Below are 67,288 nucleotides of genomic sequence, written 5' to 3'. Positions count from 1 at the left end.
TGCCCTAGAAGCCAGGGCCTGCCTTCCTCAGGATGTGAGCTTAGACACCTTGGGACAGGGAGGCCCACATTCTTGGGATCCAACCATGCAAATGTCCCTTGAGGAGCCAATAATGAGCAGAGCTCCCTCCACAAGGGTCACGGTACCAAACAAGACTGGTCTTGGCAATGAGCTTATGCAGGGTGAGAGTGAGAAAAGCACAGACCAAGTCCTGTCTTGACCCAGTGTCCTCCCTGAAGCCACCCACAGGAGTGACAAGCCGTGGAGTCCACCACAATGCCTCTGTCTAAGCCAGGGCTTGCTATTGACTCAAGCCTGCTCCTGGAATGGGGTCTGGCCTGCAGGGTACCTAATGACACACCAGAAACAAGTAATCATGGGGCAGAGGGCCTGGATAGCCCTGACTAATGACCTCTAGCAAGGACACAGGAGAGCCTCAAGCCTGGACAATGATCACAACATCCACACCATCTTTCTGTGACCCCAGGAGGCACCTCCCCCTGACCCAGTCACAGCCTCTGGTTGCCAAAAGTACAGGCCCTGGCCGCCTGCTGTGGGACCACCACCTTTCTTGACAGGTTCCCCCCTAAGTTCCGCTAGGCCCCCGTTGCTGCCACCAGTTTTCCAGCAGCCTCTGCACACTGGCTATCTGCCCTGCTGCTGCTTCCTCCAGAGTGTGCTGGTGGGAAACACATGGAGGGAAGAAGACCGGCACAGGGCTGGGGGGACGTGCAGACCACTCACCATACTGACTGTAGGGGAAGTCTGGCTGGGCTGCTGGAGGTTTGCTCATGTCTGGGGCGGCCTGAGATGGAGGTGGTGGGAAAGCCAGTGGAGCTGCCCCAGGAGTGGCAGGAGGAGGAGGGACCCCAGGAGGGGCAAACTGATCCGGTGGTGGAGGTGGAGGCCCATAGCCAAAACCTGCAGACAGAGGAGAGAGCAAGGCACAAGACACGGGGTAAGGCCACAGGGTCAGCTGGATGGAGACCCACAGACCAGCCCCACAGGAGCTGCAAGATGGGATTTCCATCTAAAACCTACAGAAGGGACTATGGATCCTTGCTCCTGGGACATGACCCTAAGGAAACAATGACTGTCGAGGCGATATGGTATGACCACAGGACAGAATACTAGGCAGGAATCCAAGCAGCGAGGAATTCCACTGCAGATCTTTCTTTAGAAACAGCTGGACACAGCTTTGGGAAGGTAAGTCATCTGAGCTGTCTCAAAGGTAGGGGCCAATGGCAAGTTTTCAGAACAGAGCAAAGGGGTAGAAATGTGGCTCAGTGGTATAGTGCCTGCCTCACATGGACAAGGGCCTAGATCCAACCCTCAGAGCACCAAGAAAAAAAGGGAGAAGGGTACTAGAGAGGACTACCATCCCACACCCTGATGCTGGGCTTCAGACCACCCGATACTTCCTTTCTTTAATTTCTTGGTACCGGGAATTGAACGCAGAGGTATTCAACCACTGAGCCACAGCCCTAGCCTTTTTTTCCTTCCTGCTTTTTTTTTTTTTTTTGTGGTGCTGAGGATTGAACCCAGGGCCTTGTGCATACAAGGCAAGAACTCTACCAACTGAGCTATATCCCCAACCCTCCCCAGCCCTTTTTATGTTGAAACAAACCCTCACTAAGTTGTGCAGGGTCTCGCTAATTTGCTGAGACTGGCCTTGAACTTGAGATCCTCCTGCCTCAGCTTCCCAAGCCACTGGGATTACAGGAGTGTGCTACCATGGCCAGTTTAGAATACCCAATTCCTGTCATTAAAAACAAGTTAAATTGGGCTGGGGATGTGGCTCAAGCGGTAGAGCGCTCGCCTGGCATGCGTGCGGCCCGGGTTCGATCCTCAGCACCACATACCAACAAAGATGTTGTGTCCGCCGAGAACTAAAAAATAAATATTAAAAATTCTCTCTCTCTCTCTCTCCCCTCTCTCACTCTCTCTTAAAAAAAAAAATTAAAAAAAAAAAAAGTTAAATTACTCTATATCAAGAATTGACAAATCTTTTTCCAACAGCTAAACTGTAGCATTGAACTATCCAACCTGGGACCTGGCCACATGTGGCCTCTGATTCCCCACAAGATGTGACTGGTCCAAACTGAAATATATCCCAAGTATGTAACACACCGTATAAAGGACTCAACACAAAAATCAGATTATAGAACATTCATGCTGGATGGCAGGGTCAGATAAGGTGACGTAATCTGAGAAATAGGTGCTAGAAAATCCAGTTGTCTAGGGGGCCTGAGTGCCCTTCTTTGGAAGGTGCCAAGTCACCATACCTAGAGAACATGAGCAAAGTGCTCTAACATTCTAGGCATAGCGACTGATTTTACACCTACATCTTTGATTTAAAAAGCCAAGTATATGGAAAAATCAATTAAGAACTAAAGTTTGGGGCTGGAGATGTGGCTCAAGTAGTAGCACGCTGGCCTGTCATGCGAGGCACTGGGTTCGATCCTCAGCACCACATAAAAATAAATATATTGTGTCCACCTAAAACAAACAAACAAAAAATAAAAACAAAAATAAAATAAAATAAAAAATAAAAGAAAGAAAGAACTAAAGTTTTATACCTCAAATACACCTCACTACTGTTTTTTTTTTTTTTTAAACCAGGTATATGAACCCAGTGATGCTTTACCAATCAGCCACACCCCAGCCTTTTTAAAATTTTTTTTGAGGCAGAGTCTGGATAAATTGCTGAGGCTAGCTTTGAACTCACAATCTTCTTGCTTCAGCTTCCTGAGTTGCTGGGATTACAGGAATGTGTCACTGTGCCCAGCTTCCCTCACTTCTAAATAAAGAAGAATGGAGGAAGTCCAGACACCTCACCTCCCGAGAAATGAAGAATGAGAGCAAGGGTGCAAGGTGCAAGGCTCAGATTCTGCATGAACCTGAGCTCCGTCAGTGCCAGGAGTGGGTTCAAGGCAATTAGAAGCTACCTGTGCAGTCTCTATGCTTCACACCCAAACAGGGACTGGGGGCAAGTGTCATGGTCAATGTCCACATGAAGCACAGGCCTAGTCAGCTCCAGCGCCAGCTCTGATGGGAGAGAGCCCTCCCGAGGGGGCCCAGCCAAAACTTACTGAACTGTGGTGGGGCACCATAGCCTTGTGGGAAGCCCTGAGGAGGGGGGAAGCCGCCAGGAGGGGTGGACACGATGTAGGAGGTGAACGGAGGGGGCGGTGGGGGGGCTCCTCTTCCCGCAGGGGGTGGTCCATAGCCACCTGGAACACACAATGCAGGGTGAAGGGCAAAGAGTGTCAGACACAAACCCCTGGCCACAGCCCAGACCCAGGCCTGCCAGGGCCTGTAGCGGGCCCCTCCCCTTCTTCCTCACCAGGAGAGGAAGTAAAAGAAATGATCTCAAGAGCCAGAGAGACACTGACAACGGCTTTACCGGCCATAGACAAGACCAGACGTGAGCTCTGAGAGTCGGCCTAGGATTTCGGATTCTGCTCTTTCCCTTTCTCTAAAATCAAGGACTCACCAATTGCCTGTCCTGCTGGCACCCACATTCCTAGACGAGAAAACAGAAGAGAAGGGTTGGTGCCGAGTCCTCCCAGTATTTTGATGCCAAGTAGTTGCCACCAGCAAGCGCCACCAACTGGGGCTGACCCCCGGCCCCACCTGAGGCTCAGAGCCCAGGGACATGGGTGGTACCAGGTGAAGCCTGTCTCTTGGGTCTTCAACACAGGCCCCTGATCAGTATGCCTCCCAAGTGCCTCTCCACTGGCACCCTACCACCTGGTGGCAGTCTCCTGACTGGGTACATGCCCCCATGGCCTCTGAGCCTTGGGGAACACAGGGACAGTCCCCATGGCAGTCTGCATGCCTGGGCATAAAAAAATGGTTTCCCTGGCTGGGGCTCAGTGGTAGAGCACACCCAAGGAGGCCTGGGTTCCATCCCCAGTACCACACATGTCTCTCTCTCTCTCTCTCTCTCTCTCTCTCTCTCTCTCTCTCTCTCTCACACACACACACACACACACACACACACACACACACAAGAAAAGAGAAAATAAAGAAAGAAAAAGAAAAGTGTGCCTATTCCATCTCATTTCCAACAGGGAGAATTCTCAAAGAAACCCTCAGGCTCAAGGTGTGGGGGAGACCACACAGAATCCTGATACCATGGCTCAGAGAACAAAGTCCCCCAGGCAGGCATGTGTAAGCTCACTTGCTCAACACCTCCTGTACACTATCGGTAGCACCAGCTACCAGTGGGCCCTGAAGTGGAGGGCACACAGCTTGGCGGAGGTGAGAGCAAATGCACAGACCCAAGTCTGGCAGGTTTTCATGGTGCCCCTGGAAGTGCTGCCCAACTGCCATATTGCAGGCAGCAGAGAACTCTTCACACCAAGTAGGCCACATCTGACCCTCTGACTGCCCACTCAGATCCACCACAGTCCTTCCTACACCCTTGCACATGGGCAACAAGACTAGGAATCTCAAAACAGATACTCCAAGGAAGGAAGACCCACTTGCCCAAACTGCAAGCAGCACCTAAGGCACAGTCAACCACACCACCGAGGGTTAGGAAGATGGCAGAGCCTTTTGTGCCCTCTGGACCATGACTATACCTATGCCTGCACCTCGGCAGGGCTTCTGAAACAGCTGCTCAGAACATGTGGCACTGACAGTGAGTGGGGTAGGGGGAGCTCTCCCACTTTGGCAAGGCCTGCCAGTGCCCAAAGAGTAATACTGCTCTCGTCCCGCAGCTCTGCCCATCAGGTAGTTGCATGAAGCCAAGGCCCAGGGGACCCATAGCCCTCCAAGCAACGTAACAGTAGCCAGTTGATCCTTGAGCCCAGGTCTGGTCCCTCCAGGGCCCTCAGAGCCTTACCTTGCGGGCCGTATCCTTGTTGCCACGTGGGCGGGGGCTGGCCTGCCCAGCCGTTCGCGGCATTGGGCACGACACGGCTCCCCCACTGGCTGGCACCTGGCTGTCCGGGCGCTTGGCTTTTGCTGTCCCGAGGCTCGGCCCGTTTAACTTCCACCTAAACAAACCAAGCTGTGGTTTAGGGAGAAGCTACAGCCCAGCGCCCCTTCCCTTTAGACACACCCTCAGTAACTTACAACTACACTTAGCATCTTACGACTTAAGACTAAGTACTTAACTATAAACCTTATTTAGGCCAGTACTTTTTTTTCTTAATTTTTTTTCCTTTTTAATTTTTTTTTGTTTAAAAAAATGTTTCTCAGGTACAACAGATACAACTGTAAAGACAGCCTGTGCCCCACCCGCTATGAACAGCAGAAGGAGCCAGGAACCCTCAGGAGATCTGTGTACGCAGAGGTATCTCACTCCAGCTAAGATAGTAGTACCTCCCTCGACAGGACAATAAGGGACCAGCACATGCCCAGCCCTGTCATGGGCCCAACTGGCCACGAGGGCCTCTTAGAGCCCACCCCATTGCAACTTTAGCGCATACCTGAGAAACACAATTGGTTTTGACTTAAATTTTTATTTAAAATGTCTAATGGAAGATAAAGACTTACCTTCCCCAGGCTAATGCTTAAAGAATCTCAATTAACTCAAAGGAATGTCAGAGGGAATGGATGTGATAAGAGAATCTTACATTACATCTAACAAAAAAAGTAAACAAACATGCAATAAAATGGACATTTGAATCAGTAAGCAATCTTCATACTGTGTTAGGCAGCAACCCAGACCTCTCCCCAGAACTGGCTGGAGCCACAGCCTCTGAAACAAGGACAAGGGGCTAGAACAGCGTGAGCTAACTGTGCTTGACCTAGTTTTTCTGAGCACAGGGGCTGACCTGCTTCATGCATCTTTTAAAATATGGGCAGACCGACAATAGCAAAAACACCCCCTCCCTCAATTCCAGGGCTGCCTCAGCTCTCAGGATCCCAAATCTTTCTTATTTTTATGATAAAGTTTAATAATAATGAAAAGACAATGAGTCCACCTTGAGGGTTTCAGTCTGGAGGGATAAGCATTATGCCTTCAGAATTCCTTCAGAGATAACAAACAGGAAGCGCAGCAGAGGCACAAAGTCCCCCCACCTGCCCACCGCCCCAAGGACACTCTGTGTGATGGGAACAGATCCTGTTAGCTCAAGGCAAGGTGATGACAGGGCCACCCAGCCGCTTCAAAAGACTCAAGTTAATGAGTCTTCACACGCGCTCCTTACGGGAATTTGATTCCTGCTACAGAGCAAAGCAGTCCTTGTCATTCAAAAAACTCCTTTACCCTTTCCTATCAGAACAAGGGATGCCATCACCTGGCACTTGGGCTTTAATTACCTTGTGCATCCCAAACCCTTTACAAATAGAAAGCCCCACCAAGGGTTCAATGGTGACCAGTGAAGGTCAGAGATGGCAACCTGGACTCCTGTGCAACCATCTAGCTTGTAAAATGAGTACCACCAAGGTCACCGCAGCCAAGTCACACAGGGCTGGGGGGAACCCAGGGGAGGTGCCTGGGGACCGAACAGGGACATGTACTGAGCTGCCCTTCCTGCCCTACATATCAAGGCTATACTTTCTCCAAATTCTCAATGTCACAGGACCTTAAAACACCACACGCAGAATCCTTTAAAACTTTTCACAGCAGTCATGCCCCTTGCAATCTGCATGCCAATTTTAAACTAAAAGCTGCAAGAAATGTCAGAACAAGGTTTGTCTTTTTCTTTAGTTAGATCCAAATGGAATCCATGAAGTCTGCAACCAAAGCTAAGCCACTGGGAACACAAAAACAACCACTCACTCCTCTGTTGCTAACCAAGGCTCTGGAAGGGAGACTTCAGAGCGGGCAGGGCAGAAACCCCCAGAGGTGACTGTGGTCTCACCTGGGGGCAGAACCTGAGAGAGTAGGAGCTATGCAGCATGAAAGGCCACATCAGAACCACAGGCCAGGAGGCCTGGCATCACAAGGAGTAGGCTTTCCAAGCACCAAGACAATCCTGTAAAGATGCAGGCCCCTGAGCCTTTGTGAGCCCTGAGAAGCCCACTCCATGTCACAGGAGTCCTACCAGGTATTCTCAGAAAGCGCTAAAGGTCCTGGTTAACCATGGTGAGAGGCCACTCTGACACCACCCAATGAGGACTGGCTGTGCAATAGAATGCTGGGGGCCCTGCGTCCTGTCCCTGCTCGGCTGTGGCAGCAACACAGTATGAAGATGAAACAACCAGAGGTCACTTGACTGCACGGTGGTTAAATAAGTACTATCGAGAGCATGTGGCTGGTCCCGGAGTTTCACAGTAAGTGACCCAATTTAAAAAACCAATCCTTCATGATGTTTTCATGTTTCTTTCAGTTTTAAGTGGAACCTCGGATCTCAGAGGCCCTTGCTCATCACATTACAGGTCAGCATTACACAAAGGGGGTTGGGGCAGACATCTGAAGGAGTGGTCGCTGAAACCAAGCCTGAGGCAACACTGCAATCTCACTGGAGGCCAGCCCAAACACATCAGGGTGCTCCCATCCCCAGTACCACCCAGGCCGCCCAGGGAAGGGGCTCCAGAAGCGAAGCCAGATGGCCACCCTGCTCAGGAAGCATGAGGCCCCATGGTAGAACCAGGTCCAACTTCACAGTCAGCAATCCCAGATGAACTTGTCCGATCCTCTTTTCTACTAAGGAATTTTCCTTTCCAGTGAAATCCCTCAGTTGCCTAAGACTTGGTTTGGTCTTAAGGTAAAATAAAACTACAACTACACACTTTTTTGCCCATGATGTCGTGAAAATGCATGTTGACAGCCTGGTCCACTGATTGTTCGTCCTCGAAAGTAATAAATCCAAAACCTAGCCAACGACGAAGAGTGAATCAAGGTAGCAGGGTGTTGTGACACAAAACAGGATGATGAACAGTATTAGGGAGGGACCAAGGGATCGGCCCAGGGTTTCAGCTAAGCCCCGTGTTGAGAAGCTACAGCCAAGGGCCATGGCTCCCAAGGGAGCCATCGACCCAACAGAGTGGACAGACAGCAACGTCTGCACTCTGCACCAGCTGACTGAGGTCTCCACCCAATACTGGGCGGGCTGAGTAGACGCAGGCTCTGTGTCAGGCACACTCTGGGGAGGAGAGGCGCATCTCAGAGAGCCTCAGCCAGTGAGGCAAACAGACCTCTGTCGTCCAAGGCCTGGGCCACTGTCCTGGCTCTCGTCCATGAAGACGACTGTGAGCTGCCCCTGCGAGAGGGGAGACCTCACCAGGAACCCACCTCAGTCAAGGGTGTGCGTGTGGGTGCATTTCTGCTTTTCTGAAACCCAGGATTCTCCCCCTTGGCTTGCAATTTGCTTTGCAGCTAGTGCTGACAGCAGCCATATATCGTTCTAAAGCGTTAAACAAAGTACAGAATCTACCACAGTGAGTGCCTCACTAAGCTTATCCAACACTGTTGGGTAAGCCCAAGGAGTCCTACCAGAGGTAACATATGTATGTTTATATGCATATATGTATACAGGTAAATAAATAGGTAATACACAAAGATACAGGCCACAACGGGTTCCAGCAGGTCAAATTCTGCTGTCAGCAGCAAGAGCAAGAGGCACCATGTAATCAAAAAAGAAAATTTTAAAGGAAAAAAAAAAAAAACAAAAAAAAAAACAATTTAGCATTTCCCAAACACAAGAAAGTGGCAGTATAAACGAAGTTTGGTTGGTCTGGGGTGAGCACAGCCACCCAGCTAATAGAGTGTGTCTCCTCTTCTATGGGTAGGAGTGACCAGAGTCTCCTGTCTGGTATGAATAGAATGAGACCGCAGAGCACATTGACCTCCGAGGCGGCCTGATGAGCACTACTATCTCCCGATGGCCTGGTACTTGGGCACTGAGAAGTGAGCAGCAAACTGCTACCCAAAGACCTCAGAAGAACAAAGATGGACAAGGGAAAGCCAAGAACCAGGTTGATAGAGGCTGTCATCTACGCCAGGGTCACAGGGTTGCTACAGAGCATCGAATGGCAGAGGGACAGCGTGATACAGGCAGCACTGTGCACCAGGAGAGAGGCACGAGCTGGTGGAGAAGGGACACAGGGTTTGAGCAGGCAAGGGGCCCTGGTAAGGAGCAACTGTGGACAGGGCTTCTCAAGCTTATGGACTGTGGTCCTGGAGCACGAGGTAGAGAAGTTCTAAGCAAAAACTGTGGGTTGGAAGAGGAGGGAAATGGGGAAGAAATGGCAGCTCAGGAATTGGAGGTGAAAAAGACCACAGCAAAGGAATCAGGTTCGGGAGTCTTCTGATTTGCCCTATGTGTGCACACGGGCATCTGAGCATGACTATGCGCACCCACTTGCACCTGCAGGGGTCAGGACACAACGGGAGAGGAGAGAAAGTGAAACCATGAGGGCAAAGCACACAGGAGGGAGCACAGGTTGGAAAGGAAAAAAATCCAAGAACAAAGGGAGTGTGAGGTGAGCAGATGCAGCAGGCTGGAGAGAGTGTGAGGCCAGAAGTCAGGAACATGGGGAGGGCCAAGTGGGGACCACTGCGCAACAGCAGGAATTTTCACACCAGGAGATGGTGTGTTGGGAACACAGGGACGGTCTCGCATACCGGAACATACATGTCCACTATTTTAAGTAAACCGAGACAAGGAACAGGGAGAAGGGAGAATGGAAGGGAGGCAGACTAGTTCTTAAAAAGATTCAACAAAGCCAAGAAGACAGGGACTTGCTGTCTGGGAGGACCTGCTAACCTGCCCTCTGATAATCTGGCAACCCCAGGGACAATTCCCAAGTCTGATGGCTGAGTGAGGCAGGAAACATAGGTCCCATGCCAGCCAGAAGCTTCCTCAATGTCAGACCCTGTTGCCTCCCACCAGCTGGGCTCAGCGACCCTAGCTACTTCCAATCCTGATCGGACAAGCACAGTCAGAGCAGGCGGACAGCTCTGCACAGCTGCATTGGGACCAGGAGCACCCAAGAGCAGCCCTCAGATTCCCAAGCATTGGAGGTTCACAAGATCAGAGGCAATATTTGGAACACAACATAGGTGAAGAACGACATGTTAGAAAGTTGACATTTTCTCAAACATCAGGAGTGTCTGAAGCCACAGGGCTGGCTCGGTCCGTGTACAGTACAAGAGGCGGTGGGCCGTGGGTAGGGAGCCCAGAGCAGGCTTTCTAGGAACGATCTGTCTGTCAAGAGGCGGCAGCGGGACAGAAACACACTGAAACTTCGTTTACACCCCACTGGAGCAAAGCCGCTCCCTCCTCTGACTGCGGGACGGGCCTGTACCTGTGTGATATAATTTAGCACCTGGAGAAGAGAAATCTAAAGAGATATCGTTAATCACAAACAATTCACAGAGAGAAAAGGAAAACAGCTTACTTAACATTACTGTACTTTACTATGAAACACTTAAGTACATCGCTAAGCACATATGTCTACGTTAAATTAAGACTTAACAGCTTAATCACCAAGTGAGCAACACGTTCCTTAACCATGGATAAGAGGAGGATGGAGGTTCAAATGGCAAACTATTCTCCAGCATGGCGGGCACATGCTGCGGGCTAGAGCCGCTTGGCTCTAAGGGGTTGCCTCCGCCTGACCTCAGGCAGATGGTGCGTGAGGGGACGTGTGACATGGAGCCACTGCGCAGACCTTGAACTGGCAGGTCTGCTCACGCGGCTAGTCCAAAAGCAGCTGATGAACCAAAAACATGGGCAGCAACAAATAGCAGCAGCCACAAAAAAAGAAAAAAAAAAAGGCGGGGGGATGAAAGTGGGCACCCTCACCCACTCAGACCAGCGCAGATATACAGGTGTGGGAAGCTTGGGGAAGGATGCAGGAGGGCATGAGGCAGTGCCTCACCCCTCCTCCCACCTGCCCCTCTGGCTGAAGGGATAAAAACGAGGGGGTGGGAGAAAAGCATGGGATAGACAGAGGGAAGCCCGGATTCCAAGCTGAGCTGGGTGGGTACAGCTGGCACATGAGTGGGACTGGCCACACTGGTGAGGATGGGATGACACAGGTGTGAGAGAGAAGCTCAGTCTGCAGAACCACACTCCTCCAGGAGACATTTAAAACAGAAACCACATCAAAATTCATGTCAGGTCATAAAAACTTCACAAGAACGAGCCAAAAACAATGTGTGATGTCTGACCTTGGGAAGCACAGACAGGCTGAATGGAGCTGCGCAGGGGAGAGCCTACATTTTAGCGGTTAGGTCTCCAATTTGTCCTTACTGAGCAATGTTCCCTACGACCACCACCTAGCCTGTGTCTAAGGGGGTGAGATAGTTTGCCATCTGAGGGGGAAGGGGCACAGGTCAGGACAAACTAGATTAGCCGTTACCTCGAGGCCTCTGCTTTTCTGCATCATAGATCATAACCACCTCGGTGACCTGGAGATGAAGAGAGCAAAGTAAGGTGCAGGTACTATTTCTCTTTCTAGTAAGAGCCCCAAGCTTCAACTTTTGTGAACACCACGCTTGAGCTTGGGAAATTTTAGGGCCAAGGTAAGCTTTATAGGGTCTAGTGTATGAGAACCCAACATTGATGGGGTGGACAGAACAAACTGCTTTGGCCACAAGCTCCTGGGTAGGCACAGGGACACCAGCCACCAGGCTCAGCCCACTGCCTAACAAAGTGTTTGCAGAGAAAGGTGAGGCGACCATGATCCCAACTGCATGTCCTAGCAGGGGATGTGACCTAGGAGAGTCCACAGGTACCCTTCCACTCATATTTGAGGGAAGTGAGGCTTAGTCAGGTGAAGGAAGCTTGGACATCATCATTACAGGCAGCTGTGGGCTCCAGGATTCAGGCAGCAGCACCCAGTAGGCCATGGCTCTGTACTCTGCCCCTGCCCAGTACTCCTTCCTCCCTGGCCCAGCCTGCAGCACCCTTAGGAACACCTGATAAACAGACTGCAACCAGAGCTCACAGGGCAGTCAAAAGGAACACCTGATAAACAAGACTGCAACCAGAGCTCACAGGGCAGTCAAAAGCTGATCTGCCGGCCAAGCCCATACACCTCACTCCAAAGAGAGCTGTGTCCCACCCCGGGCCCTCCCCAGTGTCAAGTCCCAGGGCTGGCTGAACATCTCATAGGCTGCTCCACCAGGGCACTGAGTTCCCTGCATGACTCCTCAAAATCTAAATTTCCAAAGGAATTCTCAAGGATTTCAGTCTTTCCCAGAAAAACCACTTAGGGGTAGCCTTGCCGTCAGAGAAAACATCAAAGAGGAAATGGGTTAAAACATCTGTGATGCCAGAGAGGCCTGGAGGATAAGTGAGCTTGCTTCTAGACTGCTGGGCTGTTTTGTTGATGCAGGACCCAGGAAATTACCTCACCAGACCAGCCCACTGTACCTGAAGGCTGCTTCCTCACGGGCACCTGGTCTTGGGCCTCGAGGAGGGGAAGATGCTAACCTCAGTGTGGACCTGGTCTAGGGCCATCCCTCCAGCAACCAAGGGGCAGCATGACTTCTTGGGCACAGCTGGCTCCACAGCCAAGCCAAACACCATCCTCTTCACTACCATTATCTGATGCTTCAAACCATGATGGTCACAAGACAAGACAATCAGAAGGGCAATCGTGAAGTCCATCTAATTTAGCACTTGCTGGAAAAGTCACAGGAACATTCTGCTGGATCTCAAATGATCATAAAGAGAAAGGCTGGGTCTTGTTTTTTTTTTTTTTTTTTTTGGGGTGGGGTGGGGTGGGGTGGGTGGGGGTGGAGGACATGGGAATGTGCAGCAGATCCTCCAACTTTAAGGAGGCCAAGGATGGGAAGCACCTGCTGGGACCAGCCAGCACACTGAGGCACAAGGAACTTACCACTCCAAATTTCTTGAAGTATTCCCTGAGCTCTGTCTCACCACAGTTGTGAGGAATTCCACCAACGAAGATCTTGTTTGATTTACTGTTATCGCTCCGGGGTCCTTTCTGCTGTGTTGAGGAGGAAAAGGGGATTAGCTTGTGGTAGGACTTTAAATACTTCCCATTAGTTAGGTGTGACATCATCTTTGCATCTGTTCTAAGAGTCAGGTGAAAGTCAGACCAAACACACTCTAAAAATCCAAAGAAGTCAAAAGAACACAAAAAACTGGGGCTGGGACTGGGGCTCAGTGGTGGAGTGTTCGCCTAGCATGTGCAAGGCCCCGGGTTTAATCCTCAGCACCACGTAAAACTAAATAAATAAAATAAAGGTTAAAAAAAAAAAAGAACACAAAAAATTGAGCTGAGATGACCCACTTCTCTGGACATACATGGAGACAGTAATCATGGCATTTCTGTAAGGCTGTATTTCAGGTAAGTGTGAACAGAGCACACCTTACGTCCCACCTCAGCTATTCTAAACGACAACAGCCACAACCATTAAAAGCTCTGCAAGCCCGACTTGATGGTGCACGCTTGTTGTCCCCGCTAGACAGAGGCAGGAGAGTGGCTCGAACTGAGGAGTTCAAGACCAGCCTGGGTAACATAGTGAGACCTTGTCTCGAAAACTCCCACAGCTCTGCAATGCAAAGCTAGAGATTTTGAAGGAGTGAGGAGAAGGCAGCTTTGAGGATCATAGCTTAGACAGCTGAGAAGCAACTGCAAGATATCTGCTCCTTCTTCTTGCCCCTCTGTTTCCAATCCTGACTTCCTTTCCCTATCCAAGGACATCATGTTTTATGTTGCCACAACTACTTTGGATTAAGAGACCAGACTTTGGGGAATGGAGTTCACTGCCATAATGGGTGATGGTTTCATGGGTGCACAGGTCAGTCAAGTCATCAAGTTACGTAGTTTATTACATGCCTAATACATCTTATAAAATGGCTAAGAGACTAAAATGTCTTAACTAGGGCTCAGTGGTAAAGCACTCACTTAGCAAGTGTGAAGCACTGGGTTCAATCCTCAGCACCACATAAAAATAAATAAATAGAATAAAGTATTATGTTTTTAAAAAAAGACTTAACTAATAACCAGACAGAACATAACCCTTGATTGGACTTCAGGAGACAAGAGACATTTGTGAAGCAATCCTGGAAACAGGAGTACAGACCAGACACACGACATCCTTAGGTGTGGCGACGAGGGTGGGGGATCTGACTTTAGGAGGACACACCACTAGTTAGGAGGGATACATGTAGTCAGACATAGCCATAAATATACATAAATATTTGGCAAAACTTAACAGCTGATGAATCTAGTGGGATATTTAGATATTCACTGTACTAGTCTTCCAATTTTCCTGTACTTAAAAATTTTGAGGGCTGGGGATGTGGCTCAAGCGGTAGCGCGCTCGCCTGGCATGCGTGCGGCCCGGGTTCGATCCCCAGCACCACATACAAACAAAGATGGTGTGTCTGCCGAAAACTAAAAAATAAACATTAAAAAAATTCTCTCTCTCTCTCTCCTCTCTCACTCTCTCTTTAAAAAAAAAAAAAAAAAAAAAATCCAGGGGCTGGGGATGTGGCTCAAGCGGTAGCGCGCTCGCCTGGTATGTGTGCGACCCGGGTTCGATCCTCAGCACCACATACCAACAAAGATGTTGTGTCCACCGAGAACTAAAAAAAAAAAATTAAAAATTAAAAATTAAAAAAAATTAAAAAAAAAAATCCATTAAAAAAATTTGAAATATAACTTTGGAAAAAAAAAAATGTTGCAAGGGTCTAAGGTCTCATCCTCCATAGCAGCTAGAATACTGCTAGAAAAGCAGATTCTTAGGCTCCACCCAGCCCTCTGACCAGGGGCACCTGGAGGGGTCAGCTCAGCACTATCCAGAACTCTCTATAAAGACAGGAGTGCTCTCCATCTTCATTGCCCCATGAAGTTCTAGTGATGCAACTGCTGGGCCAGGCAAAGGCAGTATGTATGCTGGCAAAACCCAAAAACAACTAAACACCACTCAAGGATGATAACTGTACCTGAGCAACAGGGACCACAGTTCATGAGAAACCCTTCACCACAGGATGGGGTTTTAAGTTCAGTTGACCACCGTCCTCCCTTACCCATGATCACTTAAGACCATTTAGAATTTTCTTGGTTACAAGACAAAATGCAGTACAGGCTAAAACTGGGCAATTATCAATTACTCCAGGGTCATCTAGAAGACCTCTACTGCTCTCCTGCTTAATGAGCAACACCACCAGAGGAAAACATATTTTCCCTTTAAATCTGCCCAAAGTACACACAAGGAGGCCAGGCGCTGAGGGACACGCTGCAATCCCAGTGACTCGGGAGGCTAAGGCAGGAGGGTTGCAGGTTCAAGTCTCAGCAACTTAGTAAGGCCCTAAAGCAACTTTGCAAGACCCTGTCTCAAAATAAAATAAAAATGCCTATGGGTGCAGCTCAGTGGCAAAGCATGCCTGGGTTCAATTCCCAGTTTAAAAAAAAAAAAAAAAAAACAACCGTTCACAAGGAGGCCTCCCAACCCCAGCCTCTTACCCATCCTTCCTTTGGCCGTGTTCGCTCTGGCTGCATTCCCCGAGGAGTGCATGGCTTCGGGTCGATCTGTAGGAAGTTTCAAACCAGCCCATTGTGAACACAGGCTACTTTCTCTAGAAAAGAAGGTGTTTCCAACAGCAGCCAGCTTCACGGCACACTGGCCCACACAGGCCACCCAATTGGCCCAATCCTCCAACAGCTAGTCCAAATACCAAGGCCCAACCCCTTTAAATCCAGCCCACATTAAAAGACTCTAAAATAAACATAAGTCAAAGTTCAGTCACAGAGTTAAGCTGAAGGAATGGCAAACAAAAGACAGGGCAGGAAAGAATGAGAAGACACTTACATTCCGGCCGTCCAGGGTGTGTGGTCTGCTGGCCAGCACTGTCCCCACACAGTTTGGGTCTTTAAATTTGACAAATCCAAAACCACGAGACTGGTTGGTTGTTTTATCTTTCATGATAACACAGTCAACAACTTCTCCATATTGGGAAAAGTAGCTGCGCAGAGTCTCTGCTCAGAGATTGGGAACAAAAACACAAACACACACAAACCAGGGCATTAAGCAAACACATCTAACAGTTGGAGGGTGCACATGCACACTCACTTGCTCCCTTCCAGTTCATTGGCCTTACCTGAACAAGTCTGGGATGAGCAACACATGAACTGGCTTAGCAACTAACTGCTGAGGGGAGGAAGAGGGCCCAGAAGAGGTACATGGAGATGGGCAAGGGAAATTCTGCACAACAGATGCATTACATCCTCATAAATTAGAAAAGGGACAAATGACCATAGCAATAGCAGATAGCTCTGTTCTGCTTCATAGGAATAAGAGAGCAAAGCTTAAGGGGATGCAAACATGACAACATTTAAGTGACAACCAGCAACCCAGGAATGCTGACTTGATTCTGAACACAGTGACTGCCCTAGCAAAACCCTAGACCTCTACCCCACAGTGAATAGTTCCACAACCTTCTTGTGGCTTGCAACTGTGGGCCACAGTCTTCCTGTGGCTTTGACCAAAAAGATCAAGACCAATTTAACAGATTCAAAGGGAACACCACTATCTCTGCCCCTATACAGCTCCCAGTCAAATGTCTCCTGCCCAGAAACCCAGACAATGTCCAAGGACTTCAACAAATCCCAGGCAGTAGCAAGAGATGAGGTCAGGGAGCCTCATAGTCTGTAGCACCTACCTTGGGTCGTGCTCCAATCAAGGCCGCCCACAAAGAGCTTCCTGCAATTCAACAGAAAATGTTCAGGATCAACTTGACTCTCAGCTCAGGATTGTTCCTATCCCACCATGCCAAGAATGTAATTCAAACAAGGAGTATTGCAAATGGGCTCATGTATGTCCCCTTTGGAGCATACACAGCTACAGCTTTGTCCACACTGTTCAGACATGAGCAATAATTCCAACTTGTACCATAGGTGTGTCATAGAACCCACTGACTACATGAAATCATGCTACTTCCAAGTAGGGCTTGGAAATTCCAGCATCTGCAAATATTTTATAATCAGGAAAAGGAATTAAGGAATCTAGATTTCATTTTTTTTGGGGGGGTAACTAGGGATTGAACTCAGGGGCACTAGACCACTGAGCCACATCCCCAACCCTATTTTGTATTTTATGTAGAGTCAGGGTCTCACTGAGTTGCTTAGTGTCTCGCCACTGCAGAGGCTGGCTTTGAACTCGCAATCCTCCTGCCTCAGCACCCCCAAGCCTCTGGAATTACAGGTGATTTTAACTGGAAAAGAAACTGACACATAAGATATTTGTCCCACCCAGCCTCTGAATTACAATTGAGGGTGTGGATTCCGTGCTGGAGCCCTATACCCACATCCCCACCTCAAGGCAGCCTTTTTGGATAGATGCAGGGGGCTTTCATGAAGAATCCCATCACCAAGGTCTCAACTTTCCCAGTTCTCAAGGGCCTGGCAGGACCCAGGTTGAACAGAAGCAGCCAGGGGCAAATGCCCTGAAGGCCTGGGTGGAGGCAAGGCTGTGCTTATCTACTGTTGCCCAGAGCACCCACTGGGCACAGCTGAGACACACACAGGGCCTCAGAGCTCACCTGCCTATGGGGCCTCAAGATTCCCCCAAACTCAGGGGGCAGGCCAGGTGAACCAGCTATAGCTTGCATGTCCTGCCCATTACATCAGGAAAAAGAACACACACTCATCAGGTCCTTCATCTGAGCCTCAGCTGTACCAACCCCATCATCACCCTCCCAACTAGACCATCTTCAGAGACTAGAGCACCCTTCAGGCTTAGGGTCACCACCTGAGACACAAGAAATCTTTTGGCATCACTAAAAATGCGAGACCACCATACTACACTGGGCTCTTCTCAACCCCCCCCCACCTCTGGCACTCTAGTACTGGGGGCTGAACCACTAACTATACCCCTAAGACTTTTCTTTTTTTATACCTTTGTTTATTTTCATTTCATGTAATGCGGGGGGGGGGGGGGGCGCTCACGCATGCCCACTCTACCACTGAGCCCAACCCTACCACCAGAAAGGTACAAACCACCATTTTCTTTTCTTTTTTTTTAAATATTTATGTATTTTCAGTTGTAGTTGGGAACAATACCTTTATTTTTTATATGTGGTGCTGAGGATCGAACCCAGGGCCTTGCATGTGCTAGGCGAGCACTCTACCACTGAGCTACAACCCCAGCCCCAAACCACCATTTTCAAAGTGCCAATAAGCAAGCCCTGCATTGGCCAGACTAGTTTAAGCTCTAAGCCTCATTTAAATTCCAAATCCAAAACTTAGGTATTAAGAGTGAAAGGCTTGGACTGGGCATGTGGCTCAAGTGGTAGTGCACTCGCCTAGCATGCGTGTGGCCCGGGTTCGATCCTCAGCACCACATACAAACAAAGATGTTATGTCCACAGAAAACTAAAAATAAATAAAATATTAAAAAAAAAGAGTGAAAGGCTAAAAAGGCCATTATCATCACAGCTGACACAACTGGAATAGAACCTGCAGATCACATAAGTGTGCCTCAAGATGGCACTCTACTTTGGGAAACAGGATACCTCGTGGTGTCCAAACCTTTCTAAATATTTTTTGAGATAGGATCTCATTAGGTTGCCTAGAGTGTCTTCAAACTGCAGATCCTACTGCTTCAGCCTCCAAAGTGGCCAGGATGACAAGTGTGCCCAGTCATACCCAACTTTGAGACAAGACTCTTCCCCAGTGAGCAATGTCCCATCAGCATCAAGGGAGCTTAGAGCCCAAAGGAAGCTTCCTCTGACAGCTCCTGACAGCTGCCCCAGGAGCAACCCTTGCAAGGCGGATGATGCACCCATCACTGCTCAATCCCATGACCATGACCCTCTGTAAATGCCAGCTTCCCTTTGTCAGCCCTTCTGTCAAGGATTGTTCCTACTCCTTTCCTCCAAGGAAAAGTAATTTAGATTTAGTGTGAAAAACAATTCCCCACCACCAGAAAGGTACCCACCACCATCTTCAAAGTGCCAATAAGCAAGCCCTGTGTTGCCCAGTTCTTGCATGGGGGGATGAGAAGGGCAAGGATACAGAACCTTCCTGGAGACAGATCTGTAAAGACATGTTCCAGGGGAGATGTGCTGACCAAGCAGCCACAGGAGGCTCAGGTTTAGGCCTCATTAACTTAAAACCATGAGTATCCTACACACCTTGGAATGGGGCCAGAGAGTGCTGAGGTGAGGCCAGGTCAAGCAGGCAGACAGCAGGCCTCTTTGTGCCTCACTCCCCACAGACCAAGGGCAGGCCTACGGTAGGCCATAGGTGAGAAGGCTAGTGACATCCACAGAAACCAAATCAAAGCAAATCCCACCTTACCAAAAAATACCAGTCTTTATTTAGCACAGTCTCCAAGCAAAACAATGAGGGGATAAGCAGGTGTCCTCCTCCAAGCAACTCAATCTTTGCCAGGGCTGCCACTGCCAGGACAGAACTGGCCAGACTAGTTTAAGCTCTAAGCCTCATTTAAATTCCAAATCCAAAACTTAGGTATTAAGGGTGAAAGGCTAGACAGGCCATTATCATCACAGCTGACACAATCGGAATAGAACCTGCAGATCACATAAATGTGCCTCAAGATGGCACTCTACTTTGGGAAACAGGACACCTCGTGGTGTCCACAGAAAGAAGAATCAGGTCTCTGGCTTACTCTCAAAATATTAAAAAACAAAACAACAACAACAACAAAACAACAGTGTTGGGGGGAGACTATAGCAAAACTATCATGTGCAGATATGGAGCCATTGCTAGCCATTGGCTGGGCAGAGTACATCATGGGAATTTTTGTTACTATGTTGGTAATTTCTCTGTAAGCCTGAAGTGATATACAATTATAAGTTACGAAAACTTTCATTACTGAGGAAATGATGTCATTTAAGTTTTTTCTGTTACAGTCTCATCACTCATGAAATCTGACAGACAGTAAGCACTCTGCGCTACTTGCTGAGGGGAAGAAAACTCGCCTGTGTGTGAAAACCTTGTGTGTTTCTTTCCTTTACTCCTGCTTGGAAGGGGACAGCAGGTAAGGGGACACATTCCCCCAGTCAACAGGGGGAAGATTCTAGAAGGTCCCAGTAAGAAGGCTGCATCTCCTCAGTTGCAGGGGTCAGCTCTAGGAATCTGGCACAAAGTCCTAACCTCTGAATCTTGGTTTTTTTTTCCCCCCTTTTTTTCAATCAATAAAATAAGAAAGTCCCTGGCAGCCAACCCACCAGGAGTGAGCAAGAAGCCAAGAGGAGTTCAAGGCAAAGACTCAGAAGGTTCTCTTAACCAGGATCAGCTCGCCTAGAGGCCAAGACACTTCTTTGCATTAATCGGTAGCCCAGGTGCTTCTGTGCCCAGCTTGCTCACACTATGCCTCCCCCAGCACAGTGTGGCTAGAAGGTGTGAAGTAAAGGATTAGCACAAAGCTCTGCTCCCAGGCTCTGCCTCTGCAGGGCTCATGGGTAGGGGTCATTACCCAACAATGGCACCTCTCATATGGCTTCTCTATGTGGCCCAGAGCCAGAAGGACTGCCAGTTCCACTTGTCCAAACCAATGTATTCTGTGACATGCAAGCATCGTACCCAGGTTTCAGATCCAGTCCAAAGCCCACCAGCTGGGCTGGGGATATAGCTCAGTTGGTAGAGTGCTTGCCTTGCATGCACAAGGCCCTGGGTTCCATCCCCAGCATCATTAAAAAAAAAAAAAAAAAAAAAAAGCCTAAGGTCCCAAATCCCACTGGCTCTGTGCATGCTCAATGTTGAGTGTTAGCCCAAGACTGCAGATGGCTTCAATCTGGAAGGGGCTCTGCAGAAGTAGCCTGTCTGCTAAAACAAAAACCTGTCTGAGGAGGACTTCCCAGCTTCTGCTATGTGCATTAGGGCAACCTCAAGGTATTTATGCCAGAAAATAAATCTCAAAGGGCTTCCCCTGGTCCTGGGTAACCACAGAGCGCTATGGCCTTCTGGCGGGCTTCAGGATCCAACAAGCAGCCTCACAGGTAGCAGTCAGCAGGCAGATGACCTCCGGCAGGGCATCTGAGCCATCAACTGACTTGACTGGCCCAGTCTCCGTCACAGTCACTGGTTCTTCTTGGACTTAGTTCACAGGGCAAGAAGAAGAAGGCCAGGACCAATCTCGACTGTTTTGTAATGAGAACTTTTTCTTCTCAAGAACAAACAAGCCAGGAGTCGTGGCACACACCTGTAAGCCCAGCCCCAGCGGCTGGGGAGGCTGAGGCAGGAGGATCGCAAGTTCAAAGCCAGCCTTAGCAATAGTGAGGCACTAAGCAACTCAATGAGACCCTGTCTCTAAATAAAATACAAAATAAGACTGGGGATGTGGCTCAGTGGTTGAGTGCCCCTGAGTTCAATCCCAGGTACCTCTCCCCACCAAAAAAAAACAAAAACAAACAGAGCCTATGTGTGGAATTTCTAGCTTCTTCAGATGAGGGCCTCCTAGGCCTAATCTCCAGGAATTTTGACCTCCCTTAAACCATGACCTCCACAATCACCTTGGGTCCTTATTCTCCCAAAGGGAAGACGCAGACCCTGAAAAGGCATACATTCCTGCTCAACCTTGGGAAACCATAAGGGCCAGATGGGAACCCACATCATAGACCCCATGTGAATTGTGAGCCTGTGGTCCATTCCCAGTTCAGCTCCTCCCCTTGACAGCAGGGAACATGACACAGGAGAAGCCCCACAACTTCACAGGCAGTGACATGCTGCTCATGAACAGCCTCTACATGCCCTCATCCCTAGTTTATTGGTGACATCCACACCCTACCCCTCAAGATCATTTGTGTCCCACCTTCCCAGACATTCCAGGATCCTCCTGATCCAAACAAAGTCAATAAGCATGTTTGTTAAGGGCTGGGATGTGACTGTGATGTGGCTCAGAGGTAGTGATTGCCTAGCATGTCCAAGGCCCTGGGTTCATCCTTCGCACTGCCAAAAAAAAAAAAGACTAAAGCAAAGCATTTGTCAAGGAGGTGGCCTCCTGCCTAAAGCACCATTCACATCAATTATAGTGAATGACATGGTAAAGTGGCACAACTGCTTGTAGCACCTTCCAAAGGAACAGTTGTGCCACAGGACTGGGCCTGCCTGGGACAAAAGGTCTTACACACAGAGACAACAAAGTTGCAACAAGGGAGAACAGTTGGGCCCAGCCCACATGCATTCTCTGTGCCACCAGGACAGTGGAAGGGCCTGGGACTCCCCATCTGGCCAGTCCATTCCCTGGGTGACCCTAAGCCAAATTCCCACACCTCATGAGCTTCAATCTCTCTGGCAAAGGGAAGGGTTAACATCAAGACCACTGTGTTCCCAGGAGGTGTGGAGAGCATGGAGTTACTAGCCCTTGTCAGGGGTGACAGTGCTAGCTCTGCAGATGGCCTACTAAACCTCTGAAATCAAATGCAAGTTAAAAACACATTCCAAATTTGTGGCCAATTTTGCAGGACTTAGACCAGCCCAACACAAGAAATACGTCCTAAATCCACACAGAACAAATGAAGGCACACATTGGAATCAGGCTACAAGGAATAAGACTGTGCTTACTCTGGCAACACCCCCCACCCGCCCAAAAAAAGCTAGAGTAATAGAGAAGGTCAGCAGAGTAGCTGCGTGCAGGGATGACTTCAAAATGCAGGAAGCATTAAGATAATCCCCAACTGTGGGACTCTCACTTTGAGCAATTCTGTCCCCAGGAGACACTGGGCCCTACATTGGGACATGTGTGGTTGTTCCAACAAGGAATGGGTGCCAGAGATGCTCCTCAGCACTTTGCAGTGCCCTGGACACCCCAAAATACCCAGGGGGAAACCTTCCTCAGAGTAACTTCTAACATGTAAGAAAAGCCCCTAAAAGTCTGTCTGTGCTCCCCAAACACCAGATTCTAAACATTCGAAGAACAGCCTCCTCTTCAAATCATGGCTTCCTCTGATTCAACCTGTCCAACTCTTGTTCACAGGGAGCAAGCACTGGGTCAAGTTGGGAGCACAACTCTTGGGTGTCTACTTTCCAAAGCCATTCCAATAAATTATTTCAGAAGAACCCAAGTCCTTTGTGTGTGGACCACTCCACAGCAGCACTGCTTCTGCTGTGGTTAGAGTGCATCCCCCCAAAGTCACTAAAATTAGACAGGTGATCCCTAGTGCAAGAGCTGAGAGGTGGGACCCTTCAGGATGGTTCTGGATCACAGGACAGAGCCGTCCTGACTGGATTCCCAACCCTTAGCACAAGATTGAGTCTGACCTAAAGGATAAGTTCAGTCCCTCCCCTCTCTCCCATGTGCCTCTGTCACACATGATACCACATGAAGGCCCTCACTCATCATGGGCCCTTGATCTAAGACTTTCCGCCTCTAGAACTGGAAGAAATCAAACTTTGTTCTTTATCAACTGCCAAGTCTCAGAAACTCTGTCATAGCAGCACAAAACAGACTCAGAGACCCTCCTTAACACCCAGCTTCAGCAGCTGCCCATCCTCCCTGTCCAGCTGCAGCCTAGCAGGCCAGTGTACCCACACCAAATTCCAAGGTCTTTTCCACTATCTGAGACTTTCCTTCCTCTGTGACTCTTTCTTCAAAGGTCTCCAGTGTCCCTTTCTTGTGATTCCGAGTAGTTCAGACAGTGACAAACACATCACATAAAATCTTCCACAACTTCCTTCCCTCCAGTTCCATGACAGTCTGTCACTTTGAAGGTTGGCAGGACTAAGTGGTCTGTGCACCTGAGGTGACAATTCAAAACCTTTTTGTCCACCTGCAATGTAGGCATGGGCCTCCCCAATACCTGGGAACAATGATCAGACACCAGTCACCCATCAGCCACTCATGGTGAGACTCTAGAAAACAATGCTCTTTGTAATCCTGTGTTTCAGAATTTTAGTGGGAGGGACCTAAACCAAGGCTAGGCTGACTTCCCAGAGCCAGGCAGAGCAGGGCATCCTAGGCTCAGACCTTCCCACCCAGGCTTCTTAGCTCCACACTCCCCCACTTGGTGCTCAGGCCTCAGAAGCATGGCACTTCAGCACCTCTAGTAAGGGATGGGGAGTGGCCCACATGAAACTCCTCACCCCTTCCTGCGGCAGGAGCCAGTCCTTAGGCTGTGAGAATCAGGACGCAGACAATGCTACGTAAACTCTGGGTGCCTCACTCTACTTCTACCACACCAGGCTGCTCACAGACAAACTAACCTCTTCCTTCAAACACTCAAACCCGTAATCCCAGGGAGGTCAAGGCAGGAGGATCTCAAGTTGGAAGGCAGCCAGGCAACTTAGCAAGGCCCTGTCTTGGGGAGACCCAGTCCCGGGATGTGGCTCACTGGCAGAACACCTCTGGGCTCAATCCACCAAAGTGGAACTGACAGAAGATCCCTTGCCAGCCTTCCCAGACAGCGATCCCAGGTGTGAGCCCACGGGGACAACCCCTGCTGAGGGGCACTGCCAAGTCTCAGGCCAGAAGCATGCATGTCAGAGCGACATGAGTGGCTCCTGTCCACCCCACCTCAGGGGAGGGTTCTGAGGGAAGTGCATGTCACTGGACACTTCGGATACACCCTGCCACCTGCTTAAAAAGCCAGACCTGCTTCACCCTGAGCGTGGCACTGCCACCTTCGCCCGCAGTCAGCAGCAGGCTCCCTCCCAGGCGCCGCGGGAGCCTCCCTAGGCCGCACACCGGGGTCGCTAAGCGCCGGGCGGACCCTGGCGACCGAGCCCTCCTGCAGAGCAGCAGAAATTCCCGGGTTCTCGGCGACTTCCAAGTTCAGGGCTGCGACGCGGCTCCACGGCCCGCGGAGCTGGGTCACACGCACATCCCTCCCAAGTCCCGACCACGCGTGGGGAGGAAACCAGGGCGAGGTCCCAAGTCCCCGAGGTCCCTGCGTACTCCGCGGGCTCCCGGCTGCCAGCCGCTGCGGGCCGCGGCCTCTGCGCGGCCACCCATCAGCAGCCTCGGGGCCGGCCGCGAGGAGCCTCCGCGGCGGCCCCCTCCCGGCTCCCGGCGGCACTGGCCACGCGACCAGGCCGAAGCCGGCGGGCGCCTCAGCAGGCGCTCCGCCCGAGGCCGGGGTCTGGCGCCTCACGCCGCCCCGACCGAGCCCGCCCCGCGGCGCCCAGGCCCGGGTGGCTCACCGGAGGCCGCCGAGGCCCCGCGCGACCCCGGCTCCCCGCCATGTGCGCCGACCCGTTTCGGCGCGGGCCGGGGACACCCGAGCCCCTCAAGGCACCGCGCAGGGTCCCCCCGGCTGAAACGCCGTCGAGGCGCGGCGGGCGCGCCCGGGACGTCCGCCCGTCCCCCGGGCCCCCTCGAGGCGCCCGCACGCCGGCTCCGCCCCGGCCTGCGGCCCCCGGCGCCGGGCAGCCCGCGCCCGCGTCCGCCCCCCGGCCGGCGTGACCTTGACGGGCCGGCCCCCCGCCCGGCCCGCCCCGGGGGCGGCGTCTCGGGGCCGGCGGCGGGGCGGGGGCGCGGGCCCGGGGCGGCGGCGCAGGCTGGCCCGCCCGTTCTCACCCGATCTCGTCGGCTCCCGAGTTGTTCATGGCGGCGGCGGCGCTCGGCGTCCCCGGGCCTCCTGGCTCGCTCCCGCCTCCGGAAGGTCACCCGCTCCGTCGCCCTCCCCACAGCCGCGGCCCGGATCTGCGCAACGGCGGCGGCGGCGGCGGCGGCTACTGCCTCCTCCCCTCAGTGCCAACGGTCACCGCGCGTCCCCGCGCCGCCGCGCCGCCGCCCTGCGCACGCCCGGGCGCGCTCCCGCACGGGGCCTCCGAGGGCGGGGCCAGGGGTGCGCCGCGCGTGCGTGCGGGCCGCACGAGGGCCCGCGCCGGCGCAGTCTTAGTCGACGCTCGTCACACTTCCTCTTCTGCGGCTCCTGGGTAGCCGCGGAGCACCCTGGGAAAGAGAGTCCTCGCGTTGGCCCCGCCTCCAGGAGAGGGCGCGCAGGCCGAGCCACGTGCGTACGTGCGCGTGTGCGGCGGCGCGCGCAGGCGCAGTTGCAGCTTCCTCTAAGTCGGCTGGCGATTCCCGTGCGCGCGTGTAGACCGCTGTGGATAAAGCCCCGACTCGCGGTCCTGTGGCGGTACACGGCGCTCTCGTCCTGGGTCATGGATCCTCTTTTTTTTTTTTTTTTTTTTTTTTTTTTTTTTTTTTTTTTTTTTTTTTTTAAAGAGAGAGTGAGAAAGGAGAGAGAGAGAGAGAGAGAGAGAGAGAGAGAGAGAGAGAGAGAGAGAATTTTTAATATTTATTTTTTAGTTCTCGGCGGACACAACATCCTTGTTGGTATGTGGTGCTGAGGATCGAACCCGGGCCGCACGCATGCCAGATGAGCGCGCTACCGCCTGAGCCACATTCCCAGCCCTCATGGATCCTCTTCATGTCCCTGTTTCGCAGAAGAGGGTACTGAGTGGCACAGAGGCTGAGTCACTTGCCCAAGATCACTTATGGGTCTGATTGGGATTAAAGCAAAATCATTTTGACGATTGTGAAAAAATAGTATCCACCCCACGAGATAGTACTTTAGTTCTGTGGATTGTCTACTAATGATTCTTCGAAACAGGGCGATTTTGTCCCCCTGGGGACACTTGGCAGTGAATGAAGATTCAGTTTCTTTGTCACAAGTTGCAGGGAGTACTACAAACCTCAAGAGGGTGAAGACCAGAGATGCTGCTCCACACCCTACAACGCACAGGATCGCGCCACCACAGAGAACGACACCCCCCGACCTTGTCAACAGGAGGTGGAGAAACACCAGTCTACACGGACAGATGGATAGTCGATCTGTATTGATTTGTCACATGGTACTATGTGCTGCGGCCTTGTGATGTTCCCCATAGCTTTTATCCCCATTGATAACCTGGGTTCCATCGCCAGTATAGGGGGTGTGGGACACCTCCTGTAGCCCCCCCTTACTGCTTGCAAAACATGTTGCTCTCAGCACGCTCTGGAGGAAGTGACTGTCATTGGTTCTCAGCCACAGGGAAACAGACCCAGCAGAAGGGACAAGCAGTCCCAGGTGGCTGTCCACCTCTCAGGGGTTATACTGCACTGTAACATTTTGGAAGTTAAAATTAGTTAACAGGTTTTTTGTTTGGTACCAGGGATTGAACTCAGGGGCACTCAACCACTGAGCCACATCCCAGCCCTATTCTGTATGTTATTTAGAGACTCGCTTTTGCCGAGGCTGGCTTTGAACTCACTCTTCTTCTGTCTCTGCCTCCCGAGGCGCTGGGATTACAGGCGTGCGCCATCATGCCTGGCTGTGAACAGTTTAGAAAGTGATCAGGCTCTCATGGAGGGTGGGAGGTAGGTGCAGGGAAGGCTAGCTCCTGGGATTGGGCTGGGCTGGGTATGGCTGCCAGGGTGAGCAGGAACTGATGGCAGGCTGGCTTGGCCTTCCAAACTGCAGAGGCTGGACAGCTCTACATCCAGGAATCTGCTCCTCAGACGCTAGCTAAGTGTGTAGACAGAGATGGCCCAGGATGCCCACAGTCCACATGTCCATCCCTCAGTGACAGGGGCCAGCAGATACAGTGCACAGGATGTGGTTGAAAGGAGGAAGCCAGGCACAAACTGCTTAAAATACTACATTTTAAAATGTACAGGCACCTATGAGGGATGAATAACAGCCATGTATTTGCCACTGAAATGAAAACGTTAGGTTTTTGCCACGTGTACTTCAAGATATTTTTTAAAAAATGAAGCAGAGAGCTGAGAAGTGGCCCAAGGGCAGCTGTGCTTTGCTGAAGGAGGCCTGGTTCAATCTCCTGGGTGCAGAAGAAAAAAATAGTAGAAGACCCTGTTCCCTCCTCCCCAGGCATTTCCTCCCTCCCACCCCAGGGCAGATACAGCAACAAAATAGGTGTTTTGACACTTCTCTGAATTTACTTTCAATGTGAGAATGGGCATGCCAAAATATACACTTCTCCCTGCCCCCTGCCTTTTGTGTTACTGGGGATTGACACCAGGGATTCCACCACTGAGCTGCATACTCAGCCCTTTTTATTTTGGGACAATTTCAGTAAGTTGCTGAGGCTGGCTTTGAACTTGTGATTCTCCTGCCTCAGCCTTCCAAGTGGCTGGGATGACAGGCATGTGCCACCACACCCAGCTTGGCCCCTGGCACCCACATGCTACTTGCTGTCTCTGGATCTTATGACTACAGATTTCCTGTGAGTCCTGCAGTGTGTAGTCTTTTGTGTCTGGCTCTCACTAAGCACAAGGTCCTCAGTGTCCATCCACATTGTAGCAAGTGTCCTTTTCATGGCTAAATAATATTCAGACACACTGTGTATATCCATTCATTGGTTGATGGACGTTTAGGTTGTTTCCACCAGAAGAAAAAAAGAGTAGAAGAGCCTGTTCCCTCCACCCCAGGCATTTCCAGGCATTGTGAAGAGTGTTGCCCTGAGCATTTCCAGCCATCAACTATAGCTAACACCTGTCTGACCTCTTTATTACATATGATAGCATTATATATAATGTTAAATGCTATCATACTATTATATATGATTATAACTATACATAATGCCACTACATACACAGAAAGGCAAAGCAACGTGAATGTTGCCTGATAAAACAGCTATCTGGGTGTGGGACAGGGACCCTGGGGACTTTGTTCTTCACTGTACGGTGGCAACCCCAGCTGTGGTGTTGGCTCATTGTTAATCATCCAGCCCAGTAGATGATGAACTCCCAGGGAGGTGGTGTGGGCCTGCCCTGCTCATGGCTCATGGCTGGGACCCTGGGTGCAGCTCAGAGCCTGCACAGCAGGGTGCTTGCCCATGGTAGACAGCACTACAGACCTCTACAGAAACAGCAGTGGGGGTGACTGGGGTGGGACCCAGGGCCTTGTGCATCCTAGGCAAGGGCTCCACCCTGAGCCACACCCAGCTCAGATAGCAAATACTACACTGTGAACTTGGAGTAGAAAAGCACCCACAAGATGTGTAGGTGATGGTTGTGGCTGTGTGCCAATAAAATTTTACTTAAAAGCACAGGAAGTTTAAAAAAAAATCACGTAACTTCTGCCCATGAGGAAATATTCTATTTTTGATTTTGTAGTGCTCACTGTGGCAAAATACTGAAATTGGAACAATGGAGATTTTTTTCTATCATATAAAAACATCAACATGGTTCTTAGCACCTCAGGAAACAAGCAGCAGGGTCTGACCTCTGGGCTGTCGCTGGTAGACTCCTTCTTCACCATGTCTCATTATTCTGGTTGAATATGTTACCTATAAGAAAATAAGTATTTTTCCTTTGTTTTGTTCTTTTAAAATTATGGCTGTACAGCTGGGATGTGGCTTAGTTGATAAAAGTATGGTTCCAGAATCACACATACACCTGTTCCCATCTTCTGTGACACCAATTTACTGTGTATACTTGGGAAGGAACTGGCCAGGAAGGTACAGTGTGCACACCTGTCATCCCAGCAACTCAGGAGGCTGAGGCAGGAGGATCACAAATTGGAGGCCAGGGCTGGGGATGTGGCTCAAACGGTAGCGTGCTCGCCTGGCATGCGTGCAACCCAGGTTCGATCCTCAGCACCACATACCAACAAAGATGTTGTGTCGGGGCTGGGGATGTGGCTCAAGTGGTAGCACGCTCGCCTGGCATGCGTGCGGCCCAGGTTCGATCCTCAGCACCACATACCAACAAAGATGTTGTGTCCGCCGAGAACTAAAAAATAAATATTAAAAAAAAATTAAAAAAAAAAAGATGTTGTGTCCGCCTAGAATTAAAAAATAAATATTAAAAATTCTCTCTCTCTCCCTCCTTTCTCACTCTCTCTTTAAAAAAAAAAAAATTGGAGGCTAGACTTTGCAACTTAACAAAACACTGTCCTAAAATAAAAAAGGGAGGAGGTGCAGCTCAGTGCATGAGAGCTACTGGAAGCCACTGCCATCTCTGAGTCTGGGTTTATAGGCTGTAGAGCTTGGACAAAGGCACAAACCAGGCCTCTGCGAGCAGACAGTTAGAAAAGGCGGGAGTGGTCACAGTACAGGAAAAGGCTGAAGCTTGAACTTGGCCAAATTGCCAGCAGAGTGTGCCTGCTCTTGCTGCTGCTGGACATGGAGCCCAGGTGGCCTCTTGGGCTACCACTGAAAGGTTCCCCCTCACACACCTGCCATCTCTTTTTTTTTAAGAGAGAGAGAATTTTTTAAGAGAGAGATTTTTTTTAGAGAATTTTTTTAATATTTATTTTTCAGTTTTCAGTGGACACCACATCTTTATTTTATTATCATTTTTTAATGTGGTGCTGAGGATAGAACCCAGCGGCCCCCCACCCCCCACCCCCACATGCCAGGCAAGCGCGTTACCGCCTGAGCCACATCCCCAGCCTCACCCCCACCATCTTAATGGAAGCCTCTTGTCCTCTGTGGGCTCTGATGAGGCAAGTTGCCATGCTGGCAAGACCCTGTACAAGAGCCCAAAAGAAACTGCATTGTGCCAGTGGCCATGGGTGAGCTTGGCAGCAGATCCAGCCCCAAGTGGGGCTTCACGTGGGGACCACAGCACTGACTATACTAGTTGCAGCCTTGGGAGGGATGGTAGGCCAAGGAATACTCAGTTGCATTGCTGACCACAGATACTGGCCTGTTTGCTGCTGTTCAGGAGATCTAGCAATAGCTGATGAATGGTGGGTCTCCTTCCTGTGTATTCCAGGGCTTCCCTTGGGTTGGGCAACACTTAGTATCATCTGTTTGTGCAGGACACACACAGGGGAGCAGGCTCCACCATGCCCTGTACGCATGCATCCCAGGGCCACTGCAACACCAGCCAAGGTGCCCATCATAGGCTGGCAGCCAGGAGTGAGAGCCCAGACAGGATGAAGGACGGGAGAACAGCACAGGGAAATGCAGCTTGGGCCCTGCGCCCTGCCTCCTGGGGGTCCTGCCCTGCCCTCATGGTCAGACCTCATTCTACCTAACCCATACTAGGTATTCATGAAGCTTTCTGTGTGCCGGGCCTGTCAGATAGCCTTTCAAATGTGCAAAGGGAAGAGTATGTGCAGAGGTCAGGCAGAGGGACAGAGTGCTCCTGAGGCTGCTGAGGAGGAGGCCTAGGGCCCCGGCAGGCCTGTAGCAGAGAGGCACCCTGGAAAGTGCAGGGCAGAGGCCTGGCATGCAGCCATTTCAGAGCCCTCCACCTCTCCTTGCCTCAGTTTCCTTGGGTGTTACTGTTACTCGGGAATGAAACAGCCCCGCCTGCGGACTGGGCAAAGCACTGAGCACCCACAGAATGCTCGGACCCCTGAGGTGGTCTGGATGAGAAACAGGAAATCATGTATCAGAGCCAGGAAGCCAACCCAGCCTGGTGTGGGGTCCAGGGAAGCAGGCAGAGGTCGAGCTGACCCTAAGGGGCTGCCCTGGACTAGGGCAAGGTCTCAGCCTCCCTAGCTGCAAGATGCCTACAGGGAGGGCTGGGGATGGGGCTCAAGTGGTAACGCGCTCGCCTGGCATGCGTTCGATCCTCAGCACCACATACAAAGATGTTGGGTCCACAGAGAATATTAAAAAAAAAAAATCTCTCTCTCTTTCTCTTCTCTCTCTCTAAAAAAAAGATGCCTGCCTGACTGCGCAGTGTGAGGGACAGAACAGAGCTGGAATTGGGTGATGGTGTCCCGAATTAGAGGTCTTTGGGTGACCCCAGCACCCCGAGGTGTGACCTAAGCTCATATAGTGGCAGTGGTGGCTGTGATCCTGAGCGACCCGCCTCCACCTTCCTGGTTTCCCCGTCTATAACATGGGGATACCCTGCAGAAACCCCTGAAGCACGTTCTGAAGGCATTTTCCAATAGCACCCAGAAATTCCAGAAACTTGGAAATCCCCACGGCCCTGAGAAGCGAACTGGTCCTTATGCGCGGCGGTAGAGGGGAAAACTGAGCAAGGTGGGGACCGGGGGCCACCGGAGTAGGGCTGGCTTCCCGGGGCGCGGGGCCGCCGGGCGGGCGCCGTCCCGCGGAGGCCCAGGGGGAGGCGCGCGCGGCGGCGTTCTCGGCCCGGCCCCGCCCCGCAGGCCCCGCCTGCCCGGCGGGCGCGCCCTGGCCTGGGAGGCCCTGCCGCCTGCGGTCCCGCCGCCCGCCTCGCACTGAGCCGAGTCCGCACGGCTGCAGCATGAGCCGCCCCGCAGACAGCCCGATTTTTACGCCCGGAGAAGACTGCGGCGCTGCGTGGCGCGCGGCGCCGGCGGCCTACGACCCGGCGGACACGCACCTGCGCATCCTGGGCAAGCCGGTGATGGAGCGCTGGGAGACCCCGTACATGCACGCGCTGGCGGCCGCCGCCACCTCCAGAGGTAGCCCCCGCCAGGGCGCCGGCGGGGAAACCGAGGCCGGGGCGTGCCAGCCCACGGTCGGGTTGCCCGTGGCGCCCTAGCGCCCCTGCGTGCCTCGGCTTCCTCGTGGTGGAGTGGGGCTGCTTGCTAGTGGGACGACCGAGTCAGGCAGGGGGGATGTTGCGGGAACAAGGCCAGCACCCAGTAGGCGCCCGCTAAGTAGCAGGAATTTCCCCTTCACAAGAAATGAAGTCCCTGCTCCCTGGGGCAGGTCAGGGGTCCTCGGACCGCTACCTGGGGTGGAGCTTGTCTGTGATAGGAGCTGTGGGACGCGGAGCAGGTGCCTTCTCAGGACGGGGGAAGCCTCGCGCTTGGCAATGGCTAAGAATAGCTCTGGAAAGCTGAGTTTAGGAGACAGCTGTCCCTTGTGGCCCTGCACTGCCTGGTGGAAGGCCGTGTGCCCCAGACTCCCAAGACCCCCATGAAGCCCTTCAGAGGTCCAACGTGGCCTTTGGGTGCTGAGCCTCAGTGCTCCCACCTGGCCAATGAGCACATCCAGTGTCTCTGTGCAGAGCAGTGGAGAGGGGCTTTGATACACGGTCCAGAAGGACTGTAACCTCTCCTCCCAGAGCATTCCAAGTCCTAGGCCTCAACCCAGCTTTGCCCTTGCAAACTTCGTGGTGCAGAGGGAGGGAAGGGGACAGGAAAGTAACCAGTTAGAGAGATAAGGGCCACCAGTACAAACAGCATGGGCCTGGTCTCAAAGTCCAAGGCTCTAACCTCCCCCCGGGGGCTCTGGCCAGAAGCTTCTGTCCAAGGCCTCTCCGGCGGGCCACCCTTTCTGGACACTGGCCAGGGCCCACGCTATTGCCTCTCTGGACTGCTGTGTTCTGTCCACCCACAGCACCCCTCCCCTGTCCTTGTGGCAAATGTGATTCTCGGCCAGTGCTTGCCCTGCACCCCCTCCTCCAGGCAGCTCCCCAGAGGAACCACACGTGATGCCTGGTGTCTTTTGTCTGTCCAGGAGGCCGGGTCCTGGAGGTGGGCTTCGGCATGGCCATCGCGGCCTCAAAGGTGCAGGAGGCTCCCATCGATGAGCACTGGATCATCGAGTGCAATGATGGCGTCTTCCATCGACTCCAGGACTGGGCCCCGCGGCAGCCACACAAGGTGCCCCTCTGCCTGCAGACCTGGCAGCCCACTTGTGATCACTGGCGCTCCCTAGAGGAGGCTGGGGGCCTGGGGCGGCCAATGGGGAGATGGCGGTCTCCCTTGGGAGTCCCTCCCTTTCAGCAGGTAGGGAGATTTGGGGGACTGCTTCCCTGTCTTCATTTTCCTCCCCTCTCCCAAGGTTGTCCCCTTGAAAGGCCTGTGGGAAGAGGTGGCGCCCACACTGCCAGACAGTCACTTTGACGGTGAGGGTGCCCCGGGAGCTAGATATGGGGGTGTCATGGGGGTGTGCTGAGCTCCAGCTCCTCTCTGGAGGCTCCTGCCCGGCCTCTGCTCATGGAGGGGTCTTCTAAGTACACCATGTGTGGCACGCACCTGGGGACAGCCTGGGTGGGCAAGGACATGAGCCTACTGGAGAGCCTGGTGTGTGCAGAGGTGGTGTCCAGTGGACATGATGCCCACCTGCAGCCCAGCCCTGACAGAGCCCTGTTGCCACGCAGGGATCCTGTATGACACGTACCCGCTGTCAGAGGAGACTTGGCACACGCACCAGTTCACCTTCATCAGGGTAGGAAGCGGCGGCGCTGGGTGCTGTGCGGGCGGGGCAGGGCGCCTGGCTTTCCTCCCATTCCTGACTGCTGGGGTGCAGCAGGCCTGTGGGGAGCCCCTGTCCAAACCCACCTCCTCCCCAGGACCACGCCTTCCGCCTGCTGAAGCCTGGAGGAGTGCTCACCTACTGCAACCTCACCTCCTGGGGGGAGCTGATGAAGGCCCAGTACTCAGACATCACCACCATGTTCCAGGTGGGGCCACGGGAGGGCATGGGTGGCGACTCTCCCAGGCAGAGGCCCTGGGGACCTCTGGGAGGGCTCCCCTCCTGCAGGCCTCAGGGCTGAGGTCCTGGATGGGCTAGACTGTACTGGCTGTCCATCCAGACCCCTCACTGGGTCAGCCGTCTGCCATGGCTCCCCAGTGCCCTGAGGATACAGTCTGGCCCTATGTCCCCTGTGGCCTGTCCAGCTGTTCCTATCAGAGCCTCTGCCCACCACAGGGCCAAAAGGCAGGTCTCCTCATGAGACGTGTGTCCGCAGCCCACATGTCCGTCCTTCTGCTCTGGGGTACACTCCTAAGGACATGGAGCACCACCCCAGGCGGGGCCACCGAGGGCCTTAGTGCCTTGCTGGCCCTGGGATGCTGGCTGGGGGCTTGCTGGGAGGACACCCAGGGCATGTTGACAGCTGCACTCCACCCACCTGGGCACACACCTGGGGCCTGAGGGGCAGGGCTATGACTACCACCCCCTCCAGGAGACACAGGTGCCTGCGCTGCAGGAGGCGGGCTTCTGCAGGGAGGACATCCGCACGGAGGTGATGGCTCTGGTCCCGCCAGCCGACTGCCGCTACTATACCTTCCCGCAGATGATCATACCCCTGGTCACCAAGCACTGAGCCACCCGCCTCCAGATCTGCACACACTCAGTGCCTTTGTGGGCCACGGCCCACCTACTAGGCCTCTGTGCCCCACCTGGTGCCTCTGCTGGGCCTGATCCAGCAGTGGTCACAGCTTTTCTGATACTTTCAGGTAACCTGCTGGGCTGAGAGTGAAATAAAGGCGGCCACTGGGCCTGGCCAGTGGGCATGTGTGCAGTGGTGTGTGCAGCCCAGCTTCCCAAGGTCAGAAGCCTGCCCATGGTGGCTATCCCCTGTCCATGCCTGATGCCTGTAGCAGCTGCTGCCAACCAAGGTGGCAGGAGGCGAGACCACTACTCTGATGGCAGCAGAAGGTCTTGAGGGGCTAGTTAGGGCCTCACAGGGTGGGGGGATGGCCCCTGCCCTGCCCACCCCAGTGAGCAGTGTCATCCTGAGTACTGCTCCACCATTGCAGAGCTCCCGTTGTCCAGGGTCTTGACCAGGACCCCACCGCCCAGGGAACAGACTGGCTCAGCTTGTTCTGGGCCCAACCGGTCACCCCAGCTGTTGGCCTTACCCACGCAGCTCTTGGGCCTGTCCATTCACATGCAGGCCCTCAGTGCTGCTGTGCCCTCTGCAGGGACACTCCTGCCAGCTCCCTCCACACGCTGAGCATAAAGGCCAGGCCGAGGGCTCAGTGCAGGACACTCCCTTTGACTGGAACAGCTGCCACTTTAGCATGGTCTTGTCCCAAAAGCTTTTCTTGGGCTGGGCACATGGCCAACACTGCAATCCCAGTGACAGGCTGTGAAGCAGGAGGACTGCAGGGTCAAAGTCAGCGTCTGCAATTTAGGGACCAATTTAGCAAGACCCTGTCTTAAAATGAAAGGGGTGGGGATGTGGCTCAGAGGTAAAGCACACTTGGGTTCAGTCCCCAGTACCAAAAAAAGCCGTCCTTTGACTGGGCCAGGCACCCACTGCCTCTACCCTAGTGATCTGGGTCCGCCATCCTATCCCTGATTGCTGGGAACTGCCTGTCCCCAAACCCGTGGTGGCCCTCGCTGTGGACTTGCAGAGCTGGGGTCGGCAGAACATAGGACATCCAAACATGGTTGAGAACACACACCTCTGAGGAAGGCAGCCTCTGGTGAAGGCCTTCCTGAGGCCACCTGGCTGGAGACTGCGCACCCAGGGGTGCTCCAGGGATGGTCCCCAAAGGGGACACCTGTGCCTGGTGTCTCCAGGGTAAGGATCAGCTGGTGGAGATGTGGCTCTTTCTCTTCAGCCTCTCAGTGTCCTTACAGGTCCAAACTACTCAGACATGGACTCAGGAGACAGTGGCCACTTGAGCCACCCAAAAAGCCAGCAGCTGTTTAAACCAAGGGGGCCTGAGAGGGAGAGGGTCAGGGGCCCCAGGCCAGAGCCTCCCAGCAGGGGTCATCTGGGTGAGGGGCCAGGCAGTTCACACCCTGGCACCTTCATCCACAGAGTAGTAAGAGACCCTGCCTGGCAGAGGCCCTACGGAGCAGGCACAGGATACCAGGCTCACCCACTCCTCAGCTCTGTCCCACACTGTCCATCTGTCTGGGGGTTGCTATCCCTCAGCCCAGGGCGCCTCGCACCCCACACTCCACACAGCACGAGGACTGAAGTTTATTCCGTCTTGGGGGCAGGGTGCACAGGGCTCCAGTGGCTGCAGAGGCGCTACCTGCGGTACCAGATCTTGAGTCTCTTCTCCCGTTTGATCTTCCTCTGAAGCTGCAGGATGCCGTACAGCAGGGCCTCCGCTGTGGGCGGGCAGCCTGTGGGGGACACGAGCTCAGCTCTCTCCTGTGGGTGACCTCTGGCCACAGCAGTAAGGCCACTCCAGCCTGCCCTTCCCTCTGCAGTCCAGCCCCACAAAGGTCTACCAAATGCACCCTGCTGGGCCCAGGCAGGTGGGCAGGACAGGTAGAAGACCTGTGCAGAATGGGCCAGGCTGACTCATCTTCCCCTCCTGCTACTCTTCCTGGACTCTGCAGGCCTGAAACAGGACCTGGGCAGTGCCTGCACTGCCTGGTCTGGCCCTCGGGCACTCCCAAGAGGGGAGAAGCCACTGCCCTCTGGGTACGGGGGCCCACATTCACAGGCATGGGACCTGGGGCCAGGGAGCCCAGGGCAGACAGCTTGAGCCAAGAAGAACAGGGAGGTAGTCCCCTGGCACCAGCCTCCAGCATTCCTGACCAGGGACATCCCTTGCTCGCTGGAGGCCCAGGCTACAGCATGAGACAGCCTAGAGCTGGGCATGGTTGTCCCCCATGTCCAGAGGGAGCTTTGCTTCCAGACCTTAATGACTACTGGTTGTAACCAAAACAAATGCCCAGGAAGCCACCCCACAGTGCCCATCTGCCACTCACTGGGACTGCCCAAGGAAGGGGACACCGTAGGCCTGCATGTGAAACAGGACGTCCAGGTCAGCATGCTGTCAGCCAGCCAGCGCTCAGAAGGCCCTGAGCCCTCATGGGACACACACACCGAGGAAGCCCTGGCTGTCGCTCCTGGCCCTGCGCTTCCTGGCTCCTGTGGTGCTGGGACAGAACTCGGGCCTCACGAGTGTCAAACAGGCGCAGCACCACTGGGCCACACCAGCCTGCCCTGCACTCTATTTGCTAGGTATGGCCACCTGGTCACCCCTGGATCTGAGGAGGTCTTACGGGCCTTCCTGTGAGGACCAGGAGTGTTCCTTGGCCTCCAGGAACATTTTCCCATTTCTGTAACTATACATGGCTCCATGTGGTCCCAGCATGGGCCAGTCCAGTATCTGGACCTTCCCTGCAAGAGTCCCTTCGCTGACCAGGGGCTGGGCTACCTTGGACCAGTCTGTCTCTGGAGCATGTCCTCACCTGGCACATAAATGTCCACGGGCACGATTCGGTCACAGCCTCTCACCACGGAGTAGGAGTAGTGGTAGTAGCCGCCTCCGTTGGCGCAGCTGGGGGAGGGGCAACTCTGCAGAGGGCTGCGGGCAGCACCCACCTCCTCCCACCTCCCCCCACCAGCTGATGGCAGCCTCCAGGGCCCCTCTGCAGCACAGGGGCAGGTGTACAACAGCCCAGGTCTGCTGATGGCCAATTCCCGAGGGCGGCCAGCGTGAGGTCAGAAGACTGGCAGGAAGCCCCTGGAGGAGCACAGGTCGCCAAGGCCATGCCAAAACCCACAACCTGCTGCCTCCACCCCAGGGCAAGCCAGGAACCCCCCCCCCCAACTCCGGGCCACTGGCCCCAGGGCTGTGGGAACAGGAACAGCCACGCCTGGCGACGCACTGGCTAAGTGAGCTCTGGGGTGTATCTCAACTGCTCTGAATGAGGTTACTGGGCTGTCCACATGCTGGGGCGTCCTTGGCCACCAGCAGGAGCGAGCTGACACAGCTGCAGTGTGGGCAGACCTGAGCGCCTGATGCTTAATGAGATCAAGACACACAAGGCCACAGCAAATGACCAGTGACAGGAGAGTCCAGGACAGGGGAGTCCAGAGACGGGATGTGGACTCATGGGTGCAGGGCTGGGGGGATGGGGGCTACTCATGGTGATGGGGTCTCCTTTTGGGGTGACAGGATGTTCTGGAACTACAGATTCTCATGCCTCTGTGTAACTACAAGCTACTGAGCTGCCCACTTTAAATGGTCAACTTCATGGTATGCAAATTCTATCTGGAAAAAACTAAAAGTGACTAGACAGCCCTGGTAGGGAGGACCGAGGGCGAGGCCCAGGAGTGTGAGTGCCAGGCTACTGACCCACTGCTCCCAAGTTCAAGAAGCGGAGTGCTAGGCGGGTGCTTGCTGCAGGCTGGGCCGCTGGGGAGGTGTGGCCTGCCTATGCTCCCCCGCCCCCAGAAATGAGACCAGGGGGCAGGGAGGGGGCTGCAGCCCTCGGCACTCACCTCCCCATGGACACCACGTAGCGGGGCTCTGGCATCTGGTCATACACCTGAAAGAGACGTAGGTCTGCCGTCTCTGTGGCCCCTGGCAGGCCCCTGGCGGGCCGGGCAGGGGACAAGGCATACCTTGCGGAGTGCTGGGGCCATCTTGTTGGTGAGCGTGCCAGCCACGATCATCACGTCGGCCTGACGGGGGCTGGCGCGGAAGACAACACCAAAGCGGTCCATGTCGTAGCGGGGTGCAGCCATGTGCATCATCTCCACTGCGCAGCAGGCTAGGCCGAAGGTCATGGGCCACAGCGAGCTCTGGGGGCGGGGGGCAGGGTCACACACAGCCCACCGTGGAGTCCACAGGGGAAATGTCTAGGTTGCTAGCCCCACTTGAGGGACTACCCTGGTTCCCATTCCAAGAGCAGTGGCCAGGAGGGAGGGCTGCCCCTCACACCAAGTGAGCTCCGGGCCGGGGCCCTCTCAGAGCACACTTGCTGCCAGACACATCAGAGGAACTGCCCATGGGTCAGTCCGTCCGGCCCAGCACATCCTGCAGGCACCAGTGAGAACATAGGTCTGAATCTCCAGGCCTGCTCAAGTTCTGAGCCTGTCCCACACGTCCCCAGGATCTGCAGCCAGCAGCTCCTGCACAGCCTGGCTGACCCCCCAGGAGCCATCCTTGAGCCCTTGGCCTGGCCATTTCCTCAAACTGTTGGCTTTGTTCCTCTGTGGCTCTTGCTGGCCCCCCACCTGGGTAGGAGACCTCAAAGTGTCCCCCATGCCCAGCAGATGTGTTAACAAAGGTGGCCAGGTCCAAACTACAGAGCACGGATGGCCAGGTCCACCTGGCTGGCCTCTGTGGCTGGCCAGATCCTGAGCCCCCAGATTTCTGTGATATGCGAGACCCTGCAGAGGGCACCTGCATCCTGGAAGCTGCAGCTCTGGCAGGATGCTCACAGGCACACGCCAGTGGGCGACAGTCAGCCTTGGGGTGGGTCAGGGCTGATCTGGACACTGAGTAGAGTTCCTGGTCCTGACCTGCACACAGCAGGGGGAAAGGACCTACTGCTCTCAGAATGTGTGCCTTTTCTCATTTGCAAAACTCCTCTAGGGGCTGGGATGTAGCCCAGCTGGTCCAGTGCTGCCCCACAGGCACCAGGCTGGTTCAGCCCCCAGCACCACCCACACAGCTCTGTCAAGAGACCCCAGGAAGGCGGAGGCCCAGGGAACTGTGAAGGGCGGGGTGGAAGTGAGGAGGGTGGGTTCAAGGACAGCTGGGACACAGGTGTGCACTTGTGTCCACCGTGTGCAGCGCTGTGTGAGTGTGCAGCTGAGGGGGGTTTGGAGTGCAATGGGGACTCACTCGGCGGGCCCAGTTGATGAGGTCGTCCAGCTTGGTCACCACAAACTCGCCGCGGCTCCTGGGAAGCTCGGTGGGTTTAGGAACCATGGCTCTGGCCTTGGACACAGCAGGCTGGGTGCTGAGCACAGGACACACTGGCATGAGAAGGCATCAGCCTGGCAGAGCCCCCGGGAGGCAGGTGTGGCCACCCTGCACCCCTGCCTGGAGGACCTGGCCCAGAGCAGTCTTTCGGAGGGAAGGACAAAGACAGTCACAGGCACGGTGCCGGGATCACACTGGTTGAAGTCTGAGGCCACAGAATCGAATAAGCAGAGGAACACAAGAAGGCCACCTCGGAGGGCAGTGGGGACATGGAGGTGGGGATGGGACCTACAGGCCAGGTCCTGGCAGAGCTCTCAGGGCAGGGACACAGAAGGAAGCCCAGCAGACACCACCAGTCAGCAGCAGTGCAGGCAGCGGGGGGCAGGCAGGACAAGGAATGTGGGGTATATGACCTCCTCCAGAAGCCAGCCTCACCTGCTGGGGCCCTCTCTGGCCAGGCTCCGATGGACGCCTCGTGCCTGCATGGCTGAACCCACATCGGAGCTGCCCAGGAGAGGAGCGAGGGTCAGTGATCACCTGAGGCTCTGCTGGGTGAACCCAGGACCCTGGGCAAGAGCCCACTTCCTGTCCCTGTGGACCTGCCCTTCCCTCCCCACAGGGACCTCCAGCTCTTGTACCCAGTGGCTTCCCACCCTCTCGCTCAGAGCCCTGACAGAGCCTCTGAGTTCCTATGGCCATCACCCAGCAGCCTGACGATGACCCAGACTTTTGGAGTGCTTCTTCAGGGAGGCACCCAGCTGGTCCACAGGCCCAAATGTTGAAGCAAGGACAGTACTGTGTCATCTGCAGAAGGACTCTCTGAGGACAGGTCCTGTGTCCCTGGCCAAGGGATGGACAGCCCCTGGCCCTGCCTGAGTTGCCACAGAACACCTGCGGCAGGCAGCAAGGAGTGCTGAGGTGCCGCCCCAGGCAGACAAGGGTGAGGGAAGCTCTGGTCCACACAGGGCCCCACAGTCCACATGCCCAGGACAGGAAGCAGGTCCTGTCCTGCCCTGACCTGGTGGGTGACCTTCACCAAGGGGCTCCCTTGTTGATGCTGAAGGCCCCTTCCTACTCTGAGGCCCTGCAACAACTCTGTCCAGTCAGTCAGGGTGGTCAGGCACTCACCGCAGGCCGAGCATCCGGACACAGAGCGGGCTGAGAGCTGTGGAGAGAGCCACGGGTCACAGACAGTGAGTACCCAGGGCCACTAGCTCAGGTGCCGGGGCTCAGTCACAGGGTCCAGCCTCAGGCGTCTCCCCCAGGCACTCCCCCACCGCCTCTGCTGTCCTAAATGCCACTCCACAAACGTTGGTGAGGAGGATCGCTCAGCACACAGGCAGCTTCACCCCTTCTGAAGACCCCACCACCCCAGCAGGAAGCCTGACTCCACACCAAGGCCACCTCCCTGTGACCCGCCTCCTCCCTGCTAACCCTGCCTTGTCCTCTGCACTCGCCACGCCCTTGGCCTGGACACCCAGCCCCACACTTGCACAGAGCTGGCCCCTTCTCATGGTGCAGGTCTGAGCTGATACCATCAGGGCATCAGGTCTACAATAGCCCCAGGCCCTCTGGACCCTGGAACCCATCCCATCTCTGCCCAGTACTCGTGTAGGGTCTGCCTCCCTTGAGACACGGGGACCTCCCTGGATTCCCTAGCACCTAACCTGGCCTTGGCTATGTTGGGCATACGCATACAGGTGGTGCTCAGCAACTGTGTCTGAGGCCCCAGGCCTTGGCTGTGCTGAGGGCTTCAGATGCTGCCGACCTCCACCCAACCTACAGAAACCCACCACCTTTCAGAAACCTGTAGTCCAGCAGGCAGCAGAGGCACCACCCACGTCAACCCACGCAGCCAAGAAGCCCACACACAGAACAGAGGGGGACTGCTCCATACGGAGGCCTCCTTGGAAACCACCCAGAGGGAGAAACCTGAAGCTCCAACAGGCTGCTGTCAGACAGGGAGATGCACAGGGTGGGAAAGGTAGCTGGACACACCAGAGATCCTGACGAACAAGGAGGACACTGAGGAGGACAGGCTGGGTGCAACTTATCCCCCAGATGCATGTGGTGAGATTCAGCTGTGTTTGAAGAGAGGTTCTCTACAGAGAATTCACAGTGAGGTCACTGGAGTGGGCCCTAATCCACAGGACTGGTGTTCTTAAGAACAGAGAGGCCAGACGGCACCACGGCATATGCCTGTAATCCTAGCAGGTCAGGAAGCTGAGGCAGGAGGACTGCAAATTCAAGGCCAGCCTCAGCAATTTATGGAGGCCCTAAGCAATTTAGCAAGATCCTGTCTTAAAAAATAAAAATGACTAGGGATGTAGCTCCGTGGTAAAGTACCCCTGGGTTCAAGCCCTAGTATCAAACTAAAAAAAAAAAAAAAGAGAGGAGTAGATGATTGAGGCTGAAGAAGAAAGATTGCAAGTTCAAGACCAGCCTCATCAACTTAGTTAAACCCTGTCTCAAATCAATTAAAACGGGTTCTATCTGCAGTACTGATTTAAAGCCGGGGGCCTTTGGGGCTGGGGCTCAGTGGCAGAGTGCTTGTCTCACATGCATGAGGCACTGGGTTTGATCCTCAGCACCACATAAAAATAAATAAAATATAGATATTGTGTCCATCTACAACTGAACCCCCACACACACAAAGAGGAGATGATCAGGACACAGATATGCAAACAGGGACAAACAACCATGTGAAGACACAAGGAGAAGCTACCACACACAGCCAAGCCAAGGGGAGACCTCCAAGGATCTGACTCCCAGGCCCCGGGACTCGGAGGATGAATTTCTGTGGTTTAACCACACCGACTGTGGCAGAAAGAGCAAATTAATCCAGGGAATGGTGGGGAGGGACGGCCGAAGGGAGAGGCTGCTGTCCAGGCTGTGGGCAGCTTCCTGCATCCAAGGTCCAGGGCCGGAGTCCGCAGCCCCAACCCCTGCAATCCCCACAGGTTCTCCCTCCTCGCTCCGGCCTGTCCAAGTGGCTGCCTTCTGAGGAGGCGGCAGCTTCAAAAGTCTCCTAAGGATGTCACTGTAACCTTGGCAGGCTGAGGCCGGGCATGAAGGGCGGTCCCCAGGCCTCAGTTTCCTGCCTGAGAAGTCAGGGACTTGGGTAAACTCACAGCCAAGTGCGTGCCCTGGGGCGCCTCTGTACCAGGCTCACTTGTGACTAGTAATCACTGCTACTATTACCATTGCCACTTACTGCTCTCTCTGTCCCTGTTACTGTCCCTGTTACTCTCTGTCCCTGTTACTCTCTCTGTCCCTGTTACTGTTACTGTCCCTGTTACTCTCTCTGACCCTGTTACTGTCCCTGTTACTCTCTCTGTCCCTGTTACTGTCCCTGTTACTCTCTCTGTCCCTGTTACTGTTACTGTCCCTGTTACTCTCTCTGACCCTGTTACTGTCCCTGTTACTCTCTCTGACCCTGTTACTGTCCCTGTTACTCTCTCTGTCCCTGTTACTCTCTGTCCCTGTTACTCTCTCTGTCCCTGTTACTCTCTGTCCCTGTTACTGTCCCTGTTACTCTCTCTGTCCCTGTTACTGTCCCTGTTACTCTCTCTGTCCCTTTTACTCTCTCTGTCCCTGTTACTGTCCCTGTTACTCTCTCTGTCCCTGTTACTGTCCCTGTTACTCTCTCTGTCCCTGTTACTGTCCCTGTTACTCTCTCTGTCCCTGTTACTATTTTCTGGCGACGGAGTCTCTCCACGTTTCCGGGCTGGCCTCCGACCGCGGGCTCGGGGAATCCTCCCGCCTCGGCCTCCTCCCACCACACCGGGCAGGGCGAGCGCGCAGACACTCGGCAGGGTCTCCCTGGGGGTTAGCCTTTCCTCCTGTTCCGAGCCCGGGCAGCAGAGCGCGGCGCGCCGGCCCGCCCTGCGGCCCGAACAGGGCGACCCTCGCCCTCTGCCCGGGCCTCGGCCTCGCCGACCGCAGGCTGGCCGCGCCCCACCCGGCCCGGCGCCCCACCCGACCCGGCCCCGGCCGGCCCACGCCGGCGCCCACCGCGCTTACCCGCTAGCGCCGCCATCTTGGCCTCGGCCTTCAGACAACCTTTGCGGTTCGTCCTCCTCAGCGTTCCGGGTCCCCTGGGCCGTGAACAAAAAGCCTCCGCGAGCGGCGGAAACCGGAACTCCGTCCGGGTCGTTCCGCTGCGCTTCCTCCGGCTTGCTCGTGCCAACACCGGGCGCTTCAGGAGGATGGCTCCGGGTGCGGGGCCTGCGGGGCGAGGGTGACAAAAGGAAACGTGACGCCTTTGTACAAACAAAAAATCACCCTGCGCGTCCCTGGGTGGGCTCGAACCACCAACCTTTCGGTTAACAGCCGAACGCGCTAACCGATTGCGCCACAGAGACAGCGCTGTAGTCGGGTGCCCAGTGGCGTCCTACGAGGCATGCGCGCTCTGCGCACGGCGACGGCGGCAGCAGCGACGCCAGCGGCAGCGGCGCGGGGCGGAGTTCCGGCAAAAGGACGCGCCTCGCGCTCGGCCGAAATAGCTCAGTTGGGAGAGCGTTAGACTGAAGATCTAAAGGTCCCTGGTTCGATCCCGGGTTTCGGCAGAAGTTTTGGCACCCAACCCGGACTCTCGGTTTGCTCCCCGGCACGTGACCCCTTCGTGCAGCCCGGGATCCAGGAAGTTGGCGCCGACTCCACCAGCAACCACCAGTTCTCCCACTTCCCCCAACTTCCATTGCTTCCCAAACTTACTTACCTTCTTCAGTATTTTAGATTTTTTAAAAAATTGGCAGTGCTGTAAGTCCACCCAACACTTTCCACTTTGTAGGGCTACAGTCAGTACAGACTATAAAACAAATAACCAAACTCGAGTTTGGAAAACGCTTCCCACGTGCACATCATTTGCTGCACACAAATCCTGCTGCATCCCTGCTCCACCTTTTCCGCCCCTTTCCCTAGTGGGAGACTGGGGCTCCAGCAGGCCTGCCGCCTACTGAGGACCGCGCAGGACCTGATGAGTTCTGAGGGGCTGGGGCCCCAGTGCTAAGCAGATCCTCCTGGTCCCTGGGGACGAGAGGCAAGGGCAGGTGCACTGGCAGGGCAGGGGCTGTCACGCAGGCCTGGCATCTGGGCTGAGGTGGGGGAAAGGACAGGTAGACTTGACCAGAATCTGCAGCACTGGCTGGAACAAAAGCCTTTTCCTCTCTTGTACACAGGCAGTGCTGTTATAAAAGTCGTATGTGAAACTTGTAGAATCATTTCGGAGTCATACAAGTTATGGTGATAGTTCAGAGATCCTCTGAAGGCCACACCCAGCTCTTCAATTCAGGTTTGTGTTAATGCAGCAGTTTGTCACAACGGGGACATGTTCATTTCTGAAGAGTGTACTACTGGACTTGCTCTTTGTTCCCAAGCCCCTACTAGGTTGGCGTGTCACCAAAGAGAAACTTACTCCCTGGTGAGTTTGGAGGCAAGCTTTGACCATGACCAGGGCTGGTCCCAGAAGTCCTGGATGGCATTTGATGGATTCGTAAGAGTGCTGGATGCTCTCCTCTGGGTGACAATGTTATCCCAGAGGCCAGAGGTTGAGGCAGGAGGATTACAAGGTTGAGACCAGCCTCAGCGACTCACAAGACGGGTTGAACTCAGTCGTAAAGCACCCGAGTTTCCACCCCAATACCAAAAGTTAAAAATGAGGGGCCTGGGTGCAGCCCAGGGGGATAGGTGCAGCAGCGAGGCTGGTTGCTCCCCGGACCACAGAAGTGAAGAAGAGCCTCCCCGACTCCCCAGGGCCACCCTCCAGACAGGCCCACCAGGAAGGGTCCTCGGTGTGCAGGTCACCGAGGCTCAGGCACGGGTGTCGTGGCACCCACTGCCACCTTTATGATCATCATGGGCTGCCCTGTGAGGCTCGCTGTCCACCACCCAGGCTCTCCCTCCGTAGGATGTCACTGTCTCCCAGACTGTCTGCTGAGACCCAGGGTGTGTGGCCGCCACGGCCAGGACGGGTGCTGCCCTCCCCACCAGGTCGTCTTGCAGGGCTGTTGGGCACATGTGGGAAGGACTCTGCAGAACAGGCCTCCCAGGGCCGGCCCAGGACAGAGCTGGTTTTTCTGCACGCTCCTGCAGTGGCCACCAGGTGGGGTGGTGGCCATGCTGGACCCTGTGGACAGCCATTCCCAGCTCTTCGAGGTTGCTGTGGGGTGCACACAAGCAGAGGACCTCAGGGGTGGCCACTGCCAGGGCTTGCCCCTCCTCCCACACAGGCTGTGGCACATGGGAACAGCTCCTCTCTGGTGCTGGCTTCTCCAGCACAACACCCAGGGCCTCGGAGCGGAGCAAATGCCAGAGCTGGGCGGGGAGGAGACCAGAGAGAGGAACAGAACAGAACCAGACCCAACTCGCGGTGCTTCTGGAAACATATCACACAAGCCTCTTTTAAAAACACATTTAATACTGGATGCAATGTCACATAAACGACAAACTCGCACCAGCACAGCACAGCACAGCACGGGAGCAGCCCAGCACAGGGCGCGCCTGCTCACAGCACACCCTCCCCAGACACCAGGGAAGGAGCTGCCTCAGGGAGGGGAACCCACCCTGCGCCCCACTCGGGGTCCTGACCCTCCAGAACACTGGCGTGCACCGCAGGGAGACGTGTCACCCGGTGCCAGGCCGCGCAGACCACAGTGCTCTGGCAGCGGCACCATCCTCAGCGGCGCCGGTTCCGTTCTTCTAGGAGCTGGTTATCGAATATTTCTTTTTCCCTTCAGAAAACAAAAGGGTCCATCATTTCAGCAACCCGTCACTGTGTGTGTGACGCATGCACGCGCACACACACACACTCAAAGAGCTGGACATGGGGCCAGGCTGCAGAGGCTGGGACTTGCTGTCCCCTGGCCTCGGCCTCCCAGGCTCTGGGATCACACAGGGATCACAGGCATGCGCCGCTGCACCCTGCTGCAGCCGGGGATTAAACCCAGGGCTTTGCACTCCACCACGGAGCTACACACCCAGCCCAGGGACATTTTCTGCATAATTTTTTAAAAGACATTTTTTTGTAGTTGTGGGTGAACAGCCTGACTTTTTATGTGGTGCTGAGGATGGAACCCAGTGCTTCACACGTGCAAGGCGGGTGCTCTGCCACTGAGCTATAGTCCCAGCCCAGCATGATAATTTTTTTAAATAATCATCTTAAAAAAAAAAAAAAAACAACTGTGAAATACCAAATTGCACAGGGTCTTGCTATGCTGCCTAGGCCTGGAACTTGCCATCCTCCTGCCTCAGCCTCCTGAGGAGCTGGGACCTAGCTGTGGCACCATTCCAGGCTATAAACTACACTTCGAGGTGACACATTGTGGCAAGTGTCCTCAGTCACACCTCTGAGGCAACAACCCTCACAGGCCAAGAGTAAGGGCATCTCGGACAGAGCGCAAACGCGAGGTTAACAGGCCACAGGGTCTTCACGTTTCTGTAGCGCACGGTGGAGCACGGGAGAGAACCTCAGGTGGGAAGAGGGTACTGCTGCCATGGCAGGCACTTCTTGAGACACCGCTGCACGAAGGTGACCGCGAGCCCCAGAGGGCCCTGAAGCCAAGTGAGGGCACCCTTGTGCAGTGACGCAGGAGGCTGGGGCGAGAGGCTGTGAGGTCCAGGCCAGCCTGACCCGCCTCAGAGCAGAATAGAAGGGGCTGTGGCAGCTCAGGGGAGCCCCGGGTTCCACCACAGGACACAGCACCAACATGCAGGCATGGGGCAGATGGCACTGGGAGGGGGCGCTCAGCAGGAAACACCCTGGAGGCCAAAGGAAAACCTGGACCCTGCTCGCCAGACACCCGAGATGCCCCCGCACGGCACTGGCGTCCCTTTCTACGCAGCTCAGCTGAGGGGCTCCCGGCCAATCCAGGTGTGGACTCCACACTTTTCTCCCCCTGAGGCACTGGGAGCCGATCTAGGGGTGCTCCACTGCTGAGCACACCCTCAGACCATTTTATTTTGAGACAGGGCTTTGCTGAGGCTGGCCTGGACTTGCATCCTCCTGCCTCTGCCTTTCAGGTTGCTGGGAGGACAGGCATGCCCACTGTGCGGCTTGTAGCACTTTTTGATACTGGCACAGCAGGGCAGAAGCTCCTCAGAAGGGAGCCGTGGGAGTGAGGGAGGCCCTACCTGCCTGGACCGCCACGAAGGCTCTAAGACAGGAGGCAGGACAAAGAAGGAGCTGGGCTGGCCGAGAGTCTCTGTGGCTCCTGCCTCACTCCCAGACTGTCATTTCTACTTGCTTTGACTGAAACAGGCCAGGCGCTAGGAGCCAGTGACAACCACATTCTGTCTGCCCAGGGTCACAATTCCCGCCAACGGAACCCAACCTGACCTCCTCTAGGAGGCTTCTGGGCCTTCGAGACAGCCAAGCCCAGGCTCCTTCCCTGGACTCCCCAGCAGCTGCAGCTCCAGCCACCTCCAGGGTGCAGGACAGGGGGCCTGGGAGGCCGACCTGCAAGACCTAGACAGAGACCCTGCCTATGACTCCATTGAGCCTTCAGCTTGTCACTGCCCACAGCCCGCCTGGCTCCCAGCAAGGCCTGGCAGAACGCCCAGAGGAGGATTAGGGGCTCTCGGAGCCAAAAGTCCCAGGGTGGCCAGACATCCCAACCAGAGGGAGACATCTTGATCAGGGCCATGCTGCTGCTTCATCTTCATCTCTTTTCTCAAAGAGCCAGGGGGTGGGAGCAGGTGGGCAAGAGTGCAGTGTGTGTGGGGGGGGGGGGGCACGTGCGCACACAGGCTCTGCCCAAGGAGGTCAGGGAGGAGTGCAGCCAGAACGCTCGCTCAGCCCAGAGCCTCCTGCAGCACCCAGGTCCCCAGGCAGTCTGGCTCAGGCGGGGACTCCAGGGCCACCTGCTGATTGTCTTCCATCTAGTGACAGGCTGGGTGCCCCTGCCAGGCTGCCTGTGAGGAAGAGGTGGCCCAGGAGCTGCGTAGCACAAGGAGCGGACCCGGCGCCTACCGGTAGCTGAGTGAAGGTCCCTTTATGTACTTTTCTTCAGCCGTCTTGTAATCCACCGCGTCCACTGCAGAGATGGCACAGATGATGGCCTGTGAGAGGGCAGAGTAAGCTGGACCCGGGCAGCAAGTGCCAGGGCAGCCACGGAACCCACACCAGGCTGGAAAGGCTGCAGAGAGCCCTGGCATCCGCCCCGCCCCTCCCCTCCCCTCCCCTCCAGACTGCCCATGCTTCCAGCAAGCCCGAAGTCTTTGCAGGAGGCACTGAGCCCAGTCAGCGACAGCATCTTCTGGCCCAGAGACAAGAGGCCAGGTCACCAAACACGGTACAAGTAAAAGGCAGGCCCAGACCACACGCACACTCGGAAGATTTGTTAAGTCAACCATCAAAACAAGGGCTGGGGCTGGGGCTGGGGCTGGGGCTGGGGCTGTACGTAGAGAGCTGGGCTTGGACGTGCGAGGCCCTAGGTTCCATCCTCAGCACCACACAAACATAAATAAAAGAAGACATTGTGTCCATTGACAACTTAAAAAAAAAAAAGAGCTGACGACTAGGAGAGCCACTGAGGTCTGCAGTGGGTGTCTGACCTTGACCACAGTGTTAATTCCTCTAAGTAGAACAATAGCATCTAAAAGTCCTACAGGCAGGGCCGGTCATGGACGCCTGTCACCCCAGCCATTTGGGAGGCAGACTGAGGCCACAGGACTGCAGGCTTAAAGGCCAGCGAGACCCTGCTGAGCTCAAGACACAGCTTAGCCATCAGCGCCCTTGGATTCAATCCCCAGTGTGTGGGGGATGAATCGGCCCCTGGGACGGGTGTCCCAGGAGCGTTCCCTGTCAAGACAAACACAAACATCCCAGACCTCACCCAGTTCCAGAGGACACAACTGAGTATCTACAGGTCAAGTGAATATAGTCTTCCCACCTCCCGCGGGTACAGGCACACAGCCTTACCACGCTGCCTGAGCGTGTCAGGACTCCAATCAAGGTCAGTGCACACGCCTGCCTAGCAGGGCCCTCTGAGGAGCTGCTCCTCCCACCCCATCCCAGATTCGGCCTGCCCCCAGGGCTCACCTCGGGCAGCAGCACGTCCAGGATGAATCTGATGCTGTCACCATTGACTCCCGCCAGCACCTCACCGTCCATCTGCTGGTAGAGGCCCTGCAGGTACTTTACCACGAGGTCCAGCTGCTCCTCGTCCTCCAGGTAGGTCTCCACGCAGGTCACATACTGGCTGGAGCTCAGGAACGTCTTCAGCCACCTCGAAGGCCGCCTGCTCCTCAGGATGGCCTGCAGGTGGCTCTCTGCACCCCTGGTCTTCACGATGTACTCCACCAGCCTCTGGTTGGCGCGGTCCCGCGCAGCCCGAGAGCGGTCAGGCAGCACCTTCCTGCAGGGCTGCCTGCGCCCTGCAGTGCTGCCCTCCACGGGCTCCTCCAGGTCTCCCTTGTTCAGCTGAGGGAACCTGGTCCCCAAAACATCCTGCTGGATGGATTTCCGGACGGGATAGCCTGCAACAGAAGCACATGTCGTGGGGCCCCTCCTGGGCCTGGGCAGGATCCCTGCCTCCTTCAGGGCCACATGTGGACCACACTGCTGTGCGCCCAAACTGGAGCCGTGGCCAGGACTGGGAGGCAGACCAGGTGCCTCCAGATCCCAGGAAGCGGCTGAACGGCGGTTTTGTTTTAAGGTTCCTGAGGACCCTCATATTGATGGGATCCTGGTTATCCTCTATTAACTGGGCCCTTCAGCCATGTTTAACCCAAGCAGAGAAGAGATTCCCCACCCCTCCGAGCAGCTCTGCTAAAAGAGAACCAGTTTCTTTCCACTCCTTTTGCAACCATTATGAATGGAAACCCTGCTCCTGTCCTAAAGGAAATTCAGGACAGTCTCTGCAAAGCACTGTCCAGCCTTCCAGTGCCCTCCCCAAGTCCCTGCCACACATAGTACCCGCCCCCATGGAAGAATGCGGACGCAGTCTGTGGGATGAGGGGCACCAGGACAGACGAGCTGAACCCAATAGCCACACAGGCCCCACGGCAGACAGGGGCAGCATGGCTGCATCTGGTGGGGGTCTCCCACAGCTTGCCTTGGGCTAAAAGCATATCCCACTTCCATGTTTTCATTTCACTGTGTGCACATGTGAGTGTGTAAGCATATGTATGTGTGAGTATGGGAGCATGTGTGTGCTTATGTGCGTAACATGTGGTGCCAGGGTGCACCCAGGGCTCTCACGTGCGGGGCAAGCACTCCACCAACTGAGCCACGCCCTCCCAGCCAGCTGGCACTTCGACACTGCCACAGGACTCACTTATGTCAGCAGCATAGTACTCCAGGAAGGAGCCCGCAAAAGAGCCGCAGCCTGCAGGGGAGAGGGAGGGTGAGAGTGAGTCCTCCCAGCACCTTCTGCATCCCATCCCGCGTGCCTCCTCTGGGGCCTCCCCAGCCTACCCCAGAGGGTGCTGCAGAACAGCCCACAGCTCGACCTGCCCCAGGCAGGAGTCCCAAGACCGCTTCTCCCCCTGGAGACCTCGCCTTCTGCTTACATCCCCCAGCCAGGCTGGGGGACAGACTAGGAGCAGTGCGCGTCTGCCTCCAGGCCTCAAGCCAGCCCTCAGGGTTTTAAGTTCCAGTGCCAGCCCTGCCCTCTGCTCTGCCCACAGCAGGCACTTCCAGGCTGTGGCCCCACATACCTAACCGTACCCGGTAGTCGGTGATGAGGGAGACGCAGGAGCCAATATCCCGGTCGAAGTCCTCTTTGGCTTTGTCCTGCGAGACCCGGACGGCAGGGTGTTATGTTAGCAGGGCAGCAGGACCACCTCACACATGCCCTCTGTCCAGAGGACACTCCGCAGAGCCTGGCACCTGCCCGGCAGCCCTGGGCAACCCACAGTCCCTTGGAGCCTCAGTCTCCTCATTCACTAAGTAAGGGGCCCAGGTCTTGGGCCAGTGCTCAGGAGTGGAGGTGGACAGCCACCTGCAGTGCCCACCAATGTCGTCGCATGTCTGTGTGTGTGTGTGCCCGCCCACACACTGCTCAGAACCAGCAGGATTGCTAGAGGACATGCTGCCCCCCAGGAGGGAGGGACGTCAGCCACCAGTGCCAGGTCTCACCAGGCCTCAGGGTCCTCGTGGTATGCAAGGCCAATGCCCTCTGTGAGAGTGGCCCCAACACACCCAGGAGGATGGGTGCCCTGGACCAGCCTGTGATCTGCCTGCCCTGCATGCCACCTCCAGGGCAGCAGGAGACACTCCTGGTGACAACCAAGCAGCATGGGTCATAGAGAGCAGGCAGCTGCAGCTCCACAGGTCCCACAAAGCCAGGTGGTCACATGACAGCCTACAGAAGATTCCAGAGCCACAGAGGAGTACCACCCGCATGTCCTCTGCAGTCTGCTGGCCCCTGGGGAGCCCCCAGTACCTGCCTCACAAAGCGCTGCCCCAAACTGCTCTTCAGGAGCCATGCCTCTTGACACTTCTCGGCCTGAAGCACGAAGTCCCCTCTACTCAGGGTCACACCAGCCCCACCCACTTAAATGGTCCATGAGCATTCCCGGCCACCCACCCACACGGGGCACCAAACCCACTCTCCTCAGAGCAAAGGACGTAGGTAGCGCTGCTCACCAAGGGCCCAGGCCTCCACTGACCCGTGACCAGGACTCCAGTTGGAGAAACAATTCCTGTGTGCTCCAGGGATGAAGGTAAGAAGACCCCCCACCGCCCTCCTGAGTGCCCTGCACTCCTCCAGGGAGGCCGTTCTGACTCCCAAGAGCAGAACCGATACTTCTGAATGCAGGCGGCCCAGCCCTGACCTGCTGGGCCTGGGTTTCTCTCTTGGGAGGCCAGAGGGCTCAACGTGGCCCCTGGTGCCAGCCCACCCTCTGTCAATAGCACCTGCCCACCAGCATTCCAGGTGTTGGACAGGGCGTGGTTTCCACGCTGCAGGAAGGCGAGCTCACCACCTGGGGCTGCCGACTCCCAAAAAAGCCAGGCTCGGGAAGGGAGTGCAGTGCCCACCTTCTAGAGGACTTGAAATCAGGAAAAGGAAATGGGGATCGGTGGCTAGTGCATGCCTAGCACACAGGAGGCCCTGGGTTCCAGTCCCAGCATGAATAGGAAAAGGGAAAAAAAGCGCCCAGGCAGGTGACCAGGACACAGCCCAGGCCCTCAACCCCTCACAGCCAAGGACAGTGCACAGGACATGCAGGTGAGGTTCCCAGGTGGCCCAGCTCAGGGAGGGGAGGCCCTCTGACCAGCTGGCTCCTGGCACCAGGCAAGGCCTGGGGTCCCAGGAACCCAGGGCTCTAAGCCCTGCTCCCAACCCAGGTGGCAGACACACACACAGGAGCCAGGGACCCCAAAGCCACAAGGGCCACGCTGCTCAGCCACAGAACCACCCTCAGGAAGCAAGCAGGCGACACGCCCCTCACCAGCAGTGCCTGCTTCTCCTCACAGTCGAAGTGCTTCAGTCTCCTAAGGGGCACGGTGATGCTGGACGGGGAGAGGGACGGTCAGCAGGGCAGCCAGCACCTCAGGAACTACTGCCCCCAGCTTCCTCAGGCCTCAGCCCCACCAGTGACTGCTCTTCCAGCTGCCCACAATAGCGCAGAGCTAGGCCCAAGGGACGGGACACCGCTGATGCCGTGCGCTCCAGAGCGGACCCCAAAATGGACTTGGAGGACCCAGGAGCCCCAGAGTGCCACCGGAGGAGTGTGAGGCTTCTGAGCACCAGTGGAGGGCAGATCCCATGCTCTTGTGCTATTGGCTCACAACAGAGGATCCCGCAGGGAAGAAAAGGCCAAGGGACCTGCCTCAGGCAGACAGCAAGGCCTGGGTGGAGGCAGGACGCTGTCTGCACAAGGCAAGCTCTGACCGGTCTGGGCAGGTGGGCCCTGTCACTCAAGCCACCTTTCACAGCTGGCAGGGGAAGTTCTGAAAACCGTTTCTTCCATTACAGCCTCCATGCTTCTTCTTGCACCCTGCCTGGGCCCTAGCCATGCTTCCCCCCGAGGGCCGCCAGCACGCCTCCTGACCACTCAAGACAGCCAAGAACAGCAGCCTTACCCTCTGCCTTTCGGGTTCATGTCCCCTTCGATGAAGAGTACACTCGCCTTCTTATCTCTCCGTCTGATGCTTTTGACCTGTGGGCAAAGCCAAGGAGATGGCGTCAGGAACAGACAAGAAGTGGTGGCTCCAACACTGCCCGTGAGTGGTGCCACCAGGTGGGGAGAGCCAGCACAGGCCCAGACAGAGGCCAAGAAGGCAGCCACACCACTGCTCTCCACCGTGTCCCCTCTGACACGGGCTGGGTGGTCTTCTGCTTGGGATTCTGAGAACACCAGCACCCACCACTGCAGCACCCCAAAGGAGCATTGGGTGGCTCCTCCCACTAGCTCATGGGTTCCCATCCTCACTCTCGGGACAAGCAAAGGCAGCTCAGAGAGGCTAGGAGCCAGCCCAAGACAGCAGAGGAACCGCCATGTGGACCTGACCCAAACCACCCTAGGATCTCCAGGAGACCCGAAAACAAGGCCATGGCTGCCTGCCCTTGTGCCCAGGAAGCTCTCCTGCCAGCGACCAGTCAGCCCAGCAGGGCCCAGGAGGTGCCAGGAGGTGTGGGGGCAGGGCCTGGAGGGAGGAGGACCCCACACTGCCCTGCACAGCAGGGCAAGGGGTTGAGGCCCCCTCCCTGAGTCTCTGCCTTCGCTCAGGCCCTACTTCACCTAGCAGACACTGCTCAGACTGCAACCGTTTTCCTGTGACCACAGTCAGCCGTGCACAGGGCGGTCTTGCTGGCAAGGGTGAGCTCAGAGCCATTAAAACAGCAGAGCAAACACCTGGTGAGTTCAAACACTGCTGTCTCTTGATAAGAAACAGCCAGGGCTGGGTGTGGCTGGGTGGCAGAGTGCTTGCCTAGAGCACCCAAGGCCCTGGCTTTCATCCCCAGGACCACACAAGTATTTGAAAAGAAAAAGAAAACAAAACTGAACAACTACAGCTACAAGAGTCAGAACTCCTAGGGCCCATGAGCACCCAGCCTGAGGCGGGAGAAGGCAGGGGCAGCGCCCAGGCCACTTGGAGTCACATTACTGCAAACACTCCCCACACTGCGAAGGCCCCAGCTGAAACCTGACCCCTGTGCTTTAATGGGGACAAGCTCAAAGTGACACACTAGGGGGCAAGCACTAGTGCTTCATTTTTTTTTTTAACATCTGTTTTCCAGTTGTAGGGGAACACAATACCTTTGTGGTGCTGAGGATCGAATGCGGTATCTCACACATGCTAGGCGGGCACTCTACCACTGAGCCACCACCCTGCTCTACTAGCGCTTTCTTTTGAGAAGGTTTTTCTAATTCTGCTTGATAGAACTTTGACCCATGAACCACACTAAATTGTGCCCAAATAACTAGTCCCTTCCATTAGGTAAAGGCACCTACAGCTTCTCAAACCCACTGGAGCTCCCCAGCAGCAGAACCAGGTCAAGGGCTGACCGCCCAGGACGCAGGCCTGGCTGCCAACAAGGGGCAGGGTCGTGCTTACCACCGCCGGCCAGAAGGGGTATTTTTGGTATTTAAGCCAGACAAGCATTCCTACTTCAAATGAACTTGGTTCTAGAAAAAAGAAAAAACAGAGAGTCAGGCAGATGGAGCAGCCGGAGCAGCAACTCCAGAGACACCAGCCGTCAGCATGCACCCACCATCTCAATGCCACCCAACTGTGCCAGGGGCCCGGCAAGATGAACGCAGGCACAAGGAAACACCACAAACCATGCAACACACACCCATGCTTCAGAGTGTACAGACACTGTGGTCAGGGAAGGCACCAGCAGCAGGGGCAAGTGGGGGTTCTGTCCTGTGTTGGCAATTTCTGTAAACCTAAGGTCTCCTACACTGAGACCTTTTTCCCTCCAGGCATGTGGCACCTGCCTGTAATCCCAGTGCTTCAGGAGGCTGAGGCAGGAGATTGTGAGGTCAAAGGCAGCCTCAGCAACTTAGCAAGGCCCTAAGCAACTCAGTGAGACTCTGTCTCTAAATAAAAAACAAAAACAGGCTGGGGATGTGGCTCGGAGGTTGAGTGCCCCTGAGTTCAATCCCTGGTAACAACAACAAAAAGAGAACTTTTCCCTAAAGCAGTGGTTCAGGCTAGGTGCAGCTCCATCCCAGCCCCAGGATCACAAAATACAGCCCGGGCACAAAGCAGGAATGGGGCCAACGGCCCACAGGGAGGTACACGGGAGAACGTGATTTTCAAGGCGCCTACCAGAGAAACCAAGGTCTTAAAATGGGGAGAAGATCATGAGATAACTAAAAAGCTGTTTATGAACAAAACCCAACTACATCGGCTACCCCATCCCAAGAAATTCCCAGAATGAGTGAACAATTAGAAACGTGAGAGTACCAGTGCCAGGAACACCGTGGCACACAGGCTGGCAACAACCGGAAGGCTGCTGCCGCAGCTCACGGCACACACCAGGGCCCGCTTGGCAGAAACCAGGCTGGGGTAACAGGCCAGGGGCACTTGCTATGGTCAGGAGGCGACAGCTCTCCACCCAAACGAGGCATTCATCAGCTTCCAGAGACTTTGGGGTCAGGAACGCACACCACACCTTGCCAAGAGTCTGACGCATGAAAACCCAAACCAACGGGGAACAAAAGCCCACTCAAGGGCTGGGTGAGACCCAGTGGTTGGGCTGTGATGGGCTGGCCTCACATAGCTGAGGAACGGGATCCATCCTCAGCACCGCCAATCAACAAATAACAAGGTTTAAAAAGGCAAAACAAAACAGACCTGTGCGAGCTCCTGAGAGAAAGGAGCACCCCAAGAGTTGTGTGGCCGGGGCCAGCCCAGCTCTGGCTGGCGGAGGTGCAGGGTCGGGCCCTCCAGGAAGGCACAGCTCTCTCCTCCCAGCCAGCAAACCTGCTCGTGGGACTGGAGGCCACCAGACACTCTGGCAGTTCAGGTGACATGAGTCACCACTCCACACATGGGCTGCCTTCCTTCCTTCATTTTGCAGAAATACGTCTAGAACCCAGGGCCTTACGCATGTCATGCAAGCACTTTGCCTTGGCACCATATCCACCTCTCATCACCCCTAGGGAATGATAGCGAGTTGCCACCAACACTCAGAAGATCACGTGGAGACATGAAAGTCTGAGTTGGCACCATGTGGGGGAAAGCAGAAAATTCAAGGTTGCAATTATGCTTACTTAATGACAAAAAGCTCTAAGCAGTTTGGACAAAAAAAGAGCTGCACAGCTGGACATGGTGGTGCACACCAGTGAGCCCAGCAACCCAGAAGGCCGAGGCAGAAGGACTGCAAGTTCAAGGCTAGCCTGAGCCACTTAGTGAGACCCTGTTTCAAAAAATAAAAGTGCTAAAGCACCCTGGACTCTACTCTTGGACCCTTCCAAAAAAGAGTGACAGGGGACTGGGCATGTGGCTCAAGCGGTAGCGCGCTCGCCTGGCATGCGTGCGGGCCGGGCTCGATCCTCAGCACCACATACAAAGATGTTGTGTCCGCCAATAACTAAATAAATAAATATCAAAAGAGTGACATACCAAGAGTGCCTGAACACATGAGTGCACACATGCTTGCACAACCAGTAAGCAGGCGCCTGCAGAACCTCCCGACCCTGGCCTGCAGGGTCCCGTGGCAGGCCCCACAGACCTCCCTGCACCGTGTCTGAACCATCTTGAGCATCTGTCTGCAAACCAGCAATGACGGACAAGCCTGAGCAAAGGTGCAGGGCGGCAGGGAATCTAAGATGCAGCAGGTTCTAGCTGGTTCCGGAAGCAAAGCCACCTGTTGCTGGTTCAAATCAAATCCTTTTCTTGCTAAGCTCCTCTGTCCCCGCATGCAGAGGCAACCAAACAGGTTGGGGGTGCACACTGCTCCCTTGGGTTGGACACACTGCCCGCCAGGACCAACATCCCCACACCACAGCCAGAGGTGTGCCCCTAGGAGGCAGTATGCGGCTACACCCAAAGGAGGGCAATATGACTCATCCACTCACTCAGCCATGCGGTTCCCACAAGGAACAAGACAAGAGCTTCAAGCAGACAGAAGCCATGCTGACAGGGAGGGCCAAAGGTCTCTTTGTCAGACCCCCTCCTCCATTTGGTTACTCTTAAGAACACAGAAAAAGGCAATTCTCAGGGTCCCTCTCAGGTCTTGGTTTAGTAGAAGAAAACTCCAATAGCAAGAGACCTTTCGGGGAGATGTCAGAAGCGGTCTTGGAACATGGCCCAGTTTCTTCCGAGTGTCCTGTTACACCCAAAAGCAAGCTCTGTGCTTGTTTCTTACCGTGATACAGAAGGATCCTCGGTGGCTCCTCGTCCTCCTCATCTGCATCCAGGATGGAATTGATGGAACCACACTCCATGGACTCTTCAGAAGATGGAGGGTCTGCCAATATCGAGATTAGACTGTCACCACGACTCCTCTCGGCACAGGGGTCAGCGCAGGGCCCCTGCGAGCTAGGCAGCTCCTCGCCCAACCACACCCAGCCCAGGTTCATTTCAAAGAAAAGTAAACACAAGGGGGAGGGAGATGCCTTTCCAGGCAGCAGCAGGCTAAGCTGCCAGGCACCGAGCGGACTCAGAGGGACTTGCTTCTTTTGTCCTGCTGCACTGTCCCCTGCCAGCCTGAGAACTGACTTGAGACAAGGCAGGGTACAGGCATGGTCACTTCAGGAAATGGTGCTGAGGCACAGACTGGCTCCTCAGCCCTTACAGGGTGAGAGGTGGGCTATGAGAATGGAGACCCAGGGCTGTGCAGCCATCTGCAGGGAGGTCACTCCTGACACTGGGCCTGTGGTAGTGAGGGCTCCTGAATAGACGTTTCAAAAGCAAGTGAGGCGCTGGAGGCTGGGATGGGGATCCCAGCACGGGCCTGAACTACACGTAGCTGTCTACACAGCGATTCCCCGGACGAGTCCTGTCTCACCGAATGGGAGGGCAACTGGCTCTGCAAGGTTAAGAATAAAGAGGTGCCGAGAGCCTTGGGCACCATGCTTCCCGGCCTGTGTGTCTGAGACGTGGCGCAGCTGCTCAGCCACGCTCCACCAGGGCCACAGGTCCCACTTACTCCCATCCCCAACAATAGTACAGACATGGTATCTGGGATAATCTAAAGCAATTATAACTCAGTGGGAAGACAAACACAAAGGAAAGAGAAATTCTGCTCTGAATCTATTTTGGTAACAGTCTCAGTAAGATCTGGTTAGAAACACCAAGTGCCTGCCAACTGTTCCATCCTGGCAGAGCCCGAGTGCTGCCTCCCAGGGCCAGCAGCGGGGGTTACCTTGCTCCAGCTGGCCATGGGCCTGCAGACCAGGGTGTCTCGCTTCCTCTGCAGGAGTGCTGGACAGAGGCAGCGCTGCCCCTGAGGCCGCCGGCTCCAGCTGTGCAGTCTGCAGCCTCTGGCCTCCATCTAAGCACAGCCTCTTCATCAGGCGTCCCCCGGCCCCCTCCTGGGCTGGGGGCACTGTGAGGCTACCTGATGGCAAGCCTGGATCACGTCCTTCAGCCCTGGCACACGGATCGTCCTCCCTGGCTCGGGAAGGTGAGGACAGGGCCATCCAGCAGCCAGGCTCTCCCTGGCTTTCCTCTTCCAGCCCTGCCCCTGGAAGTGCAGGCACCCCCTGGCACCAGGTGGACTTTGGGGCTGAATTCCTTCTTCTTTTACTTGCCCGCGTTCGACTGCTTCGGTGGTTCCTTGACCTACTACCATCCTGACAACCGTCGCTGGTTGGACTGACCGACTGGGCTCTTGGGTTTTCACTTTTCCTGAGCTCCTTCTTGTGGTCCACTTTGCAGTTGGGGGCCTTTTCACAAGTGAACAAACCTGACAAGTCATGTTGTGCATATTCCCACCTCCTCTCAGGCAGAAAAGATGGAGAGAGAATATCACGGGGCAGGGAAGCCACGCCCGTGGGCAGCTGCTCGCTCTGGGAAGGGCCTTCTTGACAGATGCGGTCTCTCTCATTCAGAACATCCAGAGCCACCCGCAGTGACCGTCTGTAGGTCAGCTCCTCCAGGGGTGCAGCAGGAACCTCCTCCTGTGAGGCTGCAGGGGCAAGAGAGAGCACTTGTCACGCTCAGGTGCCCAGGGGCTGCCACGGCCACACATCCACAGTCACCGTGGTCGCTAGCACTCGCCCTAAATGAGGCAAGAGCAGGCCTAACGTTCTTCACCCACGATTCCCTGAAAAGGGGACAAAGCTACAAGACAACTATTCATTCAGGGCTGCAATCTTTAAAAAAGGAAAAAGAAAAAAAAGAAAGAAAAGAAAAATTCACTGACCTCAACCTGATTCGCTACCAAGATAAATTCTTCCAAGTTACGAAACAATACTGTGAGCAAAATGTATTCAAATGTTTTGCAAATCCTCTCAACCATACAATTTCAAATTCAATCAGGGTCAATAAAAAACAATGCCAACTAAAGAAAGAAATCACTGGCAGCTACTCTTGGGTGGGGCAAGGGGCAGTGAGGAAGCCCTCTGAAAGCTCATTGTGGGCTGGTAAATGTCCCTCACTTTTTTTTTTTTTTTAGCTGTAGATGAACACAATACCTTATTTACCTTTATGTGGTGCTGAGGGTCAAACCCAGTGCCTTCCCGGTGCTAGTGAGTGCTCTACCACTGAGCCCCAAACCCAGCCCCAAATTTCCTTCACTTCTTCACAAGGGCATTTCAAAGCCAGGAAAGCTATCCGAGGGCCCTTCGACTCTAGCCCATCCTCCCGGGCAATGGTTTTACTTATTCATTCCAACATACAGACCCAGCGCTGCTATTTGAACAGGACGAGGGAGGCAATGCCGCAGCTCAGCAGGTGTAATGCCTCAATCAAAACCACATTTTGCCCCTGTTTAAAATTTCTTTTCTTTTTCTTTTCTTTTTTTTTTTTTTTTTTGAGAGAGAGAGAGAGAGAGAGAGAGAGAATATATTTTTTTTTTTTACTTTTCGGCAGACACAACATCATTGTTTGTATGTGGTGCTGAGGATCAAACCTGGGCTGCACGCATGCCAGGCAAGCACGCTACCGCTTGAGCCACATCCCCAGCCCCCCCCCGTTTAATATTAAAAGCACCCACAAGTAACCTGCCCTGCAACACAGCCTGAACCAGCCATCGGGATGCCACCCAAGGACGTGGTCAGCATTTTGGGGCAGGCAGGCACACACCCTGCTCCAGTGACAGCAGCTGTCCAGGAAACCAGGCCTTATTTTACAAACACCATGGAAAGGATTCTGGTCAATCTTTTCACAAAACAATCTTTTAAAGAAATAAAAAACAATCTTTTGCCACTGGGTTAAATACTGGCATTTCTAGGTAGAAGAAAATTTTTTTGTGGATCTGTGACTCGGTGAGCACTGAGGCCAATGCTCCCGAGCTATGTGCCGACAGGTCCCAGCTCCACCAGGCTCAGGCAGTCTTTCCCAGCCACGAAAGGCTCATGCTGAGAGAGCAGGGGCAGAGCCCCCATCCACTCCTGCCTCACCACGCTGCAGCTGCAGAGGCTCTGTAGAGAAGGCCAGCCCGTGCTTCCTCCCCTGGACTCTGTCCTAGATTTCTAAGCACACAAATGACCACTTTTCAAGACCCAGGCTGAAACCAGACTAGGTGGTAACTTAGTCATCTCACAGTCATGGAATGGACCAAGAAAAAGACCCTCCCCTTGTGGGAGTAAGCCCACTATGTCCTTGAGCTCTGGAGACCTCATTGTATGGAGAGGGCCTTGAGCTGGATCAAGAACAGGACTCCAGGCCAGGTGAGGCTCAGAAGCAGTGCATTCACCTGGCTTGTGTGAAGCTCTGGTTCCAACCCAGCAACACAACTTATTAAAAAAAAAAAAAAAAAATCACACACAAGAAAGAACAGAACTGATCCTAGGGTTAAATTCTGAAAAGGTTTAAGAAAGCAGATCCACGTCTCCCCTCCTTCATTCACACTCCGTGAGAATAGGCCCGGGGTGAGCTTTTACTCCAAGTGGTCTCCACATCCTCCAAATGCTCTCATTTACTAAGGCTGACCATCCCTTGAAATGTGCGCTTACCTAAGAAAGAGGCAATGTTCTCAATCTGAGACTTCTGCAGGGCTTCCACTTCCGTGCTCTTCACCTGAATTCTGCAGAGACAGAAGGGACGGCTACACGCTACCAGCCAAGGCCACAAAGACATTTTCAAACATGCTTCTGTTCAGATGATAAAAGAATTAAATTCATTTTCCTCCTCAACCTCCCACTTACACCAATAGTAACAGCCAACTAGGAATTCCTCTGCCTGAGGTTAGAGGCAGCGAGGACCCTGGTGGATAGGTTTTTTTTTTTTGCCTTTTTTTTTTTTTTTCCATCTTTTAAGATAGAAAGGTTGGCTGGAGTTAAGAGTAAAAATGAATTCAAATTGTGACTTTTATGAGGCAAATCCTACTTTCAACTGCACAAATAACTCCTTTGTTAGGTTTTCAGAGTAGGTAATGTCACTGACAGCTGTTTACAGCCCAGCAGGCGCGCTTCACTTTAAAAGGATGTGCTTTCCTTGTAAGTCGGGGTATTCAATTACTGCCCAGCCGCAGGGAGAGCGAGCTGGGGGCCAGGCAGGCTCAGGAGGCAGCTCTGCAGACACAGGAAGGAGAGGGCAGGGAGGCCTCCCCAGAGAAGAAGAAGAGGACTCTCGGACTCTGCCATCGTCCTGAAGGTGGTCCACACTGCTCTACCCGCAGGTAACCAAGAGCACAACAAGCAACACACTGCCCCACAACCGTTTATTTGCTTTTTCAATGCAGAAAAATAAGTTTCCTATTGGTGTGACAGGTTCAAATCCCAAAATTCTGGGGTTTGCAACAAGACCCACTGATCTGTGGGAAACAAATACCCGTGTGGACCCCCAGGAGAGCTGACCCTGCACATTGCTCACATTCTCGCAAGTTTTGTGCCGTCTCTTTCTAAATGGCACTCATGGTCTCCCAACAGGCATATAATAAAACCAGTTGTCCTCCAAGGTTATTAGGAACACTCCTTCACGAGGTTAACACTGACTGAGGGAGGAGTTCATGAGCTCTCAAGAGCAGACTTCACTGTCAGGTAGGGATCAGAAAGCCCACACAGAAAAAAGAAGACTTAAAACATACAACACTTAACTTTTCCTCTAGAGAGAGTATTTGAACATCTAGAAAGAATTCCTTTTTTCTCTTATTTTTTGTTGAAGTCTCAGTTCTGGCCAAAACCTATGTTTGAAAAAAATAATAACAATCCTGGTTATTAAGACAAAATGAGACACAGAGGTAACAGGGTTACAAAGAGACCAAGTACTTCTCACGTATGCAACCAAAGATTTCAAATGCCAGTCCAATTTCCTCTAATTCAGACAAGGAGACCAGTGGGCTTCCCAGCCCAAGATTCAGGCTCCCATCCACAGTGCCTTTCATGCTGCGGCAGGAAGGCACCCCAAACACCACCCCGCGCATTACCACCAGGAGCCTCTTGCCAGGAATTCTGAGTCAGAGCCCTGTATTCATTTTTAAAGCTGTTATTTTCCTTTTTCTTTCCTTTGTGTGTGTGTGTGTGTGTGTGTGAGAATAAATGACACTTCTGGAAGTAGAACCTTGTAAGCATTAGACCAAAACCCCATTATATGGGGAACGAGAATCCGTGCCAACAGACCCAGGCGCCAACTGTTCAGGTTCAATTATTTCACGGAAGCACTCCTAGGTATTGGTGCCTGATGAAGATTTTACTTGTCACCTGAAAGTCATTTCCAATTCCTGCAATTATAGAGTAACTGCTGTCACCTTTGCAGGCCACAATCGCCTTTCCCATCTGCAGAGGACGTACTTGGCATCCGTCATGATTTAGGCTCATGTGGTTAGTGGTAACGATTTGGCACAAAGTGCTTCAAGGTCTGATGCCCACGTGCCCTGCAACAGAATTTGCAGGGTGGTTTATAAAGGCATTTGCTGGCAATTTTCATGCAGACACCATCCTCAAGGGCACAGGTTAGCTCAGCTTATCTTCCACTAGACCACTCGGTTCCCTAACCTGGCACCAAGCACACACCGACAAACTGGCCTCAGTCACCAGGCAGGTGCCTGTGGTTTTTGTTTTTCTTTTTTCATAAATACAGCAGATTCCCTCCCAGCAGTTCTTCCCATACCATTTTGAAAAAACTTCTCAATAAATCATCTCTACAGTGAAGGCCAGCCTATGACCTCCACACAGGGACGGTTTAGGCAATAAATGCATAAAGCCCTGCCTGGGTATGGGAGCTAACAGTTGACCACAGCACAAAAAATCCAGAGAGAATGAATGTTCTTTCAGCTGCTGTATCCCCAAAAGGACGGGGACAGCTGCAGACCGTTCCCTCCACCCACGGAAGAGATGAGATGCCTTGGCTGTTGAAAAGAAATGGAAAGTTGTTTTGTTTTGTTTTTTTTGGGGGGGTGCTATTTCACGGGGGGGTTCTGGCAGAAAAAAGGGGTCACTAGGGGAGGGGGTCCAAGCAGGAAGGGAGTTCACAGCAGACGTTCAAGCAGGACAGAAAGGGGTTTCAGGAAGCAGAAGAGGGGGTTCGTATCAGTGAGGAAAGGAGGGGACCCAGCAGAGAAGAAGGCTCAGGCAGCAGGGGATCACAGACTCGGAGGAAGGGGCTTCGTGGCAGAGGGGAGACTCGGGAAGCAGCAGGAGCAGGGCTCAGGTGGAGGGATGGCGGTTCAGGCAGCAGGGTCCAGGGGCAGCAGGAAGGGGGTCGCGGCGCACTCGGCCTGCAGGCCGGCGGGGGCGTAGGCAGCAGTGGGGGCTCGGGAAGGAGCGGGAGGGTGGGGCGCAGGAAGAGAGGAGGCGGTACCGGCAGGAGAGGCCAAGGCTCAGGGAAAGGCGGGGTGCAGGCAGCAGAGACCCGGCCCTGGCACCGGAGGGGCCTCGGGCCGCAAGCGCCGGGCGCACGCCGCGGACGAGCCTCCGGGCCGGGCCGCCCCTACCCCAGGCCCGCCTGGGCCTCGCCGCCTCAGCCCCGCCCGGCCGACGCGAGAGGCGCAGCGGGCTGCGCTCACCGGGCGCCTCGGCCTGCCCAGCACAGCGCCCCAGCCCAGGCGAGGAGGCCACGGCGGACCCAACGGCGGAAGGCCCGCCCGCCAACCGCCGCCGCCCGCGCCCCCGCGCTCACCGCCTCCGCCGCCGCGCAGCTCCCCGCGGGCTGGAGGCGGAGCCTGCCTCGCGGCTGAGCCAAGCCCCGCCCCAGGTCCGCCGCTGTCCAATGGGACGCCGCCGCCGCCTCCCCAACCCGCCCCCGCACCAGCCGCCGCGGCCCGGCGCAGGCCACGCCCACGCCGTCGCGCATGCGTAGGTCGTCTTCGGGCGCCCCTGGGGTCGCTGCGCCCGGCGCCCGCCTTCCCGCGTCGCGTGCCTTTGTGTTCCGGTCAGGCCGCGGTCGCCGACCCCAGGTCCCTGCGGGAAGACGGACGGGTCACCGCCGCGCTCGCGATGATCCCGACCGAACCTTCCAGTTCGGAGTGCTGCCCAGCCAATCCGGTCCACACCCCAAAGCCAGCACACCCGCATGTGCCCACGACTGGGCCCCCAGCCAGCCGTGGGGGAAGTTGAGTGACGTCCACTGCTGGCGACACGGCCATCTGGCCACGCAGAGGGTCCTGCAGGCCCAGGCGCTCCACCTGGGCCTGTGCCACAGGGACCAGGGTCCAGGCGCTGACCCTCTGGGGAGCCCTGGCCAGGTCCCGCCCCCGGCCTTTGGTCTGCTAGTGCGGCCAGTGCTCCAGATGTGCCTGGCTCCCAGGCTGTGCCCAGGTCACTAGGGTCTAAAGAGAGACGAGGGATGGAGAGGTCAAGGCGTTCCTGCAGGTCTCCCTGGATCTCCTTTCCAGGCGGTCTGACCCAGCTGGGGGCCCAGGCAACTCACAGCCCCTGTGTGCTGGTGAGGATGAGTAACCATCACCCGGTACTTGGCACACACTGAAGTGGTGAGAGCTAGTTCACCGCAGCTTCTTGCTGGCCAGGTCCCTGGCACTTTTTCGATTTGGGTCTCTTTGGGTTCCAGAAATGCAAAGTGACACCAAATGGCCATCCTCCCTCCCGTTTTTCTGAGTTTCCCACAGGGCTGGCGACAAAGGAGGACCTGTAATTGGACATCTATCTGTAAGGCTCAAGTGGGGACACACAGGCCGTGAAAGCTGGTGATGTAGCTCAGTCTTAACAAGGTCCAGGGACAGCCATCCTCTTCTGGCCTAATTAGGGCCTTGGATGAATCGGAGCAGGGGTCGAGTCTCAGCTCAGAGGTCATTTTGATGTTCCACCTCAATCGTTTTTGAAAATACACTTGCACTTCTGGGTCAGACCATCTTGCTAGGTGTGGGTTTGCACGTAGGTTTTAATCTTTGATTTCGTTCATGGTTCAGTACACACTTAATACATTTTTCACCCCTCATCAGATTAACAAAGATGAGAGGAGTGGCCTTGTGCAGTGAGACGGGCTGTGGAGTGGGGGCAGCTGGGCATGGGAGTTTCTGCACCTGGACATCTGTCAAATGCCTTCACTAAATGCAGACCTTGGGACCCCAAAGTCTTCACTCCAGGGGTTTACCTGAGCACACGGTCAGCTGCACCCAGAGATGTTCCTGAAGGGACACTTCCTGCAGCATTGCTTACATCCCGGTAAAGATTTCCAACAGCAGAGGGTCAGCTACCTGAATGTGCTGTAGAGTCGTTGCAGGACAACGGAAGCAACGGGAGCAGGGTGTCTTGGCTGTTTCCAGGGAAGAGTAGAGTTTTAATTTAGGCTGTGGCTGACTGGCAGGCAGGACGGAGCCCATGAAAGTATATTCTCAGCAGTGCTGCCCATCACCGGTGCTGCTTTACAAGACCCTTCAGTGCAGCCGCAAGTCTTTAAACAGCATTCGAACGTCGGTGCCTGGTGACAGGGGCTAGACATGCAGTAGTGAGGAAGACAGCACTTGGGGAACTCACAGCCTAGTGGAGAAGACATCTCATAAAATACTGACATTTAAGTGCTTCATGCTGGCTCAACATGAGTATTAACTTGTTTAATGCAATGTTAACCCCTGAAATGTTAGCATATAATTATCCCATTGTTTGGACTTCCCAGCCTCAAGAACTGTGAGAAAATAATTTTTTCTTCTGTAAATTACCCAGTCTTAGGTGTTTTGTTTCAGTAACACAAGCAGATTGAGATAACATCCCTCGCAGTCCTAGCCTGTTGGTTCCTTTTCATTACTGAGTAGTCTCCCATGGTTTGGATA

At 54.5% G+C, this 67,288-nt stretch overlaps 4 protein-coding genes, 1 long non-coding RNA gene and 2 other non-coding genes across 22 annotated transcripts in view; 3 read left to right on the top strand and 4 right to left on the bottom strand.

Moving 5' to 3' along the window:
* Window positions 1-25,603, bottom strand: part of Dazap1 (DAZ associated protein 1) — a 27,881-nt gene extending 2,278 nt beyond the window's left edge. For 2 of the 9 annotated variants that reach the window (XM_078032640.1, XM_078032632.1), the window contains exons 1-11: window positions 25,364-25,603; window positions 16,548-16,588; window positions 15,698-15,864; window positions 15,352-15,417; window positions 12,754-12,864; window positions 11,269-11,317; window positions 7,693-7,775; window positions 4,853-5,006; window positions 3,497-3,526; window positions 3,093-3,233; window positions 745-921 (exon numbers count right to left, since the gene is read on the bottom strand). In XM_078032640.1, coding sequence (XP_077888766.1) covers window positions 745-921; window positions 3,093-3,233; window positions 3,497-3,526; window positions 4,853-5,006; window positions 7,693-7,775; window positions 11,269-11,317; window positions 12,754-12,864; window positions 15,352-15,417; window positions 15,698-15,864; window positions 16,548-16,588; window positions 25,364-25,392 — 1,048 coding nt within the window. In that variant the 5' untranslated portion in view covers window positions 25,393-25,603. Of the gene's footprint in view, window positions 1-744; window positions 922-3,092; window positions 3,234-3,496; window positions 3,527-4,852; window positions 5,007-7,692; window positions 7,776-11,268; window positions 11,318-12,753; window positions 12,866-15,351; window positions 15,418-15,697; window positions 15,865-16,547; window positions 16,589-24,987; window positions 25,146-25,363 lie in introns of those variants that run through there. The other 7 variants (XM_078032614.1, XM_078032616.1, XM_078032619.1 and 4 more) reach the window with 6 other exon arrangements.
* Window positions 25,604-26,207: 604 nt separating this feature from the next.
* LOC144370906 (uncharacterized) lies at window positions 26,208-27,778 on the top strand. The gene is made up of 2 exons (XR_013430993.1): window positions 26,208-26,245; window positions 26,468-27,778. It is a non-coding gene; the product is annotated as an uncharacterized LOC144370906 (long non-coding RNA).
* A 4,088-nt stretch (window positions 27,779-31,866) lies between these two features.
* On the top strand, window positions 31,867-34,930 carry Gamt (guanidinoacetate N-methyltransferase). The gene is made up of 6 exons (XM_005331969.4): window positions 31,867-32,147; window positions 33,151-33,296; window positions 33,478-33,541; window positions 33,797-33,864; window positions 33,989-34,099; window positions 34,604-34,930. The coding sequence occupies exons 1-6, from the start codon at window positions 31,967-31,969 to the stop codon at window positions 34,742-34,744; spliced, it is 711 nt and encodes a 236-aa protein (XP_005332026.2). The 5' UTR covers window positions 31,867-31,966; the 3' UTR covers window positions 34,745-34,930.
* Window positions 34,931-36,342: 1,412 nt separating this feature from the next.
* On the bottom strand, window positions 36,343-44,523 carry Ndufs7 (NADH:ubiquinone oxidoreductase core subunit S7). 4 transcript variants are annotated; one of them, XM_078032661.1, is made up of 9 exons: window positions 44,374-44,523; window positions 44,079-44,282; window positions 41,184-41,220; window positions 40,491-40,559; window positions 39,975-40,108; window positions 38,747-38,926; window positions 38,624-38,670; window positions 37,588-37,676; window positions 36,343-36,507 (listed from the first exon to the last, which is right to left on the bottom strand). In XM_078032661.1, exons 4-9 carry the CDS (start codon window positions 40,552-40,554, stop codon window positions 36,410-36,412), a joined length of 612 nt encoding a protein of 203 aa, XP_077888787.1. In that variant the 5' UTR covers window positions 40,555-40,559; window positions 41,184-41,220; window positions 44,079-44,282; window positions 44,374-44,523; the 3' UTR covers window positions 36,343-36,409. The 4 variants fall into 4 exon arrangements, with proteins under 4 accessions (XP_077888787.1, XP_077888784.1, XP_021586500.1 ...); XM_078032658.1 differs by having other exon boundaries at window positions 39,975-40,092; window positions 44,374-44,522; XM_021730825.3 differs by lacking the exons at window positions 41,184-41,220; window positions 44,079-44,282; window positions 44,374-44,523 and adding an exon at window positions 41,074-41,096 and having other exon boundaries at window positions 39,975-40,092.
* On the bottom strand, window positions 44,346-44,419 carry Trnan-guu (transfer RNA asparagine (anticodon GUU)). The gene has a single exon. It is a non-coding gene; the product is annotated as a tRNA-Asn (tRNA).
* Window positions 44,524-44,550: 27 nt separating the features above from the next.
* On the top strand, window positions 44,551-44,623 carry Trnaf-gaa (transfer RNA phenylalanine (anticodon GAA)). Its single transcript has one exon. It is a non-coding gene; the product is annotated as a tRNA-Phe (tRNA).
* Window positions 44,624-46,452: 1,829 nt separating this feature from the next.
* Pwwp3a (PWWP domain containing 3A, DNA repair factor) lies at window positions 46,453-65,370 on the bottom strand. 5 transcript variants are annotated; one of them, XM_078032599.1, is made up of 14 exons: window positions 65,182-65,300; window positions 63,812-63,937; window positions 63,162-63,247; window positions 62,079-62,149; window positions 59,324-60,088; window positions 58,325-58,426; window positions 55,561-55,631; window positions 54,085-54,161; window positions 53,451-53,511; window positions 51,714-51,789; window positions 51,332-51,382; window positions 50,095-50,531; window positions 49,024-49,112; window positions 46,453-46,786 (listed from the first exon to the last, which is right to left on the bottom strand). In XM_078032599.1, exons 2-14 carry the CDS (start codon window positions 63,866-63,868, stop codon window positions 46,732-46,734), a joined length of 1,998 nt encoding a protein of 665 aa, XP_077888725.1. In that variant the 5' UTR covers window positions 63,869-63,937; window positions 65,182-65,300; the 3' UTR covers window positions 46,453-46,731. The 5 variants fall into 5 exon arrangements, with proteins under 5 accessions (XP_077888725.1, XP_077888720.1, XP_040146694.2 ...); XM_078032594.1 differs by having other exon boundaries at window positions 65,069-65,203; XM_040290760.2 differs by lacking the exon at window positions 65,182-65,300 and adding an exon at window positions 64,864-65,008.
* Between the last annotated feature and the right edge of the window lie 1,918 nt (window positions 65,371-67,288).

Source organism: Ictidomys tridecemlineatus, chromosome 2 (genome assembly GCF_052094955.1).
Source record: "Ictidomys tridecemlineatus isolate mIctTri1 chromosome 2, mIctTri1.hap1, whole genome shotgun sequence".
Lineage (NCBI taxonomy): Eukaryota > Metazoa > Chordata > Mammalia > Rodentia > Sciuridae > Ictidomys > Ictidomys tridecemlineatus.
Note: the sequence above shows the minus strand (reverse complement) of the source record. Positions and strands in the feature narration are given on the sequence as shown.

Excerpts from the sequence above, each read along its gene's own strand:
- Gamt (XM_005331969.4), top strand. The coding sequence starts at position 31,967 with ATGAGCCGCCCCGCAGACAGCCCGATTTTTACGCCCGGAGAAGACTGC. Across the intron at positions 33,297-33,477 it reads CCCCGCGGCAGCCACACAAG|GTTGTCCCCTTGAAAGGCCT; the intron begins GTGCCCCTCTGC and ends CCCTCTCCCAAG. Across the intron at positions 34,100-34,603 it reads ACATCACCACCATGTTCCAG|GAGACACAGGTGCCTGCGCT; the intron begins GTGGGGCCACGG and ends CACCCCCTCCAG.
- Ndufs7 (XM_078032658.1), bottom strand. Across the intron at positions 40,093-40,490 it reads GCCAGAGAGGGCCCCAGCAG|CACCCAGCCTGCTGTGTCCA; the intron begins GTGAGGCTGGCT and ends TCCTGTGCTCAG. Across the intron at positions 36,508-37,587 it reads CGTGGACATTTATGTGCCAG|GCTGCCCGCCCACAGCGGAG; the intron begins GTGAGGACATGC and ends TGTCCCCCACAG.
- Pwwp3a (XM_078032591.1), bottom strand. The coding sequence starts at position 65,355 with ATGCGCGACGGCGTGGGCGTGGCCTGCGCCGGGCCGCGGCGGCTGGTG. Across the intron at positions 55,632-58,324 it reads GAGGATCCTTCTGTATCACG|AACCAAGTTCATTTGAAGTA; the intron begins GTAAGAAACAAG and ends TCTTTTTTCTAG. Across the intron at positions 46,787-49,023 it reads GGACCTTCACTCAGCTACCG|GGAAAAAGAAATATTCGATA; the intron begins GTAGGCGCCGGG and ends TGTTTTCTGAAG.